General features: G+C 42.8%; 2 protein-coding genes, 1 long non-coding RNA gene and 2 pseudogenes across 5 annotated transcripts; 4 read left to right on the top strand and 1 right to left on the bottom strand.

Moving 5' to 3' along the window:
• Positions 1–22,906: 22,906 nt before the first annotated feature.
• On the top strand, positions 22,907–24,394 carry LOC102787692 (UDP-glucuronosyltransferase 2A2 pseudogene; annotated as a pseudogene).
• Positions 24,395–32,090: 7,696 nt separating this feature from the next.
• LOC148101876 (uncharacterized) lies at positions 32,091–33,520 on the top strand (annotated as a pseudogene).
• A 1,491-nt stretch (positions 33,521–35,011) lies between these two features.
• LOC148101875 (uncharacterized) lies at positions 35,012–35,557 on the top strand. Its single transcript, XR_015719331.1, has 3 exons — positions 35,012–35,029; positions 35,292–35,415; positions 35,498–35,557. It is a non-coding gene; the product is annotated as an uncharacterized LOC148101875 (long non-coding RNA).
• A 2,354-nt stretch (positions 35,558–37,911) lies between these two features.
• Positions 37,912–38,958, top strand: LOC148101874 (fibroblast growth factor receptor 1-like). The gene is made up of 3 exons (XM_087844315.1): positions 37,912–38,010; positions 38,244–38,340; positions 38,513–38,958. Exons 1-3 carry the CDS (start codon positions 37,912–37,914, stop codon positions 38,707–38,709), a joined length of 393 nt encoding a protein of 130 aa, XP_087700441.1. The 3' UTR covers positions 38,710–38,958.
• Positions 38,959–41,922: 2,964 nt separating this feature from the next.
• Positions 41,923–59,527, bottom strand: LOC148101873 (fibroblast growth factor receptor 1-A-like). 3 transcript variants are annotated; one of them, XM_087842748.1, is made up of 10 exons: positions 59,401–59,527; positions 58,854–58,955; positions 58,175–58,299; positions 51,095–51,285; positions 48,477–48,618; positions 45,810–45,955; positions 45,592–45,715; positions 44,714–44,904; positions 43,093–43,240; positions 41,923–42,328 (listed from the first exon to the last, which is right to left on the bottom strand). In XM_087842748.1, the coding sequence occupies exons 3-10, from the start codon at positions 58,254–58,256 to the stop codon at positions 42,252–42,254; spliced, it is 1,101 nt and encodes a 366-aa protein (XP_087698874.1). In that variant the 5' UTR covers positions 58,257–58,299; positions 58,854–58,955; positions 59,401–59,527; the 3' UTR covers positions 41,923–42,251. The 3 variants fall into 3 exon arrangements, with proteins under 3 accessions (XP_087698874.1, XP_087698876.1, XP_087698875.1); XM_087842750.1 differs by lacking the exon at positions 58,854–58,955 and having other exon boundaries at positions 59,371–59,527; XM_087842749.1 differs by lacking the exon at positions 58,854–58,955.
• Positions 59,528–71,850: the final 12,323 nt, after the last annotated feature.

Raw genomic sequence — 71,850 nt, 5'->3', positions numbered from 1 at the left:
AAGAGGATAGACTTAATTTGGCCATCTCAGGCACACACCTCTGCAGCCCTCAGCATCCCAACCCATGTGCTGGTTAAACTTTCTGTGGATTTGCTAAAGTTCAAAATGTATCATAAGAAATGTATGTTGCATGTGTATTGATAAGTGAACTGTGACACAGTGAATATTCTATTCTATTCTATTCTATTCTGAAATCCGACTGTTACATTATGGTCTACGGGCAAAGATCAAAGCTCAGCTGCAGCACAAATAGCATTGTCTGAGTATTCATAACCATAACTACAGGGTTGTGCATGACATACTGAAGAACAAGAAGTGAGGCAATTAAGGACAGAGTCTGACTCAGAAAAACAAGGAAACAGTGGTACAAACAGGATTATGCATTTGAATGACTTCATTAATGATAGAAAAACCACAAGTCTATAATGGAAACTTGTATTTCCCCATTTATTGTTCAAGATCACAGTATAAAGTGCAATCACAGTCTGCGCCCACAAAGAGTTGGCTGCTTTTGTTAATGGAGCATCAGATAGTTTACCAGTTTGGTGACAAAATAAAATGTGAAAAACAAAATGCAATGCACGAGACGAGAAAAGATTTTATTTCATCAAGATGTTTTTTATTTTTTGTCCTCTTCTGCTTAACACTTGGCAGCAGTCGGCAGTTGTAGAAGCAGCCTACAGCCCTTTGACATTGTTTTAAAATAATATTACATTCCACCGGCTTATAGTTTCAGCATTTTTTAAACAGGTAAGTGGATTTGCTTATGCACAGGTCTGTTAAGGACCTCAGGCTGACACCTGGACTTTTGACTGGATCATTGCAACTCCTTGATTCTTTTCTTTTTCAGCCATTGTGCTTTAGATTTACTGCTGTGCTTGGGATCATTGTCCTGTTACATGACCCAATTTCAGCGAAGCTTTAGCTGTTGGACAGATGGTCACACATTTGACTCTTGAATACTTCAGTATACAGAGGAGTTCATGGACAATCCAATGACTGCAAGGTGCCACACCATGCTTGACAGCTGGTATGAGGTGTTTCTGCTGATAGGTTGTGTTTGGTTTTCTTCAAATGTGCTGCTGTGCATTTTGGCCACATATCTCCCCTTCAGTCCCGTCTGTCCAGGGGACATTGTTCCTGAAGTCTTGTAGTTTTTTTAAAGAGACAAGACCCTTCCAAATGAACAGTCAACCCATCCAAACGAGTCACACGGTCAGAAGACAATCAAACCTGTTTGAAATCCTGGTCGTCCCTCGTGAGGGTATCGCACTGTTGAAGCAATGCCATGAGCACCTAATGCAACCTCTCACACATGCATGTGCAAACACAGAAATGGAAGCGAAAAAGATGGAGTAGCATGGCAGTGCAGCATGTGATCTGGACTAAAGCGATGGAGGCACAACTTGTAGAACTTTGACAAGCTCGTCCGAGCCTTTTCGATGTGGTCTCACAAAATTTTCACGACTGCAACAACCGTGAAAAGAGTTGGATGGACATTGCTGCATAATTATGTTTTTCATTAGCAATATAGCAAAGTTATGTGTGTCTGTGTGAGTGAAAGACAGAGAGGGAGAGGGAGACACAGATTTTGTGATATATATTAGCTATATAATATAAGCTTTGGTAAATGGCCTGTATTTGTATAGCGCTTTACTGGTCCCTAAGGACCCCAAAGCGCTTTACACATCCAGTCATGCACGCATTCACACACTGGTGATGGCAGCTACATGTAGCCACATGACAGAAGCGAGGCTGCTAAACACTGGCGCCACCAGGCCTTCTGACCACCACCCGTTGCCTACTGGTGAAGTGTTGCCTGAAGTGTTGCCCAAGGATACAACGACCGAGACTGTCCAAGCCAGGGCTCGAACCGGCAACCTTCCGATTACAAGGCGAACTCCCAAGTCTTGAGCCACGATTGCCCAACATTTGTAAGCACGGTGTGAGCACTCAGGTCGCATCAGAGCATCGGGTCGCATAATGTGGGAACATGCATCATGACCTACAAACTTTAACCCCTGCGATTCAGTCATACACTTTGAGCAAGAGCTAAATAACACAATTGAAAAAGATCGCACAGTGTATACCCAAATTTAGAAAGGAAAGAAATACCCAATTAAAACTAACTTCTAGAGTGTAGAATTTGTTGTGTTTCAATTGCTAAAAATTCACTGGGGGATAAAAATATTTGTTGTTTCCTGTAATCTAGAGTTCCTCAACCTTCGGGTCAAAATCATCATGGATTACTGGGAAATTGCTGGGCAACAGCCAAATATTTTACATGAAAAGACCTCTTGTGGCAACAAGAGTCACCCCTCATCCCAAATTAGATTGGCGGGCTTGTGGGGAATTGTCTTGTTGCTATTTTTGGGGGCTAAAACATACTTTTATAGTAGAAACACTGGCATTTTCCACCGCAGTCAAGGAATAATTTCTGGGCAGGCTGTCATTGCTGGCAAGTCACCTGAAACGCAAGCCCTATGAATTTGCATAATGACAACCAGGTTGCAAGAAGTATGTGTGTTGCTTATGTAATGTGGCACCTGGCCTGTGTTCCACGACTCTTACTTGTGTCTGTGGGAAGTGGGCCAGACTAATTAACAAATAAAATAAGAGACACACTGATAATATGCATCTACAAGAAGCAGCGTTGACTTTCAGTAAGTAACCTGGCCTCATCCATCCATCACATCTTATAAATCTCATCTCAGCATGGGTGTATTGTATTCGCTCTTCTATGTGTGTATATAAGGCCAGGACATTATTTTGGGTAAACAATGAAATCACATGCCTGGGGTGTTTACCCAAGACCACGTGTCTGCTCAGCTGGGACCAGGTTGAAGCCAAAAACATTTGCATGAAACCAAAGTGATGGAACAAAATGTTCTGTACATGGTAAATTTAACCTTTAACCCAATATGCAAGTACGATCTTTAATGTTTGCAAGGCTTTCCCCTTTCAGCCCTGGTTCATCAGAGCAGGGTGGAGCTCCTACTCTACAGGTGTTTAAAAAAAGGTTGAAGGGTTCCCTGCCTGAACAGGTGCAACAAACCTAACAGGAGAGGAAGGGACATGGCACTTTAATGCATTTTTTTTTATTTAAAGAGAAACTCTCCCTTTCAGTATAGAAAGGAAAAAAATGAATGTATTTAAAGAATGAATGAGACTTGCTGTTTTCTCAATTACTATATTTGTGTAGTATCCCCCCCACAAAGTCTTCACTGTTTGTATGAGAAAAGTTGAATTCTGTGTTAGACATGTAATTTTGGTTTAAGGCGATAAAGAAATATCAAAATGTGTTTTGGTATTAATCTGCACTCTGCTTATACTTTTACACTGTTTTAACTGTACCGAAGGAAAATATTGGCCTGTCTCAAACAGTTTATAACCTCATCTTTCTTTTTCAATATATATAAGTATATATCAGTATATACTTTGATATATAAACATTGATTATCTAGTGCTGGAAAACATTGGGTACTGGTTCATGTGGGTTAATATTTGACGTAAAGTAATATCCACCTAAAGATTGTTGCACCTCCTATGGCAATGTCATCTTCTACAGGATAAAGCGCTCCAACCCACCGTATGAACTGCTAAGCATCCATGGGTTCCACTAGAAAGTGTCCCCACCATGCAAACCACCCAAAGGATCCTGGTGCCAGACACCAGAGGACACCCTAAGACATCCTGTGTTTATGCCCCGGTCTGTCAGATCTGCTTTGGTGACTTGAGGTGGAAGCTATGCAAAATGAGGCATTTGTTTTTAAAATTTGTGTGTGATTAGCATAATTACATACAGCCTGGGCTTGGACAAAAATAAAAACAAACTAAACCCTGTATACTATGGAACGCCAGGACTGCCATAATGAATCAATTAAATACACCATTAAATAATTAATTAAATGTGGCAATAATTAATTAAAATTGGAAATAATTAATTACATAAATATTTACGACACATGTAATTAATTAATTATTGACACATTTAATTAATTATGGACATATTTAATTAATTAATGACACATTTTATTAATTATTGCCACATTTAAATAATTATTTAATGGTGTATTTAATTAATTCATTTTGGCACAGTTGACTCCTTCAGGTCTCACCATGAAATAATTTTATCTGTCAACCTCACCCATCAAACTCAGGGGTTAACGCTGATCGAGTCAAAACCATTGCTTTGGCCTGGTGGCCATTGTTTTTAGCACACAACAACCAGCATGTGGAAACTAACAGAACTGAACTTTGAAAAACCATGTTTGTGTATTACCGTTTTAATATTTTTTTAGCCGAGAATGTAGTGGTTTAATCTTCATGTGTCTGGTCGGTTTGTCAAGATAGAGCCTCTTTGCAAAAGTGCTTCGATGATTTTGGAGATGTCTGCCCAGTCTCACAGCAAAGCAGTGCCTGCGAGGCGAACGGGTCTATCCCACACCCGTTCGCCTCGCAGGCAATCGAGCTGTTATTACCACCGACAAAGCTCAGGCCCCGGTACACAGCTGTAATAACCCCCGCTGACACTGACTTCTTTTACTGAGATTATATTTATCGGGGTTTTATTTCCTGATGTTCTTATGTGTCCTACGTGTTTCACTCGCCAATTCTGAATTATAACTAACATTAAAAACATGTTTAAGGAGGAGAGAGAGCAAATATATTCGATTAACAGCTGATCTTTGGGTTTTTGTTCAGTAATCAACGTGACCTGCGTATAAACGCATAAAAGAAATAACGTTGGTGTTTCCGTCTTGTAGTAACTGCTGGCTTTAACTGTACAAAGGTTGTTCAACACTATGAAACACTGCGGTCAAGTGAGCCCTCACTTACGAAGTCACAGTCAAGCTAGCCGCACCGCCAGCCGCACCGAAAATGTGGTTGCACTACTATTACGCATATTACGGTATCGGTGCCGACTGGCTTAGAAACGCAGTCTTTTGTGTCCTGACACTATTTTGCTTCACAATCCACTCCCAGTTTTGGTTCATCTCCACTTTTCCCCCTGTGATCCACAGCCAAAATTACTGTATGATTCAGAGAAAATTAACAATAAAATTTACACAATTTACTGTACTGTACTTTTAATGTCCTCATCTTTGACCTCAGATTACAGGAAAACTATAAGAGGTGACGCAGATATCTCACTGGATTCTGACTCTGGGTGACCCCCACTCTGCACCCTGTGATCCACAGCCAAAATTACTGTACGGTTTTTGAGAAAATTGATAGTAAACTTTGCACAATTTACTCTACTGTACTTTTAATGTCCTCATCTTTAACCTCAGATTACAGGAAAACTGTAAGAGGTGACGCAGATATTTCACTGGATTCTGAATCTAGGCCATCTCCACTCTGCACCCTGTGATCCACAGCAAAAATTACTGTACGGTTTTTGAGAAAATTGAAAGTAAAATCTTCCCATTTTGCTTTACTGTACTCTACATATTGACATCTTTGACCTCAGATTACAGGAAAACTGTAAGAGGTGACGCAGATATCTCACTGGATTCTGACTCTGGGTGACCCCCACTCTTCAGCCTGTCATCCGCAGCAAAAATTACTGTACGGTTTTCCAGAAAATTGATCGTAAACTTCACACAATTTATTGTACTGTACTCTACATATTGACATCTTTGACCTCAGATTACAGGAAAACTGTAAGAGGTGACGCAGATATTTCACTGGATTCTGACTCTGGGTGACCCCCACTCTTCACCCTGTTATCCACAGCAAAAATTACTGTACGGTTTTCCTGAAAATTGATAGTAAACTTTGCACAATTTACTCTACTGTACTCTACATATTCTCATCTTTGACCTCAGATTACAGGAAAACTGTAAGGAGATATTTTCACTGGATTCTGAATCTAGGCCATCTCCACTGGCCTAGAGACCTGTGATACTTCTTGCAGGCCTTTCAGACTGATCTGGTAAGAGCATTTGGTAATCGGGCCTACAACAGGCCTGTCATGTTCATGTGTGATGGATCCCTGGTACTCCTCCGATCCATTTCCATGACATTCTGCAGAACAAGTCTAGAGGATCTGCTGCATAAGTACTATGTCTTACTGAGTGGCCAGCAATTCAACATTCCCATTCTTCATCGATGTTTGAGCCATGTCATGAAAAATGCCAAGGACCTTTGTAAAATAACATTTATATCAATAATTAAAAAAGAATACAAGATTTGTAACGTAAAGGTCCTACTAACAGTGATTTCATTCATTCATTTTCCCAGCGTTCCAGAGAACTACAGGCTTGGAATGCATGTGTTTGGGCTCCTTGCATGCTGTGATAACTTAACAGACATGGATGATGTTGTCCATAGTGCAGCAATAGTGTTTTGCAGTCCTTGTAGTGGAAGGAACGTAACAAAACACTACAACAACTTGAAAATCCTTATGCAAAAACGGGGGACCCTGGATTTGGATGAAAAGACTGTGATTGCTGAAGATTACAAGGTTAGCTAAGATTTATTTTTTAAGTAACCATATTAATAACTTTTTTACTTGTGTCTGTTGCAAATGAATTAATGAATTCACATTATTTTAAAAATATATATTTTAAACCACAATAACATTTTACATAATTAATTTTTCTTTGGTTTGATAACTTGCTGAATACAGATATATATCTGTTTTACAGACTGATGTTCAGAATGCCCCCTTGAAGACCCATTTCCAGGCAATTGTTGACAATGCAACACTGGACGTTGAGGGCGAAAGAAACATCTTTCATGCACCCAATTTTGGCTGTGGATCACAGGGTGAAGAGTGGGGGTCACCCAGAGTCAGAATCCAGTGAGATATCTGCGTCACCTCTTACAGTTTTCCTGTAATCTGAGGTCAAAGATGTCAATATGTAGAGTACAGTAAAGCAAAATGGGAAGATTTTACTATCAATTTTCTCAAAAACCGTACAGTAATTTTTGCTGTGGATGACAGGGTGAAGAGTGGGGGTCACCCAGAGTCAGAATCCAGTGAGATATCTGCGTCACCTCTTACAGTTTTCCTGTAATCTGAGGTCAAAGATGAGAATATATAGAGTACAGTACAGTAAATTGTGTAAATTTTATTGTTAATTTTCTCTGAAGCATACAGTAATTTGGGCTGTGAATCACAGGGGGAAAAGTGGAGATACAATAAAACTGGGAGTGGATTGTGAAGTAAAATAGTGCCAGGACACAAAAGACTTCGTTTCTAAACCGGGCTTCACCCATACCGTGATATGCATAAGAGTAGTGCAACCACATTTTCGGTGCGGCTGGCGGTGCGGCTAGCTTGACTGTGACTTCGTAAGTGAGGGCTCACTTGACCGCAGTTATGAAACACATACAGACTTCATGATGTTCGGCTAATATTTTTATTGTGAATATTAATCATGGGGGTAAACGGCCCTGTACACCACAGAGCGAGGTCAGCATGTCCACGATATCTTCAGCTCTATGAGTTAACACAGTTTCCCAGCTGACTTATCTAACTGTCATCTACGAATATGTCACGGCTCATATCTATATAATTTGACAGAAAATCATCCTCATTACTGCCAACTATTCCAGAGACGTAAAAATCTACAGCATAAAGAACACAAAAATATAGCAGTCTAACGCAACACTGTAACAGAGATGAACCGTCAGTTTGTCGCAGAGTGGAATGAATGTGATTGGTTGAACAGGTGTGATCTGTGTTTTCTGCATTTTCATCAGCGTAAGAGACTCAGCAGCAGATTAGAATAACAGTTATACATTTAATAAATTACCAAATGAATACACGCAAGAAACGAGCAAACCTGTTCAGACAGTTTGAGTTTGTGTTCCCTCAGCTGCAGACTCGCTGCTGTTTAAATGTTTGAGAGGAAGATTAGATATAAACAAACGTCAAACATAGACTCAGTCTGCGTTCACATTTGATATGAGGCCAGCACGTACAGTGGCTGTGTCCTGTCTTAAGACCATATATGTAAAGTTGTTGTCTGACCTGCGTCGATCCAGCCGCTCAGAGTCCGTGGTTACCATGGCTACTGCATAAGCAGCTGTAATGTAAAAAGCTGGCACAGCGGAAACCTACCGGGAGCATGGGTGTTTATGTTTTTCATTGCAAAAGAACTGTCTGACTGTCTGAATGGTTAACTGAAGTTAACTTGGATAAATTATATTTAAGGAGTATCACATATAACGCCCACGTGAGCTGTGTGACTGTTCACCACTACACTGAAATAAGTAGGTTATTACCAGTGCTGGGTAAGTTACTTTAAATTAGTAACAACTAATTAGTAACTAGTTACTAGGGAAAGTAACTTTGGTTTTACTCAGAATTCTCTTGTTAATGTGTTGCTTCCATAACTTTGCCAGTCTTCTAGCTTGCTTATTGCCACAAGTGCACTGTGCCACCTACCAATAGAAAGGAAAAAATAATGTGCACATTTCCACGAGAGAAATCCCACGCCTGGACTGTCGTTGACCGCCGCATGATTCTAGCCTGCTTTTTACATCCAACACAAAAACTGCAGTCGTGGTGCTTTGATTGTACTCAGAACTTGGAAATTCTGCCTTCTGAGTAGGAAGATGTAGGTAACACCAGACTGCAGATGAGCTGCATACAGGGCTGGACTGGGACAAAAAAATCGTCCCGGGCGTTTTGACTAGAGACCGGCCGCCATTATAGGAAAAATCATAAAGGCTTTGAATGAAAACAAACGCTGTTGTGACAGTGATGTACACTGTTCTGATGGTATATATGCATCAATCTATCAATTGTTTGTTGTAAGACTCCGATAATTATTTTTTTAAAAGAAAGATATTTTAAATGAGAATAAGAAAGAAAAGTATTTCCTTGTGCCCCCCTTTCCCTGTTAATGCCCTACCTGCCCCCCTGGCAACACTTTGCTAGACCCGCCCCTGCACAGTTACCAGCTGCCAGCTACTTAGAAAAGGATCCTGGTGTTATTTGTCTCTCAGAAACAGTTCATAACTTCAACTCATTCATGTCACCTAAAAGGTAAACCTGTTTCTCCATCACCTGTTCAGCTCTGATGATCCAGTAAGGACATCTCCTGGTTTCATCTGCATGTTTCCCTCTCACCACATATCCAAACCGACATCATGACCAGCAGCTTTACAGCTGTGGCTCCAGCAAACATCAGCTGATACTAGAAATTAATATTAAATAAATTGTCTGTGAAGGTTCTCAGTCATCCAGGTCATCGTAGTCAAAGGAGCTTGCAAAGAAAAGCGTCTGGACTTCTTTAAGCTGCTTGAAGACGTTTCACCTCTCATTCGAGAAGCTTCTTCAGTTCTAAGGTCAAATGGTGGAGAGTCCCAGATTTAAACCCAGTGGGAGTTTCCCCCCACAGAGGGACAAAAGGACCCCCTGATGATCCTCTAATCGCCTGAGTCAAGGTGTGAAACTGGGTGTGGGTCCCAATCAGCCAGAGTTTCGGGTGAGTTCATTGTGGAACCTGGCCCCACCTTATCATGTGATTTCCTGAGGTCAGATGGCCGAGGATGTGAGTGGGCGTTAAGGCGTCTGGGGAGGGAACTCAAAACTGGATTATAGATGGCAGAGAGTTGGTGTCGTAAACCACTGCCTCTGTTCAAAGATGGCGGTGGCTCCCTCGCTGGTGTCTGATCAGACACCAGCGAGGGAGGATAAGAAGGACAGATGCAACAACATTGTCATCCCCTATGTTGCTGGTGTATCAGAAAAACTCAGGAGGGTTTTCTCCAAGCATGACATCCCGGTGCATTTCAGACCCAGCAACACACTCAGACAAAAACTGGTTCACCCGAAAGACAAAACTCCAAAACACAGACTTAACAATGTGGTCTTTGCTGTACAGCAGCGAGGAATGCCCAGACCTCTACATCGGAGAGACCAAACAGCCACTTCACAAGCGCATGGCACAACATAGAAGAGCCACCTCCACAGGACAAGACTCAGCTGTCCATCTGCATCTAAAGGTCAAAGGTCACTCTTTTGAGGATGCCAATGTTCACATTTTGGACAGAGAGGACAGATGGTTTGAAAGAGGAGTGAAAGAAGCATCTATGTCCACTGTGAGCGACCATCTTTGAACAGAGGCGGTGGTTTACGACACCAACTCTCTGCCATCTATAATCCAGTTTTGAGTTCCCTTCCCAGACGCCTTAACGCCCACTCACATCCTGGGCCATCTGACCTCAGGAATTCGGGGCCAGGTTCCACAATGAGCTCACCCAAAACTCTGGCTGATTGGGACCCACACCCAGTTTCACACCTTGACTCAGGCGATTAGAGGATCATCAGGGGGTCCTTTTGTCCCTCTGTGGGGGGATACTCCCACTAGGTTTATATCTGGGACTCTCCACCATTTGACCTGAGAACTGAAGAAGCTTCTCAGATGAGAGGTGAAACGTCTTCAAGTAACTTAAAGAAGTCCAGACGCTTTTCTTTGCAAGTTCCTTTGAATAAATAAATTCTAACAACAGCTGATCAAGCTTAAACGTGCTACTGTTGTTTAGCGCGACATCCGCTGGTTTCCTCTTTCTGGTGCAAAGTGGGCGATAAATAAACAAGAGAGAAAAGCCGATCAGCTGGTCACTGATCAGTTTTGTGATTGAAGTAGAAACAGGAGAGGGAGGGGGAGAGAATGAGAGAAGATGATGCAGCTGTGCAGCAAACACAGAATAAATCCAGCTTTGCGTCTTTTTCATTATAGCTGAAGTCCGGGACAAACTGTTCCTTTTCACCTCAATAAGAAACGCGTAATATTTTCTCTGAATACGAGACAATTCTGTTTTTTATGGGACGGTTGGCAACTCTAATAATTAACCTTATGAACAAAATAAAGTTCAACATCAGTAACATAGCACCCACCCAGCTGTATAGAAACTCCGTCATGCTAGCTAGTACCCGGTACGAAAAAGTCAGCACAATGAAAATAAACTCCACCTAAACTTGGTTTATATCTGACTCAGATAGACTGCTGGTCATAACTTCTTACCTGAAGTTCAGTTCACCTGATACTCGGACCGGCGGCCGCTTCGGGTCTCTCCTCTTGCCTCCCTTTTCCTTCATCCACCTGCTGGCTTCCACCACTTGCTAATGTTATTGAATCTGTGGAAGCTCCGCGATAGCCACCACACGAAGTAACGAGTAACGAGCCTATTTAAATCCCAGTAACGACTAACGCGTCCTGGTTTTGGCATAATAACTAGTTACCGTGCTCGTTACCACAATAATAACGTAGTTACTGTAACGCGTTACTTAATAACGCGTGAGTCCCAACACTGGTTATTACTGAAATACACATGCTATATACCTATGATATAAATAGGGAGGTTCTATTAACGTGTTTAGTTTTAAAGGACACCTTCCTGTCTTTAGTCTTATTCATGAGCAGTATTAGTTTTCCTCTAACATCCAGAAGTACATGATACAAAAAAACTCAGAGGCACAAGAAACTCAAAACACTGGGTCACTGACCCAGGACCATGACAGTACCCCCCCCTCAAGGGCTGGCCCCAGACAGCCCAACAGGAAAAACAAAAAAACAACCTGACCAGGGCGGGCAGCGGGGGCCCAGGACGGAGGGCTCTGAACAGAAAACAAAAGCACAGGAAACACCAGAGCCCAAGAAAGCAGCCCAAACACAGGTCAGTTCAGGGGGCCGGCTGTGAAGACGGCAACAACAGAGAAACAGTTCGGGGGGCCGACCAGGTGGGTCGCACAGGTGACAGAGCTGGTGTGGAGGCCGGCCGTGCGGAAGGCAACGGTGGCGACTCAGGCGAAAGGGTTCCAGGGGCCGACCATGCGGAAGGCAACGGCGGCGACTCAGGCGAAAGGGATCCGGGGGCAGACTGTGCGGAAGGCAACGGTGGCGGCTCAGGCGAAAGGGATCCGGGGGCTGACCGTGCGGAAGGGAACGGCGGTGACTCAGGCAAAGGCGGTCTGGGGGCCGCCCACGACGGTGATGATGTCCGGCTAGAGGCCCAGAAACTGGCCGAAGATGCCGAGGTGCTGGACGTACCTTGGACGGGGGTGTAACAACCGCTGGACCAGACGTGGAGGACGAAGGCTCGGAGGCCGGACCAAGCATGGAGGACGAAGGCTCGGAGGCCGGACCAGGCGAGGCGGAAGCAGAAGCTGATGCTGATGCTGCAGGCGGCGTGGATGTTGAGGTTGCAGGCAGTGGAGCCGGTGGTGGCTGAACGGTCTCGCCAGAACCGTCAGCAGACATGAGGATGTTCTGGCTGGGTCCTCCCGGACCCCCAGCTGACGAGGCAAGAGGCTGGACGGGCTCCTCGGGCCCTCCAGTTGACGAGGCCGCTGCAGGTGTGGATGACGGTGATGGCTGAACGGGCCCCTCGGACCCTCCAGCGGAGACAGGAGGCTGAACGAGCTGAACGGGCCCCTCGGATCCTCCAGCGGAGACAGGAGGCTGAACGAGCTGAACGGGCCCCTCGGACCCTCCAGCGGAGACAGGAGGCTGAACGAGCTAAACGGGCCCCTCGGACCCTCCAGCGGAGACAGGAGGCTGAACGGGCTCACCAGAACACCCAGCAGACGAGGCGGGTGGTGGCGTGGGAGCCGCGGAGTGCTGGATGGACTCATCTGAGCTTCCAGCAGGGGCTGATGTAGAGCCAGAGGGTATTGGGACCCCTGGCTGAATGTTAAGCTGACTGAACTGCTACCGGGGACTGGGCTAATGGTTCAGGTGCGAGCTAAGCTACTGGAAACACGGGGAGCTGAGCTACTAGTGGAGGTGAAGTAGATGACTGCACGGGAAACTGAACTAGAGGTAGTAGTGACGGTTGTGGTGCTGGTGGTTGAGTGGATGACTGGGCTAAGGGAGGCTGCACTGGGGACACTGGAGACTGCACTGGGGACACTGGAGACTGCACTGGGGAAAGCTGAGCTGCAGGGGACTGCACTGGGGAAAGCTGCGCTGCAGGAGACTGAACTGGAGACTGCAGTGACGGTTGTGGTGGAGGTGTAACGGGTGGAGGAGTGGCTGAATTGGCTGCGGGTCGGGCGGCTAATGGCTCAGCTACAGTGCCTTAATGGCAGGGCTATAGGTTGAATGACTGACTGAGTAGTCAAAGGAGCTTGCAAAGAAAAGCGTCTGGACTTCTTTAAGTTACTTGAAGACGTTTCACCTCTCATCCGAGAGGCTTCTTCAGTTCTAAGGTCAAATGGTGGAGAGTCCCAGATATAACCCTAGTGGGAGTGTCCCCCCACAGAGGGACAAAAGGACCCCCTGATGATCCTCTAATCGCCTGAGCCAAGGTGTGGAACTGGGTGTGGGTCCCAATCAGCCAGAGTTTCGGGTGAGTTCATTGTGAAACCTGGCCCCACCTTATCATGCGAATTCCTGAGGTCAGATGGCTGATCCCTTCCGTCTGGGAAGGGATCTCAAAACTGGATTATAGATGGCAGAGAGTTGGTGTCGTAAACCACCGCCTCTGTTCAAAGATGGTCGCTCACAGTGGACATAGATGGCTTCTTTCACTCCTCTTTCAAACCATCTGTCCTCTCTGTCCAAAATGTGAACATTGGCATCCTCGAAAGAGTGTCCTTTATCCTTAAGATGCAGATGGACAGCTGAATCTTGTCCTGTGGAGGTCGCTCTTCTGTGTTGTGCCATGCGCTTGTGAAGTGGCTGTTTGGTCTCTCCAATGTAGAGGTCTGGGCATTCTTCGCTGCACTGTACGGCATACACCACATTGTTAAGTCTGTGTTTTGGCGTTTTGTCTTTCGGGTGAACCAGTTTTTGTCTGAGTGTGTTGCTGGGTCTGAAGTACACCGGGATGTCATGCTTGGAGAAAACCCTCCTGAGTTTCTCTGATACACCGGCTACATAGGGGATGACAATGTTGTTGTGCCTGTCCTTCTTATCCTCCCTCGCTGGTGTCTGATCTTCTTTTCTGTGCCTCTTTGCTGACTTTAAAAACGCCCATTTAGGATAGCCGCACGTTTTGAGTGCTTCCTTTACATATGTGTGTTCCTTCTTTTTCCCTTCAGGCTTAGAGGGAACATGTTCTGCCCGGTGGTGTAGGGTCCTAATTACTCCAAGTTTGTGTTCCAGAGGGTGATGGGAGTCAAACAGGAGGTACTGGTCCGTGTGTGTGGGCTTCCGGTAAACTTCGATGTTGAGGTTGCCATTCTCTTCAAAGTGCACAGCGCAGTCCAGGAAAGGCAAACAGTCATCCTTCGTGTCTTCCCTGGTGAACTTGATGTTTTTATCCACAGCGTTGATGTGCGCAGTGAAGGATTCCACTTCTTGTGTCTTGATTTTGACCCAGGTGTCGTCTACATATCTGTACCAGTGGCTGGGTACTCTTCCTTTGAAAGAGCCAAGAGCCTTCCTTTCCACTTCCTCCATGTAAAGGTTGGCTACAATAGGTGACACGGGGGAGCCCATGGCACAGCCATGTTTTTGTCTGTAATAGCCTTCATTGTATTTGAAATATGTAGTGGTGAGGCAGAGGTCTAACAGTGTGCAAATCTGATCGGGTGTGAAGTTGGTCCTGTCCTCCAAGGAGTTGTCTTCTTGTAGTTGTTTTCTGACAGTCTCCACTGCCTCCGTGGTGGGTATGCAAGTGAAGAGAGAGACTACATCAAAGGACACTATGGTTTCATCTGGATCCAGGGTAAGTTTCTGGACCTTGTCAGTGAAGTCGGTGGAGTTCTTGATGTGGTGTGGGGTGTTCCCCACGAGAGGAGCAAGGATGGTAGCAAGGTGTTTTGCAATGTTATAAGTGGCTGAGTTTATGCTACTGACTATGGGTCTGAGTGGGACAGCTTCCTTGTGGATTTTTGGAAGTCCGTAAATGCAGGGTATGGCATCCCCTGGGTAAAGGCGGTGATAAGTAAGGCGGTCAATGATTTTGTCCTTTTCCAAGTCTTGAAGGCAAGCTATAACTTTCTTTTTGTAGCTGCTTGTGGGGTCTCGCTTTAAGGCTTCGTAGGTATTGTTGTCACTGAGGAGAGTAGTGATCTTTGTATGGTAATCTGTAGTGTTTAGGACCACGGTGCATCTTCCCTTATCCGCTGGTAAAACAGTGATGTTGTGGTCTTTGCTCAGGGAAGCGACGGCCTTCTTTTCCTGTATTGTGAGGTTGGACGGAGGGACTTTGGCACTGGAGAGGGTGGCTGAGACTTTCATCCTGATTTGCTCTGCTTCTGTCTGTGATAATTTATTAATCCGAATGGCAGATTCTGTGGCTGTGATGAGGTCCACTATGGGCAACTGTTGTGGAGAAATGGCAAAATTGAGACCTTTGGCTAATACTCTCTTTTCAGGTTCAGTGACATTCCTGTCTGAAAAGTTCTTAACCCATTTCTCCTGACTGTCTTCAGGTGTGTTTTCTTCTATGGGTTGTGTAGGTTCAGATTCAGAATGAGGAGTGTGTGTTTTTGAAAGCAAGGTGTGAAATTTCCTGCGTTGTCTTTCTTTTCCTTTCAAGTGTTGGGCCCGCTGAGCCTTGTCCACAAACTTGTAAACCTCTTCTACGATTGGAGAGGGTAGAAGTGTTTCCAGTTCCTGCAGAGTCTGGCTGATCTTGATTTGGAGGGCATCTATAGTGAAATGGACCTGTCTTATCCTTTCACTTAAAAGGTGATTTTGTGCTCTCTGTAGAATCAAGTCTGCTCTGTATCCCCTGACAGTGGATCCAAGGCGCAGGCTCTTGGGAACAACTCTGGTTTGTCTGCATCTTAGGTTGAAACGGAGATGGTTCCTATAATCCGCTAGTTTCCTTGATTCCCTTTCATACTCCCGCACCAGTTGAAGGGTGTTCCTCCCAAAATGTACGGCAATATGTCTGTGAAGGTTCTCAGTCATCCAGGTCATCGTAGTCAAAGGAGCTTGCAAAGAAAAGCGTCTGGACTTCTTTAAGTTACTTGAAGACGTTTCACCTCTCATCCGAGAGGCTTCTTCAGTTCTAAGGTCAAATGGTGGAGAGTCAGCCACTGGTACAGATATGTAGACGACACCTGGGTCAAAATCAAGACACAAGAAGTGCAATCCTTCACTGCGCACATCAACGCTGTGGATAAAAACATCAAGTTCACCAGGGAAGACACGAAGGATGACTGTTTGCCTCTCCTGGACTGCGCTGTGCACATTGAAGAGAATGGCAACCTCAACATCGAAGTTTACCGGAAGCCCACACACACGGACCAGTACCTCCTGTTTGACTCCCATCACCCTCTGGAACACAAACTTGGAGTAATTAGGACCCTACACCACCGGGCAGAACATGTTCCCTCTAAGCCTGAAGGGAAAAAGAAGGAACACACATATGTAAAGGAAGCACTCAAAACGTGCGGCTATCCTAAATGGGCGTTTTTAAAGTCAGCAAAGAGGCACAGAAAAGAAGATCAGACACCAGCGAGGGAGGATAAGAAGGACAGGCGCAACAACATTGTCATCCCCTATGTAGCCGGTGTATCAGAGAAACTCAGGAGGGTTTTCTCCAAGCATGACATCCCGGTGTACTTCAGACCCAGCAACACACTCAGACAAAAACTGGTTCACCCGAAAGACAAAACGCCAAAACACAGACTTAACAATGTGGTGTATGCCGTACAGTGCAGCGAGGAATGCCCAGACCTCTACATTGGAGAGACCAAACAGCCACTTCACAAGCGCATGGCACAACACAGAAGAGCGACCTCCACAGGACAAGATTCAGCTGTCCATCTGCATCTTAAGGATAAAGGACACTCTTTCGAGGATGCCAATGTTCACATTTTGGACAGAGAGGACAGATGGTTTGAAAGAGGAGTGAAAGAAGCCATCTATGTCCACTGTGAGCGACCATCTTTGAACAGAGGCGGTGGTTTACGACACCAACTCTCTGCCATCTATAATCCAGTTTTGAGATCCCTTCCCAGACGCCTTAACGCCCACTCACACCCTGGGCCATCTGACCTCAGGAATTCGCATGATAAGGTGGGGCCAGGTTTCACAATGAACTCACCCGAAACTCTGGCTGATTGGGACCCACACCCAGTTCCACACCTTGGCTCAGGCGATTAGAGGATCATCAGGGGGTCCTTTTGTCCCTCTGTGGGGGGACACTCCCACTAGGGTTATATCTGGGACTCTCCACCATTTGACCTTAGAACTGAAGAAGCCTCTCGGATGAGAGGTGAAACGTCTTCAAGTAACTTAAAGAAGTCCAGACGCTTTTCTTTGCAAGCTCCTTTGACTACGATGACCTGGATGACTGAGAACCTTCACAGACAGACTGACTGAGTAGCAGCCTGAATGGCTGAGTGTAGTGATGGTTGTGGTGGAAGAGAAACGGGTGGTAGTGTGGATGATGGAGCTAAGAGCAACTGAGTGGCAGACCAAAGTGAGGGAGACTGAAGTGCTACGGGGAACTGAACCGGTTGCGATGCAGGAGACTGAGCTCGGAACTGAATAGGCACATGAGCAAAGGACTGAACGGGTAATTGAGCTATGGATTGCACAAGTGGCCGAACTAAGGGTTGAATCGAACAATGAATAGCAGACTGGGCTAAAGGCAACGTAGGAGGCTGGAGTGATAGTTGAGGTGAAAATGGAGCTAGTGGCGGAGTAAACGACTGTGCTAGCGGGGACACAGGAGACGCAGCTAGCGGGGACACAGGAGACGGAGACTGAGCTCCAGGAGGCTGGGCAGCTAAGTGAGCTCCAGGAGGCTGGGCAGCTAAGTGAGCTCCAGGAGGCTGGGCAGCTAAGTGAGCTCCAGGAGGCTGGGCAGCTAAGTGAGCTCCAGGAGGCTGGGCAGCTTTTGGAAAAACAGTCTCTGAATTAATAATCTCTGACTTAACATCCGCTGAGCTAGCAGACATGAAGTTAATTAGTCCAGGCTCAAACGTAACAGGATTACCACAGTTCTTTGCATTGTTATGGCTAGGAGGAGCATGAGAAGAATAGTCTTTTAGGTTACCTAAATGGGAAATTTTGGTTTCAGACGAAACAGTCTTTTTCACTTCAGCCACAACATAAGCAGACCTTGGGCCTTCAGACCCAGTAAACTGTACAGTTTCATTTACACTCGCCGCAGGCGTTTGCATTGGTGAAGTCCTGGGTTTTGGCGGTGGCATTTTTCGCTGCCTGTGCTGCCTTCGCTTCTCCCTGGAGATGGGAGCGGAGATAGTGGTGGTTGCCGGTAATGGCAGAGAGGTTGAATCTGACTCCTCCTCCTCTGACTACATCGCTGCGAGGAAAGAGGCAGGTGAGCGGTGGTCAGAGCTGGACATGGGGGGTGTGCAGTGGCGTGGAAACCCCCTTCCGCTTTAATGGCCGCTGCTGCATTGCAGAGAGCTCCACCTGACGCCGCAGCAGTGGTGGCTTCGGCACTGAATACCGGGAGCGGGCGAGAATGGCTAACTCTCGGGCTTGCAGTACCTCCCGGGCCTCGTGTATCATATTTATCGAGTCCATAAATCCTCTGAGTTGACCAAAGTGGGGGTTCCTCTCGAGGACGGCTTCAATGGCTTTGATTCCTACAGTTACGGCCCGACCATCATCAGTGTGGGAAATCCGCTCTACCAGACCCTGGATGCGGGCCAAATCGATTTCCCGGGCGGAGCCTGCTGAGTCCATGTCTGGTCCCGTCGTTCTGTCATGAAACGCTGTGTGGCAGGCAGGAGATGAGGACTCAAAGTGCAGGACTCACAGACTCAGGGGATGAACTCAAAATCACAGCTTTATTTGCTGGTCACAGAAAAACGAGCATACAAAGTAAACTAAGCTAAACTGGGAAACAAAGAACTAAAACTCACAGGGAGATCCACACAGCAAGAGGGACGACGCAACACTGACTCAGAGAAACACGGGGTTTAAATACACTGGGAAGTAACGAGGGGAATGAGACACAGAAGGAGAGCACAGCTGGGAGAAATCAGAACTGACGAGACAAGGGAGCAAAGTAGGATACACTCACATGAGACACAGACCTTCAAAGTAAAACAGGAATTAGCACAGACGCAAACTAGATTAGGGGAGACAGAGCAACTAAGAAACACAGACAACACCAACAACAAAGAGACACAGAGGGCAGCTACTAAATACTCAGAGAACTAAACAGAATACAAGAAAACCGAACTAAGACACTACACTAAAGAATAAGCTGGGACAACAAAGAGAACTAAGAACATAATACAAAAAAACTCAGAGGCACAAGAAACTCAAAACACTGGGTCACTGACCCAGGACCATGACAGGTTCGCCTATAAAGTGCTCTGTTGGGAAACAAGCTCCAGCAGCTCTGCGCTCGGGGAAAAACTATATTTACTTATCTATCTTTCTTTCTTGAATTAGCAGCAGGTGTTAAACAACTGCTGACAGGTGAGGAGGAGGAGGATGCATGCAGGTAAACTGAGGGCCTGTTGAGCTGATCGCCGGTGTCGTGAGAAACACGTCAGCTCGTTCTTTATGTTACAGAAGCACAGAGACACAAGAGCAGGCGGAAAGAGACGATCGTTCGGTGAAAATGAGAATCTGCGAATGCAACATGTGGAACACAGAGAGTGGAATATCTAAACAAAGCCTGTGATTTGAAATGCATTCTGGGATACCAAGTCGACACAAGCAATTGATTATCTAGGATTGACCTGTCTTGCCTTACTTTGCACGGCAACCAATCAAATGTTAGAGAAGCTGCATGGCAGCGTTAACCCTGCCCCCTGAGTTTGATGGGTGAGGTTGACAGATAAAATTATTTCATGGTGAGACCTGAAGGAGTCAGCTGTGCCAAAATGAATTAATTAAATACAGCATTAAATAATTATTTAAATATGGCAATAATTAATTAAAATGTGAAATAAATAAATAAATAATTAAATGTGTCAATAATTAATTAAATGTGTCAATAATTAATTAATTACAGGTGTTGTAAATATTTATGTAATTAATTATTTCCGATTTTAATTAATTATTGCCAAATTTAATTAATTATTTAATGGTGTATTTAATTAATTCATTATGGCAGTCCTGGCGTTCCACAGTAAATTAGTTGTGTGAGATTATATGAATCACACATGGATTTGTGAGAGGCACAGGACAACCAGTCCCAGTTGAAATCTCCGGCCAGCACAATTTCATTAAAATCCAAAGTAGATAGTTTTTCACTAAGTGAAACTAAAGCCTCACTACTAGCCGAGGGGGTCTATAACAGCCCACAATGGTAATAAAATAGCCCTTGAAAAGTTGGAGTTGAGGGCAAGAAGTTCAAACTGTTTACAAACAGATACCGATGAATCGACAGTAACATGGAATTTGTATTTTACAAGAATTGCAACACCGCCACCCTTTCTGGGGCGGTTGCAACGGAAAAGATTATAGCCAGTTATTGCAATGTCTTTGTCAGTAATCGATTTTGTAAGCCAGGTTTCTGATAATATAGGAATATCAGTATCTAACTCTTTCATCCAAATTTTCACAAAATCAAGTTTGGGAAGAAGACTTCTGACATTTAAATGAGTGATACCAAGACCTGTTCGAGCTTTAAAATCACAAGGAGTACTTACTTTGCAGTCTGGACCGGGATTAGGTTGCACATTTCCAGATAAAAGAAGCAGAAGAACAATAAAACATTTTCTTTTCACAGATTTTTTTTGTAGGATTACAGACTGATTTCTCTTAGTGCCCAATCTCTTTGAGGGGTGAGAGAATTGGGAAATAAACCAGTGATATGGAATAAATAAATCAGTTGGAATGAGATCTCTGCTGATGATCACGTTTGAGAAGCTTCTAAAAGATGTAAAATCCCACCTTGTTCTCTTTGAGAGGAGTAACAAGTATGGTTTCTCTTGCTCCGCAGACGGTTCCTGCACCTCATGTAGACAAAAAGCTGTCAATAAAAGCAATAAAGGAAAAAAGGCTACTGAGGATAACATGCTGACTGACAGTCAGACAGGCTGGCTGGACCAGATAGCTGATGGTGGAGCCTGGCTGTGGCCTGTGGCTGATGGTGGAGCCTGGCTGTGGCCTGCTGGCTGGACCTGCTAGCTGATGGTGGAGGCTGGCTGTGGCCTGGTGGCTGATGGTAGAGCCTGGTTGTGGCCTGCTGGCTGTGGCCTGGTGGCTGATGCTACGAGCGCTGTTAGGATCTTAAAACACTGGGGCTAAATCCAGACCTGAAATCTTTGGCAGTTTCACTCAGTAACAGCACTTTTTTAAATATTATTGACTATATGTTATAGTCACATTTATATAAAATGTCAAACATTATACGTTAGCTAAAGGTTGAAGTCATAGAATTATACTGAACAACAATGCAATTTGAGTTCTTCTTGTTTGTTCTTTATATTTGATTTATTGTAAGCAGCGGGAGTAAAACCTACAGAAAAAAATAGTAAAAATATGAATGAATCGCTGCTCTTACAGCTTTTATTGTGCAATGATGTCTCCTTTGAAACTGTCCTCTTGCTCGTCTTTTGGATGCTCTCCTCTTTTTCACCTTTCCTGTTCCTTTCACCAAACTGCTGCACTCTCGTTCTCTGCTCTCGCCTCCTGTTCTGGTTACAATTAGAATGCAGTCAGCATGTGCCAAACAAACTCCCCCCAAATCGATCATGTTTGATATGATGATGACATTTTTAACATCTTATTTATCAACTTATTTAATACATTGTATCAATCAATTATTAAACAAATATCAGACTGTAGAAAAGCCAATAATAATGCACTGAGCAAGTACATGCCATAAGAGCTAAATGTTCATCAAAGAAAATCCTGAATGCCTAATACAGGACAGGCCAACATTGAATGCAGCCACAGATGGACATCAGTCAGCTTTCTGCACTTTCCACCTGATCACATCTGTCCTGTTTGGTTCATTTATGATTACTTTTACATTTGCAGTTAAAATAACTTTAGTGACATAGTGCACAAATTATTTCCTATGGACTGCTAGATTATCTTGGTTTATTTAAGTTAGTATTTTTAAAGGTGCCGTCAGTCATTTTTTAGGTTACCTGATAGAGAAAAGGATCTTGTACTGATAAATAAACACAGAATAGTGGATAAAAATGACACATTGTTAAATGTGTCATTGGTCACTGCTTACTTTCCTCATTCTTTAAGCATTACTCATCCTTAGTGTGTCATTTATAAATACAGATATACGTTCTTAGAAAGAACCACTTCTGAACCTGATTTCCTTACTCCAAGGAGCTTTTCTGAGTTATCATTGTGCCAGAGGAGGAGGGCATCCACTACTTCTTTCATTTCACCTGAGTTCACCTGTGGGAAAGCACAGCGCTGAATCCCCTGAATATTTCTTTGAATTCAGGAGGACTTGGGAACTAATCTTGAGTGATTACTGAATTATCTGACTAAAGCCAATGAACCAGAGAAATTCTAAACTCTTAAACATCCCAGAGATGTCTGAATTTATGTCTGCACCTTCACACTCCAGATATGAAGGATCATACCTACGTCAGCAGCGCTGTCAGTATCTTTTTTATTGATTAAATAAAAAATAAAATTAAGAAACTCTCAATTATGCAGTGAGACGCCTTCTTTTTTAAAACATGCAACCTACAGTTAGCTAATAAATTATCTGCACCAATGACAAAACGTGTACCAATTTCAAATATGTTATTATAAATATTTTTACAAATTCAAAAATGTCAGTGATGAAACAGAAAGTTGCTTAATAAATCATGAAAGTGCAAGAGCATATATGGATGGCTTGTGATTGCATCACTCTCAGACCCTTCATTGACAAAGTAAAAAAAAAAAGTAGTTTTAAATTTTCATAGTCCGTTTCCACCGTGAACATCTTTTTCATGTCAGTAAATTCATTTTTTTCTTCATTTCAGATGAGGGTGCTGTATTGCTGCACTGCTTTGCTGCTGCTCATTTTTATTCCCAGAGCCTGTTAAGGAGGTAACATCTTAGTGTTTCCTTCAGAAGGCAGCCACTGGGTAAATATGGATATTCTACTAAAGGCATTGCACTCTAGAGGACACAGCATAACAATTTTGTGTTCCAGTACAAGCTGGTACATCAAGGATATTTCCTCTAGTTATAATATATTAACAGTTCCGGTGGAAAACCCTGTGACTCAGGAGATTGTGTCAAAAATGGTTGCTAAGCTCATAGAATCTGAACAAGGTGCTTTTTCCTTGTCAGGTTTTATCCACATGGGTGTAGGGCTGTTCAGCAAATTTGTTGACATTCACAGAACTATAGGTGAACTTGTAACAGCAATAGTAGATGACAAACAGTTGATGAGAAACTTAAATGAAAGCAAGTTTGACGTGATACTTGCTGACCCCTGCTGGGGTGGTGGAGTCATTCTGGCCAAATATCTCAACCTTCCTTTGGTTTATAATGTTCGCTGGGTAATAACTGCAGATGCTCATTTTTCCATAGCTCCGTCACCATTATCTTACATTCCTGTGACTGGAACAGGGAATACTGACAAGATGACCTTTTCTCAGAGAGTTACAAACATGGTTTTACACATCATAACTCAACAAATAAACAACCTGGTGGCTAAACTAGTATACCAGAAAATAACTGACAAATATCTTGGGCCTGGTTATGATTTTAATGAGTTAATGTTTGATGCAGACATTTGGCTGATGAGAGTGGACTTTGTGTTTGAGTTCCCACGGCCCACAATGCCTAATGTTGTTTATATCGGAGGGTTCCAGTGCAAACCTGCTAAACCTCTGCCTCAGCACTTGGAGGACTTTGTGCAGAGTTCTGGAGACCATGGCTTCATCCTCATGTCTTTGGGGACTTTTGTGACTGAACTTCCTTCTGACATGGCAAATGAGATCGCTGCAGCTTTTGCTAAACTACCACAGAAAGTGATCTGGAAGTATAAAGGTGACAGACCAGCCACTCTGGGCAATAACACTTTACTGGTGGACTGGATACCACAGAATGACCTTTTAGGACATCCAAAAATAAAACTGTTTGGTGCACATGGAGGAACAAATGGAGTCCAAGAAGCCCTGTATCACGGAGACCCAGTTGTGGGTATACCTGTGTTTTTTGACCAACATGACAACCTGCTACGTCTGAAAAAGAGGGGAGGAGCTAAGATACTTACATTAACTACAGTGGACAAAGACAACAACTTCCTGAAGGCCATAGAGGAAGTCCTGAATGATCCCTCGTACAGGACAAACATGCAGAGACTTTCCAGGCTACACAGAGATAAGCCAGTAAAGCCACTGGATAACGCCCTCTTCTGGATAGAGTTTGTCATGAGGCACAAAGAAGCAGCTCACCTGAAAGCAGAGTCCTACAGAATGCCCTGGTATTCCTACCACTCTGTAGATGTAGTTTTGTTCCTGGCTGGAGCTATGCTGCTTGTGCTTTTAACCACTTTCTACCTTATTAGGTGTATATACACTGGGATGTGCAAATATAAATTGAAACGTGAGTAATGGAGGATTTCAGTAATGCAGCATTTTGACAAAAACCCCATTGTATTTCTATTGTATTTTATTGAGATTTTATTCAGAATTATATTTTCTTAAAATATTTCTGAATCCATATTGTGATTTCATAATAATGAGCACAAATAAAACACTTGAAATGACTTTCCAACCACAAGATTTACTTATTTGGTAATAAATACTTACTAAAAGGAAGCCAGTGCCCTCAGCTTTGCATGTGCCTGCATGTGAGTGGGATCACTGACTGCTGATGCGGATGGTGCATAAAAGTCAGCAACACTCTGCTGACTAAGTAACTGCAGGTTTCCAAACCTCCTCTGACATTAGTATGAGCACAAAACTGTAAGCTGGAATGGGTTTCATGGCTGAGAAGCTCCTGTAAATATAATATGTAAGCAGCCTGGTCATTTTTCCATATAATATATAACACAAAAGGTGGAGCTGGGAAGGAGGTGGGGTGTAAAGTGAATTCCACATATGCCAGCAACTCTAGGCAGAGTAAAGCAGTTTAAATAGTGTAAAGTGTGTACTCTGCATGAGATTTCGCAATGAGATAAACAGAAGGATATTTCCTGGGTCATCAGCTACCATGTAATGGACTTGATATCAGCTATTTTCATCTTACCCAGTGACAGGTGTGATTCTAGGTTCAAGCTTTTAGGGGGGCTCAGCTCACAATCATAATGTCATACATGCCTTGTAATTGATATTAAGGGAATATGCTGATTGAAAATTGAAAAGTCACATTTAAAATTGTATAACCATAATAATGTTACCTTCCAAAGCAACCTAATTAGATGGATGGCCTATTGTAGTTTCTAAGAATAATTCTGAGTGAATAATCAGATATTCCAATCTATTCCATCAGTTTTAGTGTGGAGCCTTTAGTTATCAAACCCAAGGCAAAGGCTCAGTTGTGAAAGAAGTTAAATCAAAATTTGTGGCAAAGCAGACAAGAATAAAAACATGCACAACACTATTTCAGTCTCTTAATCACACAGTTCACCAACTCATCAAGCACTTCAAGTAGCATTATTCAGCACAAACACTGGAAAATCACCCTGCCAATCCATAGACCTGTACACGAAGCAAACTGGTAATAGAGTTGTTTTCATATTAAAATTTTTGAATTCATAAAACACCCTGTCTTTATTATGCAGAGGCATCACAGAGCATCATGTACACCAATGTCACGAGTGGAGAAAAGATTCTGTCACATCAATATAGTGGCAGCCATTGTGTTCAAGCCATGTTTAGAGTGGTAGTGTGGTGGATTGTTGTATGATATGTATACCTATATAACTACATACACTATATATCTATCTGCACTCAACATACAGTGGCTTGCAAAAGTATTCGGCCCCCTTCAACTTTTCCACATTTTGTCACATTACAGCCACAAACATGAATTTTATTGGAATTCCACGTGAAAGACCAACACAAAGTGGTGAACACGTGAGAAGTGGAATGAAAATCATACATGATTCCAAACATTTTTTACAAATAAATAACTGAAAAGTGGGGTGTGTGTAATTATTCAGCCCCCTGAGTCAATACTTTGTAGAACCACCTTTTGCTGGAATTACTGCTGCCAGTCTTTTAGGGTCTGTCTCTACCAGCTTTGCACAGAGACTGAAATTCTTCCCATTCTTCTTTGCAAAACAGCTCCAGCTCAGTCAGATTAGATGGACAGCGTTTGTAAACAGCAGTTTTCAGATCTTGCCACAGATTCTGGATTGGATTTAGATCTGGTCTTTGACTGGGCCATTCTAACACATGGATATGTTTTGTTTTAAACCATCCCATTGTTGCCCTGGCTTTATGTTTAGGGTCGTCGTCCTGCTGGAAGGTGAACCTCCGCCCCAGTCTCAAGTCTTTTGCAGACTCCAAGAGGTTTTCTTCCAAGACTGCCCTGTATTTGGCTCCATCCATCTTCCCATCAACTCTGGCCAGCTTCCCTGTCCCTGCTGAAGAGAAGCCCCCCCAGAGCATGATGCTGCCACCATATCTGACAGTGGGGATGGTGTGTTCAGAGTGATGTGCAGTGTTAGTTTTCCGCCACACATAGCGTTTTACATTTTGGCCAAAAAGTTCCATTTTGGTCTCATCTGAGCAGAGCACCTTCTTCCACATGTTTGCTGCGTCCCCCACATGGCTTGTGGCAAACTGCAAAAAGGACCTCTTATGGTTTTCTGTTAACAATGGCTTTCTTCTTGCCACTCTTCCATAAAGGCCAACTTTGTGCAGTGCACGACTAATAGTTGTCCTATGGACAGATTCCCCCACCTGAGCTGTAGATCTCTGCAGCTCGTCCAGAGTCACCATGGGCCTCTTGGCTGCATTTCTGATCAGCGCTCTCCTTGTTCGGTCTGTGAGTTTAGGTGGACGGCCTTGTCTTGGTAGGTTTACAGTTTTGCTATACTCCTTCATTTTCTGAATGATCGCTTGAACAGTGCTCCTCGGGATGTTCAGGGCTTGGGAAATCTTTTTGTAGCCTAAACCTGCTTTAAATTTCTCAATAACTTTATCCCTGACCTGTCTGGTGTCTAAATCCAATCGAGAATTTGTGGCAAGATCTGAAAACTGCTGTTCACAAACGCTGTCCATCTAATCTGACTGAGCTGGAGCTGTTTTGCAAAGAAGAATGGGCAAGAATTTCAGTCGCTAGATGTGCAAGATAGAGACAAACCCTAAAAGACTGGCAGCTGTAATTGCAGCAAAAGGTGGTTCTACAAAGTATTGACTCAGGGGGCTGAATAATTACGCACATCCCACTTTTCAGTTATTAATTTGTAAAAAATGTTTGGTATCATGTATGATTTTCGTTCCACTTCTCACGTGTACACCACTTTGTGTTGGTCTTTCACGTGGAATTCACAAAAAATTGATTCATGTTTGTGGCTGTAATGTGACAAAATGTGGAAAAAGTTAAAGGGGGCCGAATATTTTTCCAAGCCACTGTTTATTCTGTAACTTTCACATAGAGTCTTATCACGAGGTGTTTTGCCCTCACACACACACAATAAATGTTTTTCATGCAGCACATTCAGAAATATGTCTCTTAGAAAATAGTAACATGGTAAGACATAATGAAATCACTGTACTTATGTGATCATTTACACACACACTATAAACATACACTGGAGTCTTTATTATTATGTAAAGCATTTAACCCATATATTTGATGTAGTTAGGTCAAGTATTATTCAGATGTATATCATAAAATTATCACAAAAAACTATGCTATTTGCTGTACTAATGTGTGAACGTTGACCATGTTGTGACCTATTGTCAGAAGGCAAAGCAAAGGGTTAATCTAAGGGTGTCCCTTTGGGCAGGGCCCTCAACCAGCGTCCTGGCCGGACTCTGGCCCGTACTTGCGCCTGCACCTGCTGTTTTTGGGCGTGTTGGAAGGTTTCTCAGCAGCAGGGAGGTGGGACAATTGGTTTCTTCAAAAAAGGACATGGGCAAGACCTCTGGGCTTTATCCTGCCGTTTGTCCGTTGGGGTTGGTCCTAACCTCCATGCGCTTACGGCAAACACCCTAGGGGAGCTTTGCTTTTCCTTCTGTTTTGCTGAGCTTCACTGTTCAATAAAACGGCTGGCACAGAACTTTGTTCCTCTACTGTGATTTTTCTGTTTTTGACTTTAATTGGAATTGAGAAGCTGAAATCCACCTAATTCTTATCTAAGGAATTACTCACACTTACGACCACCACATTATGAATACTGTAAAATGCTACCAATCATATCAATATTTCCTGTTTAGAATGTTGACTAACATCTTTTAAGTGTGCTACTGAAAAGCACACAAAGCAATCATGAAATACATGGAAAATTACTTTGTGAAAAATACAGGTTTTTTTTCAGCCAGCTTCACTATTTTCTCACTTGTTATTCCTGTTCTTGTACAACCCTCAGTCCTCTTTCTCTGTCTCCATCCTCCTCAGTCAACTTGAATTGCAGTTGCTGGAAAATAACAAAAATATAATCTTATAATAATTATTATAAGAGCTGGCCTGGGGTTTTATAACTGATAACAGTATAGCACAAGTTATGTGAAATTACCATCAATGAATGTGGGTTAAACAGAAGCTACAGTTTTAGAATTTTTTGATAATTTTTGACTACATGTCCACTCTTGTTTCTTTTTCTTCTCTCTCTTTGCTGTCTTCATCCTGCTTTCTCCCTTTCTCTCCCTCTCTATCCTCCTCTCTCAAGATTTAAATATTACAATGAATATAAGTTATAAACTGATCCATATCAGTCTATAGCTATGTTCAAACTGAATATAAGCTGCTGCAGGAAATAGACAGGTACAACTAATTAGTAGAGATGGACCGATCCGATATTACCTATCGGTATCCGTCCGATACTGACCCAAATTACTGGATCGGATATCGGTGAGAAATAAAAAAATGTAATCCGATCCATTAAATATCAAAAAGCACCTCACAAAACTTGCTACACGGCGTAACTCTGTCAGCCGGTGATCAGCTGATCACCAGCTGATCACGGGGCCGGGTTTAAAAGAGAGACGCCACCCACCTGTTCGCCGCTCAGACGTCGTTCTCCTTATGTCAGAAGCTCCAACTCTTTGCCGACGTCAGTGTCCGTCTGATTCAGCAACCGTGAGTGCTTTTCCTCTCGATTCTTTTTCTCATCCCGGCTCCGCTCGCTCTCCGTCTGTAACGCCAGTTCCGAAGCCACGCTTCGTGCACTGATCGTTACTAGATTAACTGCGTGTCTGTTCCAACCCATCGCTAGCCTTCCCCGCGTTTGGGTCTAGCCAGCACGCTACACGGGCACGCCGAATTACCGTGTGTAGTCCGCCCGATCGTGACAAACTCGGCTCATAACCGTAGCACGTCGCAGCAGTATGCATCACGTAGTTTGGTAGCGTAGCGTAGCGTAGCTACCAAACCAGCATTTCATCTCCGAGGAAGTTTTCCCAGAGATAAGTACAGCAAGGGTGTAAGTTCATCTCTGAGTGTTTGTAAAGCATTCCCACGTTAAGCTAAACAACCGAGCGACTGCCTCTTCTCTCTCTCTCCTGCTGCTACTTCAATCCTGAAACTGATCAATGATCAGCTGATTGGCTTTTCTGTCGATAGTCCGTCTCTCTTCTTAGTTTATCGCCCACTTTGCACCAGAAAGAGGAAACCAGCGGCTGAACAACAGCAGCACTATTAAGCTTGATAAGCAGTTGTTAGAATTTATTTAATATTACTTTCTACACCAGGATCTTTTTCTACGCAGCTGACGGCTGGTAACTGTGCAGGGGCGGATCTAGCAAAGTTTAGCCAGGGGGGCCGATAGGGCATGAACAGGGGAAAGTGGGCACAAAGACATACTTTTCTTTCTTATTCTCATTTAAAATGTCGAGCTTTTAATAAATAATTATCTGACTCTTACACCCAAAGTTTTAATCTGATGTAAAATATATAGAAGTCCATTACTGTATATAGTAACTGTTAAGTCTAATATACCCTAGTAAGCTATAGTACTTTTTCCTTTGGGAAAGTACCATCTGTGAATTCTGCAATTCTGTTGAAGAAAGATGTTGAATCTATTTAATTATTCTTGAAAAATAATTTATTTCTGTGCATTTTTCTCCCTGCATCAGATTAAATTTGATTACATCATTTAAGCATCATGAGGTGGAGGGTGGGGGGTGGTTCCCTGTCTTACTTTTGTAATGATTTCAAAATGCTCTAAAAGGAAAAATTCTTGTTTCCACAGGATAATTTCACTTTAGATCAACAGAATCCAACCTCGTGTTGTTACCATGTCAGTTTCAAGTCATTCTGATTTTGCTTTCCAAAATAAAGGCCTTTTTAAATTGCCCATATACGACCTACTCTTTTAACAATTTCAAAATGCTCTAAAATGGAAAATTCCTGTTTCCACAGGATAATTTCACTTTAGAATTATTCTGAACTGTTTTTTTTATTCTTTCTGTTATCCACATATATGTTTTGATCTGCAGTGGTATTAGTTTGAATGACATCTCCAAGACCCTTTAATTTGTAATTTTCTTTTTTGTTTTTTCTTTTTACTTTGTCAAGTATTCACCACATTTAAAACACACAAAAAAAGACAATAGTTAACTTTAAAATTAGTACAGAGGTGGAGAATAAACTCAACCGTGGTGTTGTCTTATGTAGTCAGAGAGATTATTGAATGTTTGGGTGGATGTATTTTCCTCTGTGGTAGGTTAGGATGTGCGCCCGCTACCCCAGACTCTGTGGGGCTTGGTGGTGGTGCTAATGTAGGCCCCTGTCCGGATGGGCCTTTGTGGCTTCTAGGGGTGCCTACTGGGGTCAGCTGGGGACCTGGCCCCACGAGAGAGTACTTTGCCTTCACTTCCCTCCCCTCCTCATCCCCACTCCATCACATCGCCACACATGCAGGGCTTTGGGGTACAGTTGTTTCACTGAGGTGGGGGTGAGGCATTCCTCCTGTGTCCCCTTCTGACCACCTGTACCTGAATTTTATTCCACAACCTATACATCAACATCAGTTGTGCTGGGCATGCTGAATGGCGTCCAAGGGATGGTCTGTGTATTCAACCTCTCCTAAGTTGTCTTGTCTCACCGTCCCTCATCCCCTCTGTATTTTCCCCTCCTTTGAACGTCTCTTGTCTAAGTCTTAATCTTTCCTATCAACCAATTATGTGTGTTCCTTTGATAATAAATGCAAATTTAAATTTGCATTTTGTCAGGTTAGTTCTTTTCACTTAAATTTTTTTTAAATTTAAATTATTGTATTAAATTATGTCGTTAAAATGAAATTTATTAAAAATGTATGCTGTTCTCTACAGAACTAGTCTATACCAGTCAAAGGGGATTCAGATAATGGACAAAAGCCACCAGAGCAGGTTCCATAAATAAAATTCTATGTGTTTGCTATTAAATATGTTGATATATCACATTTTAGTCAATGTATTACTGTTGAAATTAAATCTAAAATTAATATTGTTACGGGTAATGTCATTCTCAACAGGAAGAACTATCAGCTGCCACTTCTCTGACACCAGACATCTCCTCGTAGGAGGATGGACAGCTGTCTCCTGTGCAGGTCAGTCTGTCTGTACTATCATAATTTCTCTTTAACATTTCCATGTAATTACACTAAAGTTACACCCCTCAACTCATGTAATAGCAACCAGAAGAACTATCAACTGCCGCTTTCCTGACACCGGACATCTCCTCGCAGGAGGATGGACAGCTGTCTCCTGAGCAGGTCAGTCATTAAAAATGCTTTCAAATAAGTTGTGATTGGTGCTAGTATCATTGTTTAAATGACCATGTTATATTACATAAAAATATTTGTAAAAACAGAATATACAATTAAATAAAGAATTTTATCAAATGTTGTAACATAGAATGCAATTTCTATTTAATGACACTTTTCAACATGAATTTTTGCTATATATTCCGACATTAAAAACACTGGCTGTTAATATACTTAAAATACACGAGTATTTCAAGTATATTTACAGATATTACAGTAGTTATGTAACATGGAACAAAACTTTTTCTCACAAAATGAATTTTTCCTCTTTTGTAGCCTAACAGCAACTCATCTGATGATGGATTCATAAGAATCAGGGTCCCACTTGAACCAACTTTTTTTTTTTCTTGAAAAGGAAAGAATGGGCTAATCTAAAAAATAAGAGATCCCAAAGAAGATACAAGGGACTACAGTGGACAAATCTGATTTCAGACAGACTACGGACAGTGTTTCCATATTGTTCCTTTGCTTTCAAAAGGCACAGAGTCAAGGCTTTGGACTCAGTAAGAAAGGGCCCTTTCTTCTGGTGTCTGGGTTACTGCAGTTTTGAGGATTGTCCAGTCACTGTCAATGTCACTGTAGATAAAGAAGACAATCTAAAGGCGAAAGTCAATTTTCAAGATCTCAAGTGTGTGCACAACCACTATGAACTGAAAAGAAGACCAGTAAGAGCTCATAAGAGAGATACAATTGGCCATGAATTGGAAAAACAATTACTTAGAGCCATGTATCTGGAAGAAATGAGCAAAATGGATGATGATGTTGTGCAATCGGGGTGTAGAGATGAAGTTCCAACTCCTCAAGTGTTGAGAAACATAGCATTGGAAATCTGAAAGAAAAGTAGTCTTCATCATAATGAGATTATGAGTCTCCAGTTAATGGTGGCAAACAAGAATAACAACCAGAGGATGTATTGCAGAAAGTGATGTTACATCCAAAAGGTTTTTTTTTTTTTTTTTTTTTTTTTTAAATGGTCTTCCAAGAACATTGAAATTTTCCAGAGCCGCTGTCGGGAGGACATAGTTTATTTGGATGCTACAGGAAGTATCATGAAAAAAAAGAAAGGGTTTGCCTCCTTTCTGTGTTTACGAACTTGTAGTAAGGAATCCACGGAAAATATGCTCTCCCCTACCAGTGGCTACATATTTAACATGTGACCATACTACTGCCTCGGTCACATATTTTCTGGAAGGATTTCTGACTGATGTTGCAAGGGCCTTTGGGCGCAAAGCCATGCGTTCACCTGTAATGCTTATGTGTGATGGATCTATGGTCCTAATGCAAGCTATCTGTTTAGCTTTTGCAAAAAAAAAAATCTGTCTGACACAATAAATCATAATTATAACATTGCTTCGGGGAAAGGAAACAAGGAAGACTTCGAGGTTCCAATTCTTCACAGATGCCTTAGTTATGTTATGAAGAATGCCAAGGAGATCTGTAAAAAGTAGTAAGTGTAGTCGTTTTAATACAGTATTCACTTGTTTGTTTTTTATTGTAACATGGCATTTCATTTTTCAATTTGGGAAAACTGTTTATTACTGTTTTGGAAACACTTAAAGATAATTTCTTCTTAAACTGCAGTGCACCAAAGAACTACCATCTTGCAATGCACACTGTTGGAGTCTTCACTACTGCAACTTCCTTAAAAGACCTCAATGACATGGTTCGAAGTGCTGCAGTTGTTTTTGGGAGTCCTTGTAGTGGTGAGAATGTCGAAAAACATTTTCACAACCTGCAGTTATGGATGCAGAAAGCCAATGTTGATGTTGATGGCAATGCCAGAAACTCAAAAGCTGATGAGGACCTAAAGGTAAACTGAAGTCAATTTTTATTAAAGCTAAAGGCTACACTTTTGCCTCTTATACTTCTTTTTAAATACTTTGGAATAGCCTAATAATCACAAGTCACAAGTAATTTGAAATGTTTTATACAGGTTTGATTCAGCTGGCGCCAGTGGGATAGCCACATGAGTGAAGATGGTGAATGTTTGGGTTTAGTGCGAACAACTGCATCCAATTTTTGCAGTTGGTATAATGTCCATCACTGGTCACCAATTATCTCAGTTCCCATTGTTCTTCTCCAAGATCTTATCCATACTGCGTTCAAAACACAGTCTGAGTACTCACAGCCCTGCCAATCGTCTATCAAGTTGGCCAGCCTTATGGGATTTTGAACAGCTGTAGCAGCTTCTTGTTCTTCGATAAGCCAGGTCCAAGCCAGCTCCAATCAGCCCGAACTCTGTTATCGTGGTTCCTAATACATAGGTAGATGTCGTTCAATGTCCTCCATCGAGTGTCGTCAGACACACGATGCAACCGACCATCGAGTATCCGGCAGCAAACGTCTCCGCAGGACAATTGGATCAAATCTATATTTCTTTAGGCTTTAGAGGACAAGACTGAGAAACTCTTTGAGGGTTAGAGTTAGATGAGACTAGACAAACACATAGAAGCAGCAGGGAAGCCAAAGGAGGGAGAGGGGGAAAGATGCGTCCGCCTCCTCCGAGAGCCAAAATAGATGAAATTTATGTCTGCAATTTAAAATGTAGTCAGAGGAAGCACTGCAGCGATTTGGCTCAGTTCCTATTTACTTTGTACCATTTCTTCACTAGTGTGAGAACCTGATATGTCTATACACCTTTCTCATCACATCACTGCACTGTGAGTCATATGCAGCAATGATTGTAAATAATGCGGACATTCTCATTTGAAGGATAATCCTATTCAATAAAAGTCACTGCTTTCTAATGTATCCTGCCATCTTTACTGCATATGTAACAAAAGTAAACATAAGATGTGAAATTTTAAACATGACTTGAACTTGGACTGTTCCCGGTGAATTGTGGAATTGCTGTTGATGCCAAATTTGAGGAAAATAGTTTTAGGCAAGAATATCTTTAGGCATGAAGTTTTTCTTCAGCTGACTTGTTAAAACACAAACAACTACAGGGTGCTAACATACACTCAGTGTTTAACAACCATTTTAATTCATCTAATCCTAGTTTGTTCACTATATAAACTAAATTTCTTTATAATCAAAGCACTTACAGAGTAGGTGGCATAGATTGTGGTCATGACATTAAACCAATTCCACCACATTAAGGGTTCAACTGTTTTACAACTGCTGCATCGCTTTGCTGTTTCAGAATACCAGTACGAACAAGAAGCTACTGATTCTTCACCTCCATGTGTAACAGTGTTTATGTGGTATTATTCCACTTGCCACAAATGTCAGTGTAATGGGGAAACAGCGCCCCCCCTCTCGGTGTGGCGGGTTAGGTGAGGCTGGCTGCAGTAATCGCTGCCAGTCTGCCGTAGCCATACGAGAGGTGAGTTGTATTGTTCCGCACACGATATAGCTAAGTAGTACAGACACATAAAACATGTTTGATTAGTTGATGTGCACCGAGTGTAATAAGTGCTTAGTGGACACATGTCCAACACCAGTTTTATGTACTTTTCATTTGTTTATTACTGTGTAAAACTGTATGCTAAAGCGGAATGCTAATGGGATGTTCTGCCGTAGTGTGCTGTGCGGAGCGGTGTGTGGCGAGCCATTTGCACTGATACAAAACCGTTGTTTCCATTCAGGAAATAAAGTGGCAACGATCAATCAGAGACTCCTTGTCTTTTTAAAAACAACACAACGCAGAGTCGAGGAGTCTGTTTGGGCCGAACTGTTGCAGCGGGATGAAGCAGAAACCGGTTACACATGGTAATAAACTCAATTTATGGATAGTGAATGTGGCTCCAAATCTACCACAAGGCTGACTACAAATATGTGGTGTCACTCTCAGGCTGCGTGGATCAATAAAGACAAGGCTTCAAACAGCCTAAATCAATGACTGTGTGATCAGCAAATTCATCATCTCTCAGAGCTTCTTCTGCACTGTCACCAGCATCCTGCTCGGGTGAAAAACAAGCAGGAGAATCTTTTGGAGTCTACATTCATCACTGATGATTTATTGGTAACCTGGGAATGTGCTCAGTCATAAATGATGTAGTAAAAAGTTGGTGTTTAGTATATGAGAAAAACCTAGAGCTCATTCATTATCAGTGTCAGTAGAAAAGATACTTACACCTAAATACTAGGAACAATATTCACGGTTCGGTTCGATACTTTGGTGTCACGGTTCGATATTTTTTTGATACAAAACAATGTTCATGCTTTTTTAATGTCATTTATTAAAATTATAAATAGATATTTTAACTCAAAAGTACAGTTTTTAAATTTAATGTTGCTGAAACAACAAAGTAATAAAAAAATAAATAAATCTGATGGAGAAATCACTCATCTTTGGAAAAGAGTTTATTACAGAGAAATGTCTCTTTCCAAAATAAAAGCTCTACTATACGCTTCTTCTGGGCTATATTCTCAGCAGCATATTAAACATATCAGGTCCCCATAAGGAGAATCATGTGCTAACGGCTGTCTAAATGACTCGGGTAAAGTTTGTAGCATGCGTGCTTGTTGTTTTTGTCTGCTTCCACTTGTCTTTGCACGAGGATGATGTCGGAGTAAATGTGCAGTCATATTCGTTGTGTTCCCACTAGTGCTGTCAGCGTTAATCTGAAATGACGTTAACGCCACAACACGGCAAATCTCCGTTAACGAGCTACCGCGGATCGCCCCGTGCATGGGGCTGGACGGCCAACACGTTAACGAGCTAACTGCGCTAACACACACTAGTTCCCACCATGTAATTGAGCATTGCGTGGCACATCCAACATACTGTTTTACTTTAGTCCATGACGCGCTTACCTTCAGGGTTGTACGTCACATGAAGACCAAAATAGTTCCAAACGCTTAGATATTCTTTGTCTGTCTGAAGTACTGTGACCTCTGACCTTTGTGCCGGGTGTGTGTGAGGGGTTTCCTTCCAGCAGCATTGTGTTTGCAGTGTTTTCACGTACAGCTGTGAAGTAGCTCTACACGCACTGCAGCCTGCACAGCTCTGCTCAGTGCTGCTCAGTGCTGCTCATGTGACTGCAGGGTGACTAATCACAGCAGAGCAGGGAGGAGCGGGCAGAGAGAAGCAGTGGCTGCAGACACGCCTGTTGTCTGATGAATGGGTACAACACTGAACAAACTTAAGCACTGATCTGATGCCAATACCTGTGTTGCCACCGATACTGTCGATACTTGATCAGTCCGCCCGCCCCTACAGCCCGGCGTGTCCTGAGTCTGCACTGGGGTCTCCTCCGATTAGACCTGAAACTCATCATGAGGAGGCGTCCTGTTCAGATGCTGAACCTGCCTCCTTTTTATGTGGAGGAGCAAATCTGCTCTGAGCTCCTCCTGAACTCCCGTCCCTGAAGCCCCTCTGGAAGCTCATTCCCACGCTCGTGCTCACGGGTGAGGGCAGGAACGTAGAACGAGCTGTAAATCTGCAACTTCGCCCTCAAAGCTCGACACAAATATCTGTCAATAACCCGCTCCGCTCTCCTCCGACTCGTGAAACTCATCCCAGCCTGGAGTGGACCTCCACCCTGTTCCTACTCCACCCCAGCAGAAGGTGACGTTAAAGCAGCAAGTAGCTGTTTGACAGCTCTGATCTATGGAGTGTGAAATTAGACGCTGGCGCTAAAGATCATGGGTTAATGTTTACATGTTTGATGGTTCAGATGTTGTCTTCAGCTGAAGCAGAGAGATAGAAATAGTGATATAGAGAAATAGTTAGCTATTTAATATTTCAATTATTAATAAATGAGGATTTTTACGAGTTATTTTCATGTGACAGTTGGAAGCAAATTACAGAGCTGCTCGTTTACCTCTGTGTTCACAGCTGGTCATTCGGGGTCACATCACATCAAACGCTTCAGTCTGACACTTAAGCAGAGGAGCCGGTCATTCCTGGAAAACTCAGCAGAAGAGACAGCTTCATTAAATGCCAATATCTGAAAACATGAGACCTGGAGGATGAGCCGACTTTAAAAATCCAACATTTACGACTTTTATGCTCTAAATTCACTTGAAATTAGTCAAACAAGTATCTCCAGACAGCTGCAGCTAACAAACCTTCTGCCAAATCTGAAGGTCGCTTGTGTAGTCGCACGTGACTGCATGTAAATAAGGAAACGCAAAGTCAGAGACACAGCTGCAAACATCTGTGATCAAAAGAGGATATTTTGTTTTATTTGGTATTGTGTTCATTGATGTGTTGATCCGACCTGCGCAGTAAAGCGTGTGTTGCATGGTCTCAGGTATCTGATGATGCGGGAGTGCTGGCATGCCGTCCCGTCCCGCAGGCCGACCTTCCAGCAGCTGGTCGAGGATTTGGATCGAACTGTCTCCATCATGGCCAACCAGGTGACTTGTCGTTTCTTTGTTAAGGAGTAAAACCTGCAAATATCCTCCACTTCAGCTGTTTCTCTTCAGTTGGTCCCTCTCGTTCCTCTTTAAACATTTAACTGATGGGTGGAGCACTCGCTAACCATCAGGAAGACTGAGACAGTTATTTTATTATTTCTGTAAATTTAAAGTTATCTGTGAGCTGCTGTGAAATTTATACCACAGTCTGTGTTGGTTTTCTCTCATCTTAGTTGCAGTTGGCTAACGCAGAGCTGTGTGACTGCCTCAGTGCTGAAGCCTCTGCTGGACGTCAGAAGAACTGCAGCTTTGCTTTGACCTTTCAAAAACGTGAGGTCATGATTGTATTCATTTATTTGAAGCGGCATGGGTCTCTTGGCAAGAGAGCATTGATGTGACGTTGAGCAAAGAAAAGTTAGAAGCGAGTTTTGGTGTCATGTGACAGAGCTAAAGTCTCCAGAGCTTCCACTTCCTGTTCTAACGTGTGATTCTGCCTCTGCAGGAGTACCTGGACCTGGCTGTCCCTCTGATCCAGTACACTCCGGTCCAGTACTCCCCGGTCAGCGCCTCTTCAGCTTACTCCTCCATCTCCACATAATCCTCCCGGGAGCCAGTCTCCTTCCTGAATCATCTTCCTCCCATTTCCTGCACAGCAGTAGCGGCGGCGGCCCTGGGACGAGCTGCTTGGCTGCGGCCTGATGTGAAGAACAGCTGGACTGAGCTGAGATCAGGAAACAGCACGGACTGACGAGACGTCCTCAGTGTGAATATTGTACATAAAGTTTGTCTCATCTGAGAAACGGGACATGAAAGGGTCAAGGTGGGAGCGAGAGTCTGTATAAATGTATAAATGTGTAAAACTCAAATCTCCCTGATGCTCCTGAATGCCTCGTTTATGGATTTTCTTTCTTAGATCTGTAAAATAACTGATTAATTAACATATTAAAATACCAGAGTTTTTAATGCTTTGTGGATTAAATGTGAGTTATTCTTTAGAATAACTTCATGAGCAGCTGTTTGTTTCTTCAGAAAGTGAAACGATGAGTCTAAGGAAGCACGGACATTAGAAAATGTCTCTGATGATTGATTTTTTTTCTAGTCTTTGTTTTTCGTCATAATAACTAAGGTCAGCTTTAGTTTGAGCTGTAATAACTTTGATCACATCATCCTGGTGCAGACGAGAGGATCGGTTGCAAGCGCGTTCATAAATGGTTTCTTATAAAGTTCTGTCTAAATATATATTTGAATGATATTGGGTTTGAGATGGTGTGACGCAGAAGGACGGCCTCAGAAGTGGAGGCCCCATTGATGAGAGAGAGTCTTCATCATGGCTCACACAAACATGGCGTTTTGCTCCCACAGAGAGGAAACATGATGGTGTTTCAGGTGCGTGTCTGTCTGCTTCAGCCTGTCTTTCCTGTTTCCTGCGCTAATACCATCAGTTTCCCCTCAGGCTTCCATGAATGTCTAAATCCTCTCCAGAGGGAGCTCTGCTGGTAAGATGTGATGATTGCAGCACAGGGAACATTTCAGATTTAGTTATTCACATTTGTGCTCAGCTTAGCTTAGCTTAGCATAACTGATCAGCAGGTAAAAAAGTAAGAGGAAATCTCATTTCAACAGGTCTATTTTATTTTTGTGGGACTAAAGTTATCTGTAATTCATAAACAGTTATTGCAATCTTCTTGCACTTCCTCTGGTGTCCAGCAGAGGCAGCACTGAGTGGTTTCCATACACTCCCATGTTAAACCTTTACAGTACAAATAAACAAGTTTACACATTTACACTTTTACAATACACAAACTGCTTGGTCTCTGTTGATATTTTTTAAATAATTTCCTCTTCATGGGGAGTTTGCATTGTTAGGGGCGTGGCCTTTTTGACTCATGGGTGGATGGTGACACAGCCGGCTGTAGCTGCTAGCTGTCTGCTAACTTCACCTGAACTGGACCACTGGACCGTGTTTGTGCTGTTGGAGCATTTTTAATGACATCATCTGATCGATAATATGGCTGCTGTGAGGTTACTGTATTAACAGACTGTCCAAGAAGGCGGAACTCCAGGTTTGCTGAGTAACATCTGAGGATTTTGATGTCACACTGATTAGCAGGTATTTATGTGTGTGTGATACACCTGTACAGTCTGTGGATTCAGTTTGTGTATGAAGATGAAAAGAGGTGGTGAACTTATGAAAGTGATCCTTTTCTTTGATCAGATGAGGAGATGGTCATGGTCATGCTTAAAGAGCTTATCTCAGGTGTGTGTAAGTGTGTCAATGATGGTGAGGTTACAAATACTGGGCTAAGATGAAGGTGGTGTAGGGTTTGCTTTAGTAAAGGCAACATTAGATCCTCTAATCATGCCTCAGTTTGTTCTTCATGTTCTGTATCATTGATCTGACCTTGCAACGTTAAATATAACAGAGTAAAACTCTGACCTTAAACTTCATTCACCTCACCTGTTCTCTTGGGGTCTAAACCTCTCGTTTCACTTGTGCAGAGGCAGAAACTTCGGTAGCGCTGTGTTTCTGGTTCCAGGAAAAGCCTGATGGAGGCTAATCATCCAGACTAGTGAGCTGAAGACCCATCGTTACCTTCAGTGACAGATGGCTGAGGGTTGCTCACATTACACCTGCAGGAGTGTGGATGTGACTCTGGGTTACCTGTGAACGAAGGTGCTTTCATGTGGTGTCAGAAAAATCAGGAAAACCAACATTTCACTGGGAAACAGTGATGAAGGACACCATAAACCATAAAGAGCAAAACATTCTCTGTGATTCAGAGTTTAACTGTATCTTCAACAGATGAAGATGTGATCGGCACCAGCCCTGTGGGCTTAGCAGGCCACAAAGTACAGCTTTGATATCCATCTTACTAATTTCAGTTTTTACAGAACAAATCAGCCTGAATGACATGACCACACTGTTCACGCTGTAGAAGGACCGCTTTTGGTGAATGATCACCACAGTAAAGCCCCACACTGAACTGATACCTCAGCCCTGAAAGGCCCAAGCACTCCCAAAAAGGGGACTTCGATCAAAAACAAAATAAAAAAAGTGATTGATAATCCAAATCCATATGACCATTTTATTGAATTTATAACATGAAACCAGGTTGTTCATGTAAACAAGCTCAGTCATTAGAAGTAGTGAAGTGATCATGTAGTTTAAAGGTCCTTACAATAAGCTCTTAATTAATCAGAATCAGAATAGTGTAATAATCCCTAAGGAAATTAATGAAGAAACAACTGCAGACACAACAACATACATTAGGCTGGACACTGCTGTAATACCAATTTAAACCAGAAGGTGTCAATGTAACCGCAATATAACCTATTGAGAGAAGTATTTCTCACTATAAGATTTGACAAAATAAGTATTTAGCATGACATTTTGGGGATTTTACTGGCTTCACAGCTTGTGTTTCCTTGCAGATGTTAAATGTAACATATGAGCTAAATTATAAACTTCACGTAAACAACCACAAAAACACCACAGAATCAAAGGACCTGCCTCCCCACAGGAACGAGCACACATACAGTCATGCTTCTCTAAGAAGTCCAACAGAAGCAGCAGGGAATCAATCACTGCTGTGATCAGTGAAGCAGTTTCCTCCAATAATCAATAATATCTGTGATCAGAAGTCGATGAATGTGCTGTTCTTTAGCTACCTATCGGTAGGATCTGCTGCAGATCGATATCAGATCTCTAATGTTCTCTTTACATTTTAAAGAGTCCTGAGAATGAAACTTTGGACGAATGTGGGTTATTAGGTAATTATTGATTATTGATTACTGGTATAAATGCTGTCAGTAAAGTGGTAATCAATGAGAGGATCATTCAGTGTTTGTGAGTTTCCTTTAGTAATCTGTGAGGGTGATTTTAAAAAAACACGATGCACAGTAAACAAAGCATCAAATGAAAGATTTATTCTTATAACACATGTCATTACACATAAAGGAGCCAATGTGAAAGAGGTCAAATGTAGTCAGAGAAGAGCTGCAGAATCCAGATCAGCGAAGCACAAACCTCCATCCATCCACCAGCAGCTACACATGAGACAGCAGGAGGCTTCAACGCTCAGGTGAAGTCTGAAAACTGCAGCAATGACTGCAACTGTCTGAATTTTGGGCTCACATGGATGACTGTGCTGAGATTATTATCTGAAACTCTGAACATCCACCACCAGAACTGAAGATAAACAACAGACTTTTTAACAGAACTTGAGGACCACTGACATAAACTAGGTCCAGTGCTGGCATGTGTGGGCTGAAGAGCAGTGGACTGGAGAAGACCCCTGGAGGAGCCGCAGCGATGCTTCTGCAGAGTGAAGCGAGGTGAAAAGCATTTAAAACCAGATCTGCTCGCTTCACAGAAATCTCACAGCTGAGGGCTCCCTCGTCTGAGAGATGACGCTCTCTGTGTAAGGTATGATAAGCTCGGTAAAGAGAAATGCCATTTTGGGGGGAATTACCACCTCCATTAAAATGTAACAAAAGGTTCCCAACCATCGTGAAACCATAGGGGAAAGCGTCAGCAGTGCTTTTCCCTTATCCCTAACGTAGTGTTTGCTAAACACTGAACAGGTCGGCCCACAGATCAGTGTTTAGAGTCAGGACTGATCCCACCCCAATCCAAACATCAGTTAAACGGAATCGCCCTCTGGGAAATAATCGTTGCACACCCTCTATTATACAGGCATCCATTAGCAATGTTGATGTGATGTAGCTACCAATGATTGGTTATTTCTTTCTAATTGGTAATTAGTTTGGGTAGTCTGTAAAATTAACTCATAATAAACTAACAGTCCTTATTTAATATCTTGTATTTTCTAAAAATTAGGCCTTTGTTTTACGCCATTACCAAATTACAACACAAATAATAAGCATTTAACATCTCCAGGGTTAGCTTCCTGTCTGCCCGTTTATTTTATAATAGAAGAACTACAGCATCAAAATGACTTGATTTGGGAGGTAACCAGCATGTGGTTAACATGAAACCCTAACCATAATCCTACCCAGAAGCAGCTCACCAGAGACCAGGTGGACATGAACAGGTGAACAGAGAGAGATGAGGTCACATACCATCGATCACTATGAGCCATACAGTGTGACGAGAGACTCCTTCAGAGTTGCTTGCCAGGCAGGTGTACTCTCCAGCATCAGCCAGAGTTACATCTCTCAAAGTCAGCAGCAGTTCTACCTCATAATCCATCGTATTCAGATCCTCAACCTGTGAGGGAGACGGACATGGATATCACCCAAACATGTTTCACTCAAAAAGTTCCAATCAAAGCTGGTCGATACAGCTCTAAACACTGGGTCAAGAGTCTGAGAGAACTTTAAGAGTGTGACACTAAAGGCCAGTTTACGCCAGTTGGTTTACTTTTCTTTTAGTACGGGACTAGACTCGGTCCATGTGTGGGAAAGGAAAAGTAATCCCATGGTTTAGTGGCATATCGTGGTGATATGCAGGTAAGAGCGCAGTAAACTGTAACACATTATACAAGTCTTAACTTCTGCCCATCCATTGTCTCTGGAACCCTCCTGAGCCGAGACATCCTTCAGAGGGAGTTCTTTTCCACCACATTTGTCTGCACTCTTATGCCTTTGGTCCAATGCCACAGCTCATCATCACAGATCATGGTAAAAATATAGATTAACAAGTAAATCGACGGCTTTACCTTCACCCAGCACAGCAGACATTCCACCAAGCCCTCTATGAATGCCCTACTTCCCTTTACTCTGGTTTGGAAGGAAACTAACCAGAGTGGGCAATCCAACATCTTCTAGATAAAAACTGTTGCGTCAAATTTGGAGGTGCTGATTCTCATCCCTGCCTTCCCGATGAATCTGAATTTGAGCAAACAGGTGGAGTCTTTGCCAGTACACCAGCATAGCATCTGACTGCTAATAGGTGATTTGTCACCCTTGTCCCCTCACCTTCCTCCACAGAAAAGGTGGAGGACACCACAAGGTCAGCAGCTGATCTTTGGATGGTTTGAGAGCGACTAAATGTCCTGCTTCATGGCTTCACCAACATGTGAGTTTTTGTTTTAGTGACACCCAAAGCTATACTCTACCCTCCCATACATGTCAGCTGCCTCCAGAGGCTCGCAAGCTAACTAAAATTTGATAGGACTCCTTCTACTGCATCTCTGGTGTCCACCAGGTGGTTTGAGGGTTGATGTTGCAGCTCCAATAAGACACCTCTTTAATAGAGAGGTTTAAGCCCAAATGGGACAATTTAATAGAAATTGTCCTATTTGGGCTCAGTGTCCCATCCTCGAAATACCATTCTAATTCTGGAAGTTGCAGCTGTTGATCTTCCTGACCGTTGCCTATAAATGGTATTTTGTTTATATGTTTGAATGTGTCAGGCCTGCCCGGTACCCTCCCCAGCCACAAAGCAGAGGACAGCTCAGCTCCAGTCTTCACTCGAGTGGTTGCAGATGTGATGACAGAAAATGTGCATCTTTGAAGCTGGAGCTGCAGTCTGTGACCTTCATTCCCATTCATTTTTTCTCCCTGTTACACTCATGCACAAAAACTACAAGCTTTTGTTTAGGAAAAGATCACGGTTTGATGACGTTAACCCTTACCCCACCATGGACCAGAATAACATTAATCTAGCTTCAAAACACTTTGGAGACATAAAATAATACTAACATAAGCCTGTAGTGCTGCCTGATTGTGTTGTACGTACTTTGGGAGGACGAACAAAGGGAAATATGTCTATGTTTTCTTTGCTGCCATTGATCCCGATGTGTTTGAACCACCGTATGTAAGGCTGTGGGTCACCAATCACTGCGCACACAAACTCCACATCACTACCAACAACAGCGATCCGGTTACCCTGCAGCCCAGCATGCAGGTCTGGCTTTTGAGGAGAACGCTCTGTAACAAAACAAGGTTTAAGGTTAGCATGATGCAAGATCATACAAACGACTAATGTCCACAGAGAGCAGGAGGAGACAGATAGCCATTCTGTTTGCCTGCAACATGAGGATGTTCAGTCTGGATAAAGTCTTTATGAAACTCTGTACGTTTTGTAGTTTACTGACGTTATGTTTGTCCACTTAGTAAGTACTTAGAAAATGCATTAATGTTATTACTAAAGCTCACTGTGCCATAGTTTAGTGATATTGAGTTTTTATGTGGTTATATTTGCAATCTCAGATTTGGAGGGAGTTCTGTGTTTCTTTCACATGGTCACATTTTAATGTTAGGTGTATTTGATATATTGTTATTGACTTTGTTCAGTGAGCTTTAATGCGGTTTAAACAAAGAATATCCTTGGGACAACCCTACAGCAAATCAGCACTTTATTCACTCCAGCATTTCCACTCTTATGCTTCTCAAAGTGCTGTCATTTTATTTCTACTTGTTAAGGCCAAACCGCCTCCATCAGTCATGCAACCTCCTTGTTGGTGTGGGCGGTTGTACAGGACCAGTGAAAAGTTCGGACACACCCGCCGAAGGTCAGAGTTATGGTCGACACACACAGTCCAAAGTACTGGAACCATCTGGTTTTTGCAATAACGCATGCTGTATGCTGTGTATACATGCTGCAGATAATCTTACCAATTACATTCAGCTGATAGGTGTGTTGGAGGGTCCCGTGTCCATTCTGCACCACACAGGTGTAGTTCCCTTCATCAGAGGGAGACACTGACTCCTTTATTAGAGTCCATGTGTGGTCTCTGATCTGCAAGATTAAAGAAAGATACAGAAAGGGTGAAGTAAAGCTTTACAAGCTGAAGTTGTTTCTAGAGGCCTTTGACTCGTTGGTCCATCCTGACCTCTTTTCCGTTCTTGTACCATCGCAGGGCAGGAAGCGGCTTTCCTGTCGCTTGGCAGTGAAACTTCACCGTCTTCCCGACAGGAACTCTGTAGATGTGTCTCTTGTCCGGCCTCACCCACTGCGGTGGCAGTGATTCTGAGACAACTTAAGGAAAACATCATGATTAATACTGCGTATGCACCTTTCCAACACAAAGACTGAAACTAAGAGGATCAGCTTGAGGGTTAGCGTGCAGCTTCTCACTGCCTGTGCAACATTCCCCAGGTTTTTCTGAACAGGGTCGAATTAAATGCCTTTTTCACCACAACCAAAACATTTCATGTTCTCTGATGAAGCAAACACCATGTAATTAAAACCATCTATTTTGAAACTGAAAGACAGGTTTAGCTCATTAGCGGCGTTTTTGAGGATCATAAAAAACTGCCTTCTGTGACACACAACATGCTTAAGGAGCACAAATTTGCACCCCAAAGAAACCATTTTCCAGGTTGAGAACAGGGTCCTAGGCGCCCTAGGCAAGAGCCATCCGGCATTTTGCAGACCCCTCCCTCCTCAAGGTGCTTTATATTGTAAGGTAAAGGCCGTACAATAATACAGAAAAACCTCAACCATCAACTGACCTCCTGTGAGCAAGCACTTGGTGATAAGGGGAAGGAAAAACTCCCTTTTAACAGGAAGAAACAGGCTCAGGGAGGGGTGGCCATCTGCTACGACCAGTTGGGGTGAGAAGACAGAACTAAAAATATGCTGTGGAAGAGAGACAGAGATTAATAATAAGTTGTGGCAAACCACCAGGGGATTCCACTCATACCCAGCAAGAAGGGAAGAGGGAGGAGTGATGTTTTGGATTCTAGGAGATGTTTTGCCGCCTTGTGAAGTCACTGGGGTTGAGTGAAGCTGAGATTAAAGTTGATATAAAATGTGATGAGCTCTCGTGTCATCCTTACATGCCTCCACAAAGTAATGATTAAGTGCAGGGAGGTGTATAAGACCTTCCAGCTGCCCTGACTGGTTTGAACTGTGTTTTACATTTTTCACTGTAAATAAATGCACCGGGTTCACTTGGAGCTAACAACTCTTAAAAACCTGAGGTGTTACATTTGGTACAGTGGTAATTCTTATGGGTTTTCCATTTGCGCCATGGTTCCTGGCTCTTGTCCTTGCTGGGTTTGGTAACGTTTAGGGCTGTTCTTGTTCCCCAGGTGTTTTCACTTCTCCCAGTTGCCCTGCTGTATACTTAGAGGGGTTCTCGGCCCTCAGTCTTTGCCTCAGCTTCTGTTAAGCTATCCTAGTTCCTCCCTGTAAACTCTGAATCCTGTTCTGCACATTGCTTTGTGGATTTTGTATTGTGCAACATTCTGTTTTTAAAAGGTGGGGTTTGAGTTAACTCTGGCCTGTTACTGATTTTGTGTTTGACAAACTCCACCCCTACCCATAAACTTAGGTAGTTTGAGAATGACTTGGTGGATGTTGAGAGGTTAACAGGGAAATGCATATATTTCTATGAAATAGGGTGACACACCTTATCAGACTCTATGGCATAGGTGTCAAACTCTGGCCCAGACTAGTTGCATTTGGCCTGCGAAGCCATACCAAATTACTATTAGAGCTGGCCTACTGGTATTATACAGCTAATATATATATTGTTTAGTATTAAGCTTTGCTTGTTCCATATTCAATTTTTCAGCAAAACGTGTTTGAGTCCATAAGAAAAGATTCATTTTTATATCTGGAGGAATAAATATATTTCAATAAATATTAACGTTAGCCCACGACTTTGTTCCAGTTTTGAATTTTGGCCCACTGTGTATTTGAGTTTGACACCCCTGCTCTATGGCATGGTCCTGGGTCGGTGACCCAGCATTTTGAGTTTATTATTATTTTCTAGTTTCTTCTGATTTTATGGTAATTCTTATTTTGTATTAGTTCTTAGGGTTTGGTTCTTGTGTTTAGTGTTTTAATGTTCTCCCGTCTGTGCTCTGTTCGTGCCCCTAAGTTAGTGTTGTAGAACAGCTTGTGAATTTCCTGTTTTACTTTGAAGGTCTGTGTCTTGTCGTGTCTAATTAGGTTCAGCTGTGTTCCCCTCTGGTGTGTCATTCCCGCATTACCTTGTGTGTATTTATAGTGGGTGCCTGCCTGTGTTCCTTGTCGGTTCGTCTGTGTTATTCAGTGTTGGAGTTGGAGTGTCATCTCCATGTATCGTCCCGTGTCCTTATGTTTTCAGGTTTGTTTATTAGTTTTTCCCAGTCTAGGTTTTAGTAGCTCCCTGTTCCTTATTTCCTGTATTTGTACTTCGCCATCACGTTAAATAAACACTCACTCGCACCCCAGCCAGTACCTGCATTTTGGGTCCTTTTCTCATAACACCACATGACTGCTGCCCCAGCCGTGACACTCAATGTTTTTACTGTTTATGAACTGACTGACCTTGTCTCCAAAAACCCATGTAAGCCAGAGCAAACCCGAACAGTGGTCCCATTAACTGGTTAACTACCAGTTTAGATTCTTTGCTTGTCATCTGACAACTTCTAAACATTTTGTGTCCCTCATTCAATACTTTCATTGAATCATAGAACAAATATTTACTCAATATATTAATATTAACAGAGAAGGAGAGATCTGAGATCATATGTCTGTATTCTATCCTGTACAGATCTTCATGTACCTTCATAGACAATGAGCCATGCAGATCTGTAGGAAATCCCAACAGAGTTTCCAGCCAGACAGGTGTACTCTCCAGCATCATCCAGGGTTATGTTCCTCAGAGTCAACACCTCAATTTCTTTGTCTGTGTTCAAATAACCACTCTGAGAGAGAAACACACAAAAATCTGTGTCATCCTTCATCAGTGTCCCCCAAAGGTCAGAGCTGAGTTAAATTCCTCACCATCAGCAAACTGTAACTCAAAAGTCAAACTTAAATCTCTCACAAAGTCAGTGAATTCAGTTCATGGATGCAAACTTTAATTTTACCACTTCAACAGTCTAGTGCAGGAGACTAAGAGATCTAAGAGATCACTCTGAAAAATCAGAGTGATCTCAGGGGGGTGGAGAAGTGGGTTCAGAGTGTGGTGTCAGGGGAGGCTTACCCACACAGCTGTTCTTCATCACCTGTCTGAGCTGTGTGGTTTGAAGCCATGCAAGCTTTAAAGCCATGCAAGCGTGTCAGAAACAGCTGGAAATAAAACACCTGTTAACGTGTCACACTGTGTGTGGGGGTACTTTATACCTGTCACAAATCTGAGAAAATATAAGGATTTAAAAACACAAAATCATAAATTGAAGCATAAAGATTTGGTTCAGCTTTATTTCCAGTTCAGTTAGATTTCCTGTTGCTGAGACTGGACTGATGAATCGGACGTCTAGTCAGCTAACTCAGCTTTCGTCCATAATTCAACAGCTTTCCCCGCAGAACCTTGTTTCCTGAATGGCAGTAAGCTGTTAGAACAATGATTCAAAAAGTGATGTTCTCATATGTTGTTATTGTAAATGTCTTTTAAAAAAACCTCAACTTTACCCATTTCTGTTCACACAGTTTTCAGAGGCTGGAAATTATGAGAGGTTGACACACCTGAGTGAAAGTCTTCTTTTTTCTTGATCTGTTCCTTTGGGAGCAGCAGATTATGTGCCTTCATCTCACACTATCTTAGCAACCTCCTCTGTTAGACCAACCTCCTGGATCAGAGTCTTGTGCTGGGAAAGGGATCCCAATGCAGCTCCTTACTGGAGCAGGCGGTTTTAAGAATGCTGCGGACTAAAACTAGTCAGTGGGTGCCAAGCGCCTTTGTATTATGTCATGATGTTTAGCAAATTTATTTCTTTGAAATGTATCTCAGGGTTTTCTTCTGTTTTTAAGCTGCTCATATTCATAATGATATATTTTCATATTTGTTTGGTTTTATGTTTGTTTATTGTTTTTTGTTAATAACTGCACAAATATTTGCACATCTGATTGATAGTTTTTGGTCACATGACTGACACGTTACTCCATCATGCCAGCCAATAGTGGACAGTTGGTATTACTGCAGGACTGAAGTGTTGTGGGGGGGTTTTCACCTGTCTTGAGCCAAGACTACCAGGATAATCTATTCATGTAGGAAAAACAAAGATATGAAGACAAATTGCAAATTTTGGGGACTTCTGATGTATATTCTGCCACAGCAGCTTTATTATGACATGCACACGCAATATATCTACCTTCCTTCACGCCATCACATGGGCAGCTCTCTGCCTTTACCAGTCACAGTCCCTCAATGTCACGGTTTGCCAGGGCAAGCCGTGGGGAATGTTGGAGAAAGGACCCAAACGCTGGACTTAGTGCAATGAACAGTGCATTTATTTACAGTGGGGGTAAATATACACCACACAATAAGTCTCCCGAGTGCTCCCTCAACTCCTGTGTCGTGCCTTCTCCCAAGTGCTGGTATTCCGTGCTCTCTGCTCCTGTGCCTACGCACACCCCGTGCGTCCTGCAGTCCCGTGTTCCGCTCTCCTGAGGAAAAACCAACAGACGCAGCCGTTATGGCACCACTCCAGCAGGCATACACTTAACAGTACTTGCGACACTGACATGGAGTCTAACTCAACGATCCTGCGCCGGAGGAAGCTCCATTGCTCTGTTAAGTAGCTCCCCCGACGAGCCTGATCAGAAGCAGGTGTGTGGGAACCTAGGCGTGACCAGCAGCTGGCAGGGCCACACCCATCAGGCCTGCGGGTGGCTGTCCTTCATCCTCCAGCCACACCCGCAGACACACGTACACACACACACACACACACACCAGCATGGAACACAAGAGCACAGTGCAGCAAACATACACGCAATAATAATGATAACAATAACAATAAAAGGTTCACACCGTTCACGGACCCCGAGTCCCAGGAACCGGGTCCGTGACACTCAATTTGAAATGACTTTCCTTCTCCTTTGCTGTCAACAAACATGCCCTCCCCTTCTCCATTTCCTTTCTGAGGGAAACATGGCCTAATGTGGATCTGAAGTTATGTGCCAGTAGAGAACTCTCATTCCCAGCACTGGGAAAACCACCGGGATACAAAGTGTATTCCTTCTAATTGGGGAGGTGTGTACTACCAAATTCACCCTCATCACTTAGCCAATTAAGCCAAGATCTGCTTATTTCACTAAACATATTCTAAGGGCTCTGACGGAGATCAGATTTATCCTCCTTCATTATAGATGTAAAGAGTGTCACACAGCAAAATAAAGCTAACAAAAGAAAATTACTAAAACTGGTCTAAGGCTGAATTTGGTGGTGTTGGTACGTACTTTAAGAACACGAACATAGGGCAGCCCGTCCGGTCCCACATTGCTGTTGTTGATGATGATGTTGTTTTTGAGCCACTGAATGTTAGTTTGTGTGTCGCTGAAAACGCGGCACACAAACACCACGTCGCTGCCAACAGCTGCCGTCTGGTCGGCCGGCAGCCCTTTCTGCAGGATGGGCCTGCTAGGACGCTCTGAAACAGGTGGGTTGGAGATGAAGACAGGGGTAATCTTTACGAATGAGTTAGATATCCACAGAGAGGAGAACAGCATGTCACCAGTAACACCTGGAGGACGTACCTGCGGATTGATTTTCTTTTTTTTTTTTTTTTTTTTTTTTTTTGCCTGTCCCGTTTGGCTCTTTTGCCATCAGAATTATTGTCTAAAGGTGAAGAAAGATGCCCAACGGATTTTCTTTACCAAATTGACCATCCCAGCTTTGCCGTAATGGTCCATTTGATTCACCTTTTATTCTTTATTTTATTTTCACTTGCTGAATACGGGACAGACTTGACTGGGGGAAAGAAAAGGGAGAAAGAAAGAGGGAAAGAAAAACAGTTGAGAAGAGGGACGGGGGAGAAGGGCAAAAAACAAAAAACAGAATAAGCAAAAAGAAAAAAAAAAAAAATTACATATATCGATCACCTGGATCACCTGTTGAGAAAGAAAAAAGAAAACAAGCAGAAGAAAACGAGAGTAATACAATAAACAACATCACAATGATATATGGGAATATGACAGTAAATACTAAATATTAAACATTATTGTGCAGCACGTAAGATCGACAGCACAGTGTGCATTGAGGTAGGAGCCAAAAAGGGTGTAGTTTGTGTGTGTGATCACCCGTGTGTACACCTGTGAGCATGGACGCGCTTGTTTTCTTAAAAGGTTCCCTCATGTAATGATCTGCTAGAGGGTGTGGGGGGCCACTGCCCCGTCCTCCAGGGCATGAAGCAGGTATGGAGGAGATCAAAACTCCAGACATCCAGAGGCCCCCAGAACACAAGAGACCAAGGAAGACCAACAGAGGGGCAGCCGTGCCACTGTCCCAGAAAGAGCTGAGGAGAGTCCCAGATGAGGGGTCACCCAGCAGCCACGGAGCAGAAGCCAGGGGGGGTTGCAGCGACGTGCCCGTGAGCTCCGCCGGCAGCCAGCTGTGCCTGAGTGACCGAGCCCCAGGCCGAGAGGCCGGGGGCACCCCACCTCCAAAGTGGCCCAAGCGAGCCCCAGGCTCCAGGCCCCGATAAGCAGCCGCCAAGGAGTGAGCCGGTGTGCACCCGGATGCCCACCCCCGGACACAAAGAACCACCAACGCACCGATGTCTGAGGGAGTCCGCCCCCGGCAGGGGAAGTGGTGGGGGGAGATAGGCCTCCAAACCTTGGAGGGCCTGAGCTGTCCTCAGAGAGGTGGCGTCTGATACCCAACCTGACATATGGACACAGACATACAGGCACACACAGATACAAACATCCATTCCCACCCTCATGCTCTCATATGCACTTACTCCACACTTAACCAACGTGGAGACAGACATAAAGAGACGCTGTACACACAATCACACTCCCCAAGCGTACTCTACAAACCGGGTCTAGGTACCCTTGCCCCTGGAGGGGGGAACTGCACCCAGACCCAGGTTGTGTTACCCTTTTTCCCTGCGGTGGGGAGAAGCAGACCGCCCCGACTCCGCAGCAGCAGGGAGGCCCCACATTCCGGACCCCAGTCGGACGGCCAACTCCTCCTCCTAGCCCCCCTGCTCCAGCAGACCGCAGAGAACGAGGGTGAGAGAAGACTCCTAACCTCCCTCCACCCGCTCATTGTAGTGTTGATGTATGTGTGTTCTAAGGTGCTTTTAAAACCCAGGAGGGCATGGAGCTGCCTGCCAGAGAGCAGCAGGTAAGCGCATAGTCCCTCCTGCTAGCCCTCAATGTCTACGTGTATTTAAAATTGAGAGGTGGGCAACGACGCCAGGGGTGAGGTGTACACCCTGATGGTAATTGAGATTCCGTGTAGCGTGCCCACCCCCAAGATCCTATATGTATGTGTAATGAGAGTGTGAGTAATGTGAATGTCTAAGTTGCAGGATAAAATTGAGGCAGAGGCAGCCAGAAGGGGACAGAGGGGGGGGTTACCTCCTCTGCACCCTGGTGACACACCCCTACTCCAAGGCCCTGCATGTGTGGGTGGTTGTGGTGGAGCGGGAAGAGGGAGGCAGCTGGAGATGGGGAGGGAAGGAAGGGAGGGGCAAGTGACCCCTCCCTGGGGCCAGCTCCCCCGCTGACCCCAGTAGGCACCCCCATACTCCGCGACCCGCCAGGGAAGGGGGGCCCAGGCCCATCCGAACCGGGGCCCAGTGCAGCGGCGCCGCCCGGCCCCACAGAGCCCGGGGCAGTCCACCCAACCCCACCACAGAGAAAACTGCACCCACCCCATCATCCACTCATCTTCCAGACTACATAAGACAATAGACGCCCAGGCTGAGATCTTCCTCCACCTCTCCTGTATCTCCCCCTCTTGCAGAGAGAGTTCCTGAGAGAGGAAAACTCCTGCAAGATGTGACAACCCCCCCCCCCCCCCCCCCCCCCCCCCCCACCAGTTGAAGAGCCCCCCAGGTGGCTCGGCGCACCGGCGGCACCCCGCGCCAGTGGTGGGCCCCCATATACCCACCGGCCCACAACCCCGGCAACACACCAACCAGGACCCAGGCCCCCGAGGCCCGGCCAGGGCCCCAGGCCAGAGCCGGAGCGCCCCCAGAACCTCACGCCCGTCCCGGACCCACCCAGGGGCAGCCAGGCTACCAGGTCAGTAACCCCCCTCCGTCAGCACAGACCCTCCCCTAGCCCCGCTGCACGTAGCTACGAGGAAACCGTCACCTAACAGCCAACAGAGCCCCTAATTGGCCATGACCGCTACCCCGGGTTGAGCCCCCCAAGGAAGATGCTCCCGAGGAACCCCCCGACGCCCTAAGCCTGACCCTACCCCCACACCAATCACAACAGTGAAGGCGAGACCAAAATATGACCCCCCACCCCCACTAGGTGATGGAGCTGATCAGAGGAGCCCAGAGCGATTGATCTGATGTGGTGGCAGAGGCTGTATCAAGACTAATGTAATCTAATAGATAATTTCTATATTGGTTAGAATTAAGATTGTTTTTATTTTTCCAGTTCATGAGGACTGTTTTCTTGGCTATGCATAGGGCAGTGAAAACCATATGGGCTATATTCTTTTCTGAAGTGACATTATATAATCTGCCCAACAAACACACTAAGGGGGAAGTTGGAATGTTACATTTCAGACACTTTGATAAGTCTTCACATATCTCGCGCCAAAACTTCTGAACTGGTGGACAGAACCAAAGAGCATGGATATAGTTGTCCGGTGAATTGGTTTGGCAGTGTGAGCAGTTGTTGGTAGATGCAAAGCCCATCTTGAACATCCGATGACCTGTATAGTGCACTCTATGTAGTATTTTGTATTGAATTAATTGAAGACTGGGATTTTTGATTAGATGAAAGGTTTTTAAGCAAATCTGAGACCAGAAGTTTTGGTCTAAGTTAACTGATAAATCCGCTTCCCATTTTGCAATAGGAAGTGATATTGATTCATCTATTTTAGAAAGCATTCTGTATATTTTGGATAGTAATTTGGGGATTGATTTTCTAACTGTAGTCATCCACGAACCATCGTGTTTTTCCAGAGAATGGCATTTTACATTTAGCAGTGAAACAGTTTGTGACCAAAATGTTAATAATGAACTTTTGAGTGTTCTGGTTCTATCGGTCACAGTACCATTCACAATCAGTATGAATGGGTAACAGTATTCATGTCATGGGTGACATGAATACTGTTACCCATTCATGGAAGGACACTGAAGAAAAATAACAAGTAGTTCCCTTTATCTGAGGGAACCAATGACGTCATTATTAGAGTCCCTGTGTGTTCTCTGATCTGAAAGATTGAGCACAGGCAAAGACAGAAAATAAAATAAATCTTAAAATCTGGTCGTGCCTCTAAAATTTCCACTTTACAGCCAGAAACACACCTGAAAGCCTCCTATTCTGTGATCCTTCCTTAACAGTTTCCCGTTCTTGTACCATTGTATTGCGGGAACCGGGTCTCCTGTTGCTTTGCATTGCATTTTTATCGTGTTGGAGACAAACGCAGCATAGAGCTTTTTCATTTCTGGCTGTACCCACTGTGGAGCCATCACTGGTAAGGAGACACTACGTGGTAAAGCTCATCAGTTTACAGTGAAGAACTCTTTGCCACCAGACACCTTCCATTATTACTGAGACATTCCCAGTGTCCACCTTGTTCAATTCAAACATTTTATTGTGATAAATGTTTGAAGTGTTTGAAGATAAATAAATTTACTGACACTGAAAAATGTTGAAAGATGTATTGCTATTGGATAAGTCAGAGCTTTTGAGCCAATACCAATTAAACATCAGGCCTTTCCAGTAGTGTGCCAGCCCAGGTCCCAGTTCTGGGGCAGGACAGTCAAAGAATCAACAAGAGCTGTATCTGAACATTTATTTTTGGAGGATTTCCCATTTTTGACATTCAGTCAAGCTTCGGAGCCCTTTCCTGATCCCCAAGCACTGCCTCAAGTCAAGCAATAAACAAATAACCACAGAACATCTGTTTGCCTCCTCAGTTCTTTTTATTGTATCTGGGACCTGGTAAGTTGGTCATTTAATAACATTTGTTTCACACAAAGTTAGTTATGAGAGTTGGCATAATCTTTCAAAACTAGACTAAACCAAAGAGTGAAGGTGCATGTGGATAGGGCTTAGGGCTGGGCAATTTGACCTAAAATCCATATTGCGGTATAATTTGAAGCATGTGTGGTAACAATATGTTTAGCAATATCTTCTTTTCTTCTGTATACCGTATTTTCCGCACTATTAGGCGCACTTAAAATCCTTTAATTTTCTCAAAAATCAACAGTGCATCTTATAATCCGTTGCACCTTATGTATGAATTCTGGTTGTGCTTACTGACCTCGAACCGATTTTATGTGGTATATGTCACTTAAAAATCTGTCAAAAAATGTTTTAATACCACTTTGGTAAGCTACGAAGCCGCACCACTTGATAGATTGTCTGAGCATCACGGCTACCATAGTCAGGAGCCTCGCGGAGTGATCTGGGTCCTAAACTCCGTCCGCTTCAGGTCCCAAAGTCAAACGATCACTGCGGCATCACTGAGAGTTAAAAACTATCTAAATTCTTTCATCTTTGATAAAATGATCAGTGTTGCTGCTTTACCAGGTGTAACAATTAAGTTTAACATCCAGGCATCCATGAAAACAGAATTTATTAAATTTAACGGAGTTAGAAGTTAGCAGGAAGTTAGCTCGCTAGTTTCCACTTAAACATGATATAGCATGTTCTGACTGAGAGATTTTTGAAAAAATTAAAACACACAGCTCTGCTTTCACTCCCGACATAAATGAAGACAGAAAACTAAACAGCAGTGACTTTTTTAGGGTTACTGAAGTTGGACTAGCTGGTATATAATGATGTGCTACATGATCACTAGTGACACAGCTATGTTAGCATAATATAAACACAGTGAAGCTAACTTTTTCCCACTCGATAAAAGTGGGGGTTCCCAATGGTTAGGGACAAATGCAATCGCATGGCAGGATGCTGTAAACTGACTAAACGTCAGTCAGGAGAACAACTGAGATAATCCATCCACAATACGAGGTTAGTCATTAATATACTGCAGCAACATAGGAATAGAGCAGCTGTGAGAGAATTCACCATTAATGAATCAAAAGTACGGTTGTGGAGGAAGCGCAGTTTTTGGCTTTACTCATATTCCAAAACGTGCTTCATCTCTTTGCTATTACTGTCGCCTGGCATAATTTGCAGATGATATTGCTTGCAGCCGCTGTGATGCTTTGACCAAAACAGGCGCAGCTTGATGACACCATCAACATGCGCTATTACGGTAGAGCAGAATAGTCAAAATCTCTACCGTTGGCCAAATTCATATCGTTTCTACCGAATACCGTTTATACCGCCCACCCCTAATGCGGCTGTTAGGGAAAGTGGTAGTTTGCTGAAAAGAGCTGCATGGCCAAGAAAGCAAAAGACTTCCTCAGTTTCTGCCAGACAGCTCCTGGGAATGGGAAGAATAGAAATCGACAGACCAAGTGACTTTCACGCATATCACGTTATAACGTGATATAGCGTGAAAAGTATATTGTTCTAACAATTTACCTTTCACGTTTGAACGATATAATATCATTATAATATCATAGATATTGGTGAAAAAAAGCTTTATGTTGTAAAAAACTGTTGTTGTGCCTTAATTTGTTGATGTTTTTACATATATTCCTTTTTAAAATACTAAAATTTGTATATTTATTTATTTTTGTTTGTCTGACAGCATTTATTTAAAAAATAAATTGGACATTTCAAACAGTTACTCATTACTTGAGTAGTCTTTTCACCAAGTACTTTTTTACTCTTACTTGAGTATCTTTTTTAAGACTACTTTTCATTTTTACTTGAGTAATAATATTTTAAAGTAATGCTACTCTTACCTGAGTACAATTTTTGGATACTCGAGCCACCTCTGGTGATCACTGACTGTTTTTAGGAGCTTTTTGAGATTAAATAGAAGAAAATACAAAACATTAAACATGTTAACAACACAAAAACCATATTAAACGCAGACTACTCTAGACCCGGAAGCAGGATTTGTCACGTCATCACTTAAAGACAGGATCTCAGTAAGGATTCCACATGACCAGGGTCTATACTGAGTTTTGAAATTGAGCATTAATTAGCATTTAGTTCTATCTGACATTAGTAAATCCACGATTAATCCTTAATTCAAAAGATTTATTTTTGAAGAAAACAATATTATAGAGTCCAGAATGAATGAGTCCTGGGGGGGGCGGCCACGTGGCCAGTGGCTGAGATGAATCAGTTCTGGTGGGCTATGGCGTTATTTTTGTGCCACTATTCTGAGCGCATGTAGGTGGCAAACACTGGGCTGATTTTTCTTGAAGAGTGCTTGTCAGCAAAAACACATTTAGACGGAGCACCCATGACGCTTCTTACCTTTGTCTGTGCTCTCTGAGTCCAGACCAGACTGAGCCAGAGAGAAGTGAACCAGCAGCAGCAGGGACCAGAAACGCATCATGTCCTAAGCATCAACTTACAGGGACGTCCACACTCGGAGCACTCTGCAGCAACAACAAAACCAAACTCAACCACCATTATGTCACTGAGTCTTCAATTCAATTCAATTCAATTCAATTTTATTTATATAGCGCACAACAGCAGTTGCCTCAAGGCAGTTTATAATGTACAGTATATCCTATAATAATAGAGAAAAACCCAACAATCATATGACCCCCTATAAGCAAGCACTTTGGCAACAGTGGGAAGGAAAAACTCCCGTTTAACAGGAAGAAACCTCCGGCAGAAGCAGGCTCAGGGAGGGTCAGCCATCTGCTGCGACCGATTGGGGTGAGAGAAGGAAGACAGGATGACTTTAGGTGACTGTAACACATCTGCAGCGTCATTGAAAACAGAGGGCGCTCCACTCACCCTCTGTGCAAACAGCTGTTCAGTCTATCTGTGTTTGTTAACAGGATCAGAGTGTGCTGGCTGTTGAAGGTCAGAGGCCTTTGAATCATCTCCTTTTGTTTAACCTATCACTGATATGAGCTGATCTTTTTGCTTTTACTGTATTTATTTTTATTTTTATTGTACAGTGTTTCATCTGTAAACTTACCGAGAGGCTTCGTGCAGATGTTTGTGTGGCTGGGATCTCCACTGGAGTCTTTGGGTTACTGTTATGTTGTTCTGCACGTCTTAAATCTGACAGACTTACTGTCTGTGATTATAACCAGACAATCAAACAAACTCCATCAGAGCTCAAATAAAAAGGAAACTTGAAGCTAAATAAAATAATAACAATAATAATAATAAATATTAGAACATAATAACCCTGGTTTAATGAAAGCGGAAAGCCACACCTCTGTGTGACATATGTTTAATTCCTTATTGAATATAAGAATATATAACATTATCAGCACAACACAGAAATACATCAATGGCATTTATGGCATGATTTAGAGAAGCTGGACTCACCATGTATTTCTTTATTTGTTTTTAAATTTATTATAGCTTTCACTTTGTTTTCACTTTCATGTAACTTTAGTATTTTATTTTTAGTTAAATGATAGAGCAGAGCAAAAGCAAACAGCCGGACTGAGCACTGGTGGGGTCAAAGGTCACAGCAGTGGTACCTGTAGTCATTCATGCAGCAGATGACTCACCGTCAGTGGAAACAGAGAGGACTGACACGTTAGTTCGTCCTGGGATTTCAGCACCAACCTCGACAGAAGTGTCCCGTAGCACGTCTACGCCTGAACCAGCGGCTCTAGTAATGGTTAAAACCCTGGTGGTGTGATTACAGATGCCCCCTGAGGGCGGGACGAGGGTCGTCCATTTACTGTAAGAGAAACTCGGAGATGAAACGCCTACACAAGGTCATATTTACTCTGGAGTCCCTATTTACTCAGTGACCACAATCTGCCAGGTGGTCTCTATTAAATACACTCATTATGTGTTTTCACTAATAGGAACAAAACTGTAAATTAATTTTAATGCAAAACCTATGACTGTTACAGTTGCTCCCTCAATAACAGCAGGTGGGGGCAACTATGACACTGTAAAAATACATCATATTAAAGCAGTATTACTCACAGTATTCACAGTACTTTAATAGTACCTAATAATGTAGCTTTAAAATGTTTAGCTGGTATTCTTTTACATTTTTGAGCAGGATCAGTATCATCAAAGGGCCACGAATGAAGATATAGCACAACAGAGGTCAAATCCACATGAACAAATCCAGAAACAGACAAAACAAAGTCCAAAATCCAAAGCAAGCGGAGAATACTGGAAATTTCAGGAGTGGACAAGGTAAACACAGAGGGAACACACTGAGCAGGAGCAGGAAGTACACATCGAAGCTTCCTCTAGTGTGTTTTTAGACACTAGCATGTCTAGTGCTGCAGTGGAGAGTCCACACGCCAAACTGAATGTTCTGAGGTCAGATCAATTTGTATTCTGTTTAGTTCTGTTTGTTTATGTGTTTGATGTTTGTTTGTTATCTTTATCCAGTTATCCTTGTTTCATAGCATTTTTATTCATTTCCAAGTTAAAGTGAAGTTTTACTAACCTGCTCAGCACAAGACAATAAGCTATTGCACCCTGATTACACTTTAACAACAATCTTTATTCATGTTTTTATCTTCAGACTTAACATCTGTGAACTCTCAGAGGAAAGCTGTGAAGCTCTGTCCTCAGTTCTCAGCTCACAGTCCTCTAGTCTGACAGAGCTGGACCTGAGTATCAGAAAGCTGCAGGATTCAGGAGTGAAGCTTCTGTCTGTTAGACTGCAACGTTTAAACTGTAAACTGAACACTCTGAGGTCAGATCAGAAAACATTTTGTTTTTAGAATTATTAATTAAAGTTCATCCATATGATGTTGTATCTTAGTATGTTTATGTTTCCTTTAAAAACTGAAAGTCAAGATTTAATGTTGTGAAATGTATTAACAAACTCTACATGAGTATTTGTTTTATAGATTGTCTTTTATTTTTTAGACTGAGTGGCTGTAACCTGTCAGAGAGAAGCTGTGAAGCTCTGTCTTCAGTTCTCAGCTCCCAGTCCTCCAGTCTGAGAGAGCTGGACCTGAGTAACTCTGACCTGCAGGATTCAGGAGTGAAGCTTCTGTCTGCTGGACTAAAGAGTTCCCAGTGTGCAGTGGAAACTCTCAGGTCAGGATTCAAACTTTTCCACAGATGATCATTTAAAATGTGATTTATATTATTGTATAAACAGGTAACTTTTATACAACTGTCAAGTGAACTTTTATTCACATTTGAGTGGATAATTGGACTCTGAATTACTAAAGGTTGTTATAGTCATGTCTTTGTTTATTTTAAAAAAATACTTCATGTACTGCCTAATTTAAAGATTTAGGCTCCTTTGGGCCCATAATATATATATTTGATTTCTTTAGGAATAAAATTAGGAGGATATTGGCGACTACTGATTGGTTCACTGTTTGTTTTTTATTCACTGTACTTACTTAATTTTAAAGGCTGATTTCTCAAAATGAGATGTTTATCTTTTCTTCTACAACACTTGGAGCCACCAAATCTTCTTGCTTGATTTATTCATTACAGTTTGATTTAAAGAATATTAGACTCGTAACATAATAAATATATTTATTTCACTTCTTCTTGAGAGAAAGAAAGGGATAACTGGGTGAGCTCCAGTGGTTCATCCCAGCAGAGAGAGCGGCACACTGGCCTGCAAATGATCACAGTAGTAATAGCCATAGTTTGATAAAACAGGCAGTCTTACCCTGTAGATAATACAGGGTTCTGGTGCCAATGTGGGGGAGGGAACTCGCCCGGTACTAACTACATACTACTAACTACCTCATCCAGATGTCTTCCCTACTAACCCTGATAAGAAGTAACTGCAGTAGCCTTATAGGTCAAATCAGTTTCACCTGTTAAAGGTAGCTCCACTATTAATGGTGTCACTTGTTATTTCTGGGATGAGTTTAGTAGCCTGAACAGCTGCTTAAAGGAAAGGTTATTTTTATTATTATTATTATTTAATTATTAAGTCCGGGGGAACCTGCAAGAGCTGTTTGCACAAAGAATAATACTCAGACTTTTAGGTTTTATCATTTTACACAAGGTTTAAAAGTGAATGTCCACAATTGAATTGCAGAAATTGTTATTGAGCTAATACTGATGTAGTTGTTATCTTTGGTAAGGAGCGGTTGGAGGAAGAATGAGCACAGTCAGGCCTAAAGATGCTCTTAATAATAATAATGGATTGCATTTGTATAGTGCTTTCCGAGACCCTCAAAGACCCTTTACAATCCCACTATTCATTCACTCTCACATTCACACGCTGGTGGAGGTAAGCTACCTAGATGGCCCCTCTGGTCATCACCAGTAAGCGGTAGGTGAAGTGTCTTGCCCAAGGACACAACGACCAAGACAGGGAGAGCTGGCTCATCCGACAGACAAGCTCATCTTGTAACCTAGTGGTTCGCTGGTCAGCACACCAGCTGACTAGCGAACCGGCTAACTAGCACACTGGCTAACTAGCACACCAGCTAACTAGCACACCGGCTAACTAGCAGATCAGCTAACTAGCAGACCAGCTAACGTCAGCCACAAGCTGAAGGGATGACACTGGTGTGTCCGATTCACTCTTTAGCACTCCGGTCACTCCGGTGTGTCAGCCAGAACATCACTGAAGGCCAAATGATCCCAGCGTGTGGAATAAGGAGCTTAAGGTTCGGATTGAGGCACTTTATTCTTTCACTGATTGATTCTTGTGGCTGTGATCACTAGGGCTGCCACGATTAGTCGACTAGTCACGATTACGTCGACTATCAAAATTGTCGACGACTGATTTAATAGTCGACGCATCGTTTGAAGCTTTGTAAGATCACAAAAGACGCAGGAATAAGTAGTAGGATTTAAGAGTGTAATAACGGACTGAAACAGAAGATGGCAGCACTGCATGTACAAGGATGCCAGCTGACGTTAAACCCCGAAGAAGAAGCTGTGTCCCAGAATTCATAGCGCAGCCCAGCTCAGTTTCCAACAATGGCGGCAGCTAGTTAGTTTTAATATTACTCTTATTATTCTTTCTGGGTCACAAAATAAACGTTTAACATATTTTTAGGCGAGAATATAACTGTGTAAACCTCAAATATCTGCTCAGTTTATCAAGACACCACATATTTTCAAAAGCGCTCCGACATTTTCGGAGACGTCTGTTACCCACTACCTCGATAGCTAGCCGGGGGCAAGGCTCACTAGAGCCCGTGAGAACACCGGACTGCCGGCAAATCGTTTTCAAACCCACCGTGGACTTTCGCTACTCAGGTTAAACATATATAAGTCACTTAGATAACTTCAAAATGTCATTGTTTGGCTTTTCTTAGTATTTTATTTGTAAATCGGTTTGGCTGAGATTAAAGTTTTTACACAGCTGAATAAATGTCAAGCAGACAGCTGATTATCAGAACTGTGAAATGCTCGAGAATATACTCCGGTGTCCTGTTGTATTTTAGATAGCAAGGAGTTTATTAAACTTCACCCAAACAATCCGCAAATTTCATTAAAATTTAATAAACTATCATCTTGTCTTTATTTTTAGTTAGCACATACCTTAAACACTTAAAGCTGTAAGCTAATGATAGTTATATAAGAGCAGATGCTGTTGGTGCAATAAGCTTTACGTCTAATGGATGCATGATCTGATTAGTCAACTAATCGCAAAAATAATCTGTGACTAGTCAACTATCAAAATAATTGTGGCAGCCCTAGTGATAACGTGTGTGGTTTCTTACAAGAAGGAAGTACACAATACAAATAAATGACAAATAAGATGAATAGATAAGTTACATATCCAGTTATATGTACGTACATATATGTACATACGTCAGTATAGCTAATATAGCCATATATAAGGACAAAGATCACAGTACTATAATGCAGTAATGTTAAACACAAAGGTGTATATCTACATAAATCTATCCTACCAGTGATCAGGGACTGTAGTATACTTCTACTACATAAACTATACAAACTAAACGCCATTATTGTGACTTTAAGTTACCATCAGTACAGACGAACTGATGGTAGTTGTACAAAATAAAGGCATTGCAATTATTGTGAAGGGCTTCTGGTTAAACTAAGATCAGCTGATTACCTCATAACAAATTGTTTGCTATAGAATGCAGCTCCCACTCTTCATTAATATCATGTACCGTAACTCCCAAGTAACCATGGTTACCCAGCCACGTCCAGTAGTCTCCAGAGAGACCAACAGCAGGTTCATGTTGTAACACCGTGGCTTTCGTAGTCTCTCCTTTTTCTACAGCTCATGTATTCTTCTTGTGATGGTGCGTCTTGAGGGAGGCTCATACATGCCGTCATTTGTTGATCCTAAGAACGTTCCTCAGACCGACTTCTTCAACAACACTAATCGGCCTGCAGTTTGTAGCTATCCAATTCACTCTGGCGTTTGTTAGCTTGTCTTTCTTTGGTTTATCTAGACTTCTCCCACAAGCTGATCCTACGTAGTCTGCCCAAGCCTCCCACCTCTGTTTGTTTGGGTGGTTTGTTTGCTGCCATCAACAGCGTGTAATGCATTTAAGTGATACTTCAGATATGAAGTACTCCGGTGATAAAAAACTCAACTTTGCTTCCAGATAACTTTAGTTGTATCAACACTGCCCTCTGGAATAATTAGACTTTGATGACAAACTGATGTGATCTCCATGTTTCCTTTGTTGGACTGTGGGCGAGTGTCAGAACTGAATGTACTGAGTAACATGTAGAGTTTAAATATGTGTCAGTTCCAGGTCAAATCTTTATTTATCCAGTTCATCTGTAGGCCGAGCTCAGTCCATCCATTTAGTGAAATTATGTTTAAAGGTCTTCTTGTTCTGTGAGCATGCACAGATCCTGAAGCAGAAAGCCTGGGTTAACAGAGAAATGATCATCACTGTGATGATGCTCATCATCTCTGACTGGGATTTGAGGTTTTATCAAAGCAGCAAACACAAAGAAAGCCTGGCTATGTTGGACTGGGTGTGGAAGCAGCTCCCAGTTTGAGTTCAGGAGACAGACACCCTCTCTACTTTGAAGATCAGCTTCAAACTTTCCTTTTTGATAAAGCTTATAGTTCGACCTGGATCAGGTGACCCTGAACCATCCCTTAGTTATGCTGCCATAGAGATGGATAACAGACGGATTGTTGTTTTGTGTGTCTGCAGCCTGTCAGGCTGTCTGATTACAGAGGAAGGCTGTACTTCTCTGGCCTCAGCTCTGAGTTCCAACCCCTCCCATCTGAGAGAGCTGGACCTGAGCTACATCCAAATTAGTATTAGCTAATAACGGCACCTGCTTAGCATTAGCATTGGTCACATTGTTATAAGGCAAGAAAATATGGTATTAGGATTAGCTGCCAATTTCTATTTATCTAAAATTAGCATTAGCGACTAATGGCAATCTACTTAACATTAACTCCTCACTAATAGAGATTGACAGACCACGTGACTTTCGCGCATTGCATGCCGGTAACTCGTGGCAAAACAATCCAAGTACCACATCAAATGCAAGCGTTTGCAGCACCGCAAAACGTTCATTCTCCGGTTCCAATACCTTCTTGCTTTTTCTTTGCCCCCCAAAAAAGTTATGTACAAAACGAAGGAGAACAATGCCGGACCGTACAAAGACAGACTTGATGAAAAGTCAAAGAAAAGATACCAGGAAAAAATCAAAGGGGTGAAAGGTTTAGACCCTTACGAGCACACAGAGTGGACAAAATACGTTAGCGTGCTGCCCAACTTTAACCACGCTCATATTTATAATTATACGGTTCTTGGAGTGAGTGCATACACTCATGAAGTTTAGTAACTTCAGGTGACTGTAACAAGCCCCGGTACAGTTTACCGACGGATGGGTACAGGACCTTGAAATGCACCGTGTAGAACGAAAGACCATCGTACGTATCATAGGTTTACCAGTCTCACAAATCGTCTTCATAAATACACATTCGTTAACCGTTTATTAATAGGACATTTGGGCTCAACGGTAATTAATTAGTAGTGGAAATAATTTCTGTTTCGCATTACAGAAATGTAGCAGTGACAATAATATTGTATGCTGTAATCGTACTGGGCAATTAGTGATACAAAAAAACCTGTTTTATCCTGTGAATAAAAGTATACGTTTTGTCAATGTACCATGGTAATAAATGAAGCGAAACGCAATATAGTGTCAGGACAATTCACTATTTATGCACAATAAACAAAGGAGCATAGCGCCACAATTTCTGTTCAGCGCCAGACTTGCTTGTAACCTATATCACCAATTATGTTATGAAAAATGACGTACAGTGGGGCAAAAAAGTATTTAGTCAGCCACCGATTGTGCAAGTTCCCCCACTTAAAATGATGACAGAGGTCAGTAATTTGCACCAGAGGTACACTTCAACTGTGAGAGACAGAATGTGAAAAAAAAATCCATGAATTCACATGGTAGGATTTGTAAAGAATTTATTCGTAAATCAGGGTGGAAAAAAAGTATTTGGTCACCTCAAACAAGGAAAATCCCTGGCTCTCACAGACCTGTAACGTCTTCTGTAAGAAGCTTTTCTGTCCCCCACTCGTTACCTGTATGAATGGCACCTGTTTGACCTCATCATCTGTATAAAAGACACCTGTCCACAGCCTCAACCAGTCAGACTCCAAACTCCGCCATGGCCAAGACCAAAGAGCTTTCGAAGGACACCAGGAAAAGAATTGTAGACCTGCACCAGACTGGGAAGAGTGAATCTACAATAGGCAAGCAGCTTGGTGTGAAAAAATCAACTGTGGGAGCAATCATCAGAAAATGGAAGACATACAAGACCACTGATAATCTCCCTCGATCTGGGGCTCCACGCAAGATCTCATCCCGTGGGGTCAAAATGATCCTGAGAACGGTGAGCAAAGATTCCAGAACCACACGGGGGGACCTGGTGAATGACCTGCAGAGAGCTGGGACCAAAGTAACAAAGGTCACCATCAGTAACACACTACAACGGCAGGGAATCAAATCCCGCAGTGCCAGACGTGTTCCGCTGCTGAAGCCAGTGCATGTCCAGGCCCGTCTGAAGTTTGCCAGAGAGCACATGGATGATACAGCAGAGGATTGGGAGAATGTCATGTGGTCAGATGAAACCAAAGTAGAACTTTTTGGTATAAACTCAACTCGTCGTGTTTGGAGGAAGAAGAATACTGAGTTGCATCCCAAGAACACCATACCTACTGTGAAGCATGGGGGTGGAAACATCATGCTATGGGGCTGTTTTTCTGCCAAGGGGACAGGACGACTGATCCGTGTTAAGGACAGAATGAATGGGGCCAAGTATCGTGAGATTTTGAGCCAAAACCTCCTTCCATCAGTGAGAACTTTGAAGATGAAACGAGGCTGGGTCTTCCAACATGACAATGATCCAAAACACACCGCCCGGGCAACAAAGGAGTGGCTCCGTAAGAAGCATTTGAAAGTCCTGGAGTGGCCTAGCCAGTCTCCAGACCTCAACCCCATAGAAAATCTGTGGCGGGAGTTGAAAGTCCGTGTTGCTCGGCGACAGCCCCAAAACATCACTGCTCTTGAGAAGATCTGCATGGAGGAATGGGCCAAAATACCAGCTACTGTGTGTGCAAACCTGGTAAAGACCTATAGTAAACGTTTGACCTCTGTTATTGCCAACAAAGGTTATGTTACAAAGTATTGAGTTGTATTTTTGTTATTGACCAAATACTTATTTTCCACCCTGATTTACGAATAAATTCTTTACAAATCCTACCATGTGAATTCATGGATTTTTTTTTTCACATTCTGTCTCTCACAGTTGAAGTGTACCTCTGGTGCAAATTACTGACCTCTGTCATCATTTTAAGTGGGGGAACTTGCACAATCGGTGGCTGACTAAATACTTTTTTGCCCCACTGTATTAACTACTACAAAACACTGACCTTTATGGAAATGTTTGGAGCAGACTAACATGTGAGCTGGAGTGTTCTGGGACGTTACATTTGGTCTTTGAATGGCTGCAATCCAGGCCATCCGTCGCCTCTTTTTACTTCGGAAACATGGCTCGAATAATTTCTCTTCAACGACGTAATCCGATAAAAAAAACGATCTCTTTACCCGTCGGCTTCCCGTGGCTGTCATGCGACCGGCTATTGCAGTTAATAATACAACCGCTTCTTGACAGTTTTTTGTGTTTCTTTTTATCGCTGTGTAACTGATTTCAATTGAAAGCCTGCGTGCGCTAGTACCTCTTGCCACGAGTTCCCAGAATTCTTTGCGGTTTTACCCTTGAATGACGTCACATTTTCAATCTCTATACAATGCTAATTCACATCAAATTAGCATTAGCTGCTAACATTAGCCTATTTAGCACTAGCTGCTCACATTATTAAAAGGGAAGGGAAAAGTGTTAGCATTATCGGGTAATGCTAACTCGCATCAAATTAGCATTACCTAATATCAGCAGCCTTTTTAGCATTAGCTGCTCACATTATTAAAAGGGAAGGGAAAAGTGTTAGCATTATCGGGTAATGCTAACTCGCATCAAATTAGCATTACCTAATATCAGCAGCCTTTTTAGCATTAGCTGCTCACATTGTTATAATGCAAGGAAAGTAGTTAGCATTATTTGATAATGCTAATTCACATCAAATTAGCAATAGTTATTAACGGTAACACACATCACGTTGTTAAAATGTAAGAAAAAACATTAGCTAATAACGGCAACCTACTTAGCATTAGCTGCTCACATTGTTAGAAATCAAGAGAATATGGTATTAGCATTAGTTGCCAATGCTTATTCACCTAAAATTAGCATTAGCCACTAATGGTAGCCTATTTAGCATAAACTTAGCCTACCTAGCACTGGCTGCTCACATTGTTAAAAGGGAAGAGAAAACGATATTAGCATTAGCTGGTAATAATTATTCACCCCTAATTAGAATTAGCCGCTAATGGCAGCATACTTAGCATTAACTCCTCACATCGTTATAATGCAAATGATGCTAACTTGCATTAAATTAGACTGCTGTTATTAGCTAATGCTATTTAGCAGTAGCTGCTCACATTGTTATAAAGCAAAGGAAAACGATATGAGCATTAGGTTCTAATGCGTATTTGCCTTAAATTAGACGTAGGTACTAATGGCGGCCTATGTAGCATTAGCAGCTCAGATGTTGTAATGCTAGGGAAAAGAGTGTTAGCATTAGCCGTTCACATTGTTATAAAGTTAAGGGAAATAGTGTTAGCATTAGCTACTCACATTGTTAAAAAGTAAGTGTTAGCATTAGTGCATAATGCTAATTCACATCAAATTAGCGTTAGTTAATAACGGCAGCCTATTTAGCATTAGCAGATAATGTTGACCTTGGCCCACTGGAAAAGTTAAGAACTAAAGATTTATGAGTGTTTCTCGATAGCTCTTTCTCATGTGAGAAACAAATAAATTCTGTTATTAAAACCAGCTGTAAGGTTTATATTGTTGATTGTCATTTATGCTTAGAAATATTTACTCATATATGCTTAGAGTTTTATAATCGATTGCATAATGATAGAGGTTTGATCCTTAGTAGTCTGTAAAGACTCTGTGTGCCTTCCAGAGTGCTCTGGCATGCACACACCACTTGGGGCCATGAGAGAGGTCGTACCCTCTCTTACTGATTTATGGTGTAGGACAGGGGTCTCAAACTCAATTTAGCTGGGGGCCGCTGCAGGCAGAGTCTGGGTGAGGCTGGGCCGCATTAGGTTTTCCACAAGAAAGGCATGGTTAAAAAATTCCAATCTTCTCAAATCTCTTTATTTTTATTTTTTTTAACACAAAATATGAAAAATAAATAAACAAATTAAGAATTAATAAGAAAATAAATCAATCGGTAATACATAAATAAAATAATAATAAGATCTTTTTAGTCAGTGAACTTATGTGTTTTTTTTCAGTCTTCTATATCTGCTGTATTTAGATTGAAATGTCTGTATTAACAGTTCTATAACCTTCTTCTGAACATGAATGGAACATTGTAGAAAATGAACTGTTCTTCTGAACATGGCTTCTCTTGCCTACTCCTTGCTGCTAGAGACCTGGCAGCGTTTCCTCTTGCAGTTGCGACCCTCAGTATGTCTTGAAGATGATCATCCTTAAGTCTGGACCTGTACTTGGACTTATTAAAGTTCAAAGTGGAGAAGAGCTTTTCGCACAAGTATGTGCTACCAAAAAGGCACATGGTCCGCTTGAACATTCGGGAAAGCCGAGGGAAACTAGGGCTCAATTCTCTCAAAAATTGTCCAAGCTTGTCTGCTTTTCCACTCACCTCCCTGAACTTTGCTTTGAGTTCAGAGTTGCACTGCAGCTCAATGAGCTCCATTTGAAGCACAGAAGGGGCATCTTGCACATCAAAGGAGAAGGGGTCGGCAAAAATTTGAAAGGTGGCTCTGTGTGTCTTGAAGTCAGCAAATCTGTGATCAAATTCCTCCTGTAGCCTCAAAATGACATCAACATACTTGTCAGCACTGAATGGTGTGTCTGCATCCACGAGTGCCTTGCATGCTGGGAAATGGCAAAGGTTTGTCTGAGAGAGCTGAGCTTTCCAGAGCGCAAGTTTTGTGGAGAATGCTCTCACGTTGTCATAGGCAGCACTGACAAGTTGCCCCTGGCCTTGTAACGTCTTGTTCAGTACATTAAGCTCATGTGTTATATCAACAAGAAAAGCTAAGTCCATGAGCCATTTGGGATCAGTTAGCACAGGAACACTAACTCCATCCTTCTCCATGAAGGCTTCACTTCTGTTCTCAACTCAAAAAGTCTCTTTAATACATTTCCCCTGCTGAGCCAACGCACCTCAGTGAAGTCGAGCACATCCCCATATTCTGACTCCATTTCCTCTAAAAAAGCAGGGAACCTTCGGTGCTTTAAGCCCCTGGATCTGATTTGGTTGATGCATTTCACAACAATAGACATCACATTGTCAAACTTCAGGCATTTGCTGCAAAGGACCTGCTGATGGATAATGCAGTGCAGAGCAATGGCCTCCTCCACGCCTTCCTCTTCCAGTTTTTTTTGAACAAGTGCCACCAGTCCATTTTTCCTCCCTGTCATTGATGGCGCTCCATCTGTTGTTATTCCGACAAACCTCTTCCATGGCAAACCAACATTCTCACTGGCATCACACAGCTTGTGAAATATCTGCTGAGCAGTGGTCTGGCCATGCATTGGAATTACTGTGAGCAGCTCCTCCATCACTTCAAAACTGTCATCAACACCACGGACATACATTGGGAGCTGGGCAGTGTCGGTGATGTCTGTGGTCTCATCAAGAGCGACTGAGTATACACTGAAACATTTGGCTTTCTCACACAGTTGGTCATAAATGTCACTTGACAGGTCAGAAATGCGATCTGCTGCGGTGTTGGCAGAAAGGCTGATGTTGCTAAACTGACCTTTCTTTCCCAGACAGACTATATTTGCAGCCTGCAATATGCACTTTTAGACAAATTCACCTTCTGTGAATGGCGTCCCTGCTTTAGCAATCATCTCACTAACCATGTGGCTTCGACTGCTGCATTATTCTCTTTGGTTGCTTTCTTGAAGAAATCTTGCTGCCTCAGTAGATCTGTTTTAAGACTGGTAACCCGGTTCGCTCTCTCATCTCCCTGGTCTGTTGCATCCACCTCAGCATGTCTAGTTGTGTAATGACGTTTCAAATTGTATTCCTTGTGCAGCGCAACTTTCTCTGTGCAAATAAGACAGGTCGGGGTGCCCCTGTGCTCAACAAAGAAATATTGCATTTCCCACTTTTCCTGAAATTGTCGGTGCTCATCACCAACCTTTCTCTTCACCGCAGGCTTTGAAAAAGACATGTTTGGGGCTATGTAACATTCATAATTCTACTTGGTGTCACTGTCAAATTGAAGTTTCAATCAAGCGTTTAGCCGACGGACGGGGAATGTCTCAACGCGTAGAGAACGTCATTTCTGCTTCTTTTTCTTGCAACGGTAGCACGGCAATCGGCAGATAAAAAGCCGGTAGCAGTCTCCTTTGTTTTTACGCTCGATGTTCATGTCTTTCATGATGACACGAACACCGTGGCGTTTGC

Source organism: Neolamprologus brichardi, chromosome 7 (genome assembly GCF_056152115.1).
Source record: "Neolamprologus brichardi isolate AB-2024 chromosome 7, ASM5615211v1, whole genome shotgun sequence".
Classification (NCBI taxonomy): domain Eukaryota; kingdom Metazoa; phylum Chordata; class Actinopteri; order Cichliformes; family Cichlidae; genus Neolamprologus; species Neolamprologus brichardi.
This window is presented reverse-complemented; position numbering and strand designations above follow the sequence as displayed.

Excerpts from the sequence above, each read along its gene's own strand:
- LOC148101873 (XM_087842750.1), bottom strand. The coding sequence starts at position 58,256 with ATGATGCGTTTCTGGTCCCTGCTGCTGCTGGTTCACTTCTCTCTGGCT. Across the intron at positions 48,619-51,094 it reads CCTATGTTCGTGTTCTTAAA|AGTGGTTATTTGAACACAGA; the intron begins GTACGTACCAAC and ends TTTCTCTCTCAG. Across the intron at positions 45,956-48,476 it reads ATGGCTCATTGTCTATGAAG|TTGTCTCAGAATCACTGCCA; the intron begins GTACATGAAGAT and ends GTTTTCCTTAAG.
- LOC148101874 (XM_087844315.1), top strand. The coding sequence starts at position 37,912 with ATGATGCGGGAGTGCTGGCATGCCGTCCCGTCCCGCAGGCCGACCTTC. Across the intron at positions 38,011-38,243 it reads TCTCCATCATGGCCAACCAG|TTGCAGTTGGCTAACGCAGA; the intron begins GTGACTTGTCGT and ends CTCTCATCTTAG. Across the intron at positions 38,341-38,512 it reads TGCTTTGACCTTTCAAAAAC|GAGTACCTGGACCTGGCTGT; the intron begins GTGAGGTCATGA and ends CTGCCTCTGCAG.